Raw genomic sequence first — 64,373 nt, forward strand, 5'->3', positions numbered from 1 at the left:
TATTGCCGAAAATATTTATTATTGGTTTGCAACCGAAAATATTTATTATTTGTTTGCAAGGTCCATTTTATCTAGCATATTCACAAACTGAATAGGTGAATGTTAGAATCATCCAGCGTTATGTTCTTCTAACATAATATGTAATCCAAATAGGTCTAACTCTTGCCTATATGATATGTAGAAAAATAATTGGTGCCAGGTCATATAGCATTGAAAGCAGGGTACTTTCTGCTAAAGATACATATGGGCATGGAACTCATGCCGCATCGATCATAGCGGGTAACCAATTGAGACACACAAACTATTATGGTCTAGCACATGGAATTGCTAGAGGATGAGTTCCATCTGCAAGACTTACTGTGTATAAAGTATGCGATACACAACAGTGTGACGATACAAACATTCTGAGTGCTTTCGACCAGGCCATTGCTGACGAGGTTGATATAATTTCAATTTCAGTAGGCCATAAAATGCCACGCGAGCTTACTTCTGACCCCATTGCAATTGGGGCATTTCATGCGATTGAAAGGGGCATCTTGACAGTATAATCAGCAGGGAATGATGGTCCTTCTTCATCTTCTATCAAATCTTATGCTCCGTGGATCTTAACTGTTGGAGCAAGTGATATTGATAGAAAAATTGTGGACAAGCTCCTTCTCAAGAATGAGGCGATTCTAGTACCTGATGGAAAAGCATTAATAGCATTGCCCTCCATTGATGTATGTATATAATTATTATGTTAGAATCGCCTCATTCTTTAGAAGGAGCTTGTCCATAATTTTTCTATCAATATCACTTGCTCCAACAGTTAAGATCCACAGAGCATAAGACTTAATAGAAGACGAAGAAGGACAGCATTCCCTGCCGATTGTAATGTCAAGATGCCCCTTTCAATCGCATGAAATGCCCCAATTGCAATGGAATCAGAAGTAAGCTCTCGTGGCATTTTATGGCCTACTGAAATTGAAATTATATTAACCCCGTCAGCAATGGCCTGGTCGAAGGCACTCAGAATGTCTGTATCGTCACACCGTTGTGTATCGCATAATTTATACACAACAAGTCTTGCAGATGGAACTCCTCGTCTAGCAATTCCATGTGCTAGACCATAATATTTTGTGTGTCTAACTTGGTTACTGGCTATGATCGATGTGGCATGAGTTCCATGCCCATATGTATCTCTAGCAGAAAGTACCCTACTTTCAATGCTATATGACCTGACACCAATTATTTTTCTACATATCATATAGACAAGAGTTAGACATATTTGAATTCCATATTATGTTAGAAGACCATAATGCTGGATGATTCTAACATTCACCTATTCAGTTTGCGAATATGGTAGTTAAAATGGACCTTGCAAACAAATAATAAATATTTTTGGTTGCAAACCAATAATAAATATTTTCGGCAATATATGTTAGTTAAAATGGACCTTGCAAACTATGATAAGGCTTTCTTTTTTCAAAAACAAGCTTTCCGCTAGTTATTGGCATAGTTAACGCTTTCTTAAAGGCTTATTAATCTATGAGGAGAGGTTAGAACCCCAACAAAGACAATATAATACATAAGGCGGTTTAAGAATGTTTCCAAATTAATTGGATTAGTCTCTAATTTTAGAACCAATTTGACTTTTGAAATAAAATATAGGATGTCAAGATAGTTAATTATGTCTAAAACATATTGTTAAAGTTATCTTTATGAAACATAACAACTAATAGCTTGTACTAAACTTACCTGTTACAGAAATTTTTTTTACCACCATCACACACTCCTTTCCATTTTTTAGGAATAGGACCAAAGCCTTCATCATTAAAGTTCCCAGACTCCGACCATATTCTAGAATCAATGACACGGACTATAATCTCACTCTCGATAGCATGACGTCGTTCAATGCTTCTTGATATTCCCATGAAGTCCCAAGACCTTGTGGTTTGAAGCTGGGACTTCTGACAAGGGAAAACCGAAACGACCCCACCAATTCTTGTTGAAGCTCAACAATATTGGTTAGTATTATTGTTGTGTGTATCGAACCAATACAAACACGTATATCAAAGTATCTTTAGTATCAAGATTAATCATTCTAGGAAAATCTATATTTCAGAAGTTACTATTTTTCTCTAAGTAGTCAAGTACAAACAGTACTAAACCAATGATTTTAGTTAATTAGATATAAATTAGTTTATTCTTTTAACCCGAATTATGACTTAATTAACCTATATTATCTACTAACTTATCCGTTAACTTATATTTTTCTTATTCAGTGAGATATGCCTCAAATCCATAGAAGCTTCTTTTATAACTCTTTATTAATGCATGGCTTGTGAAACTGTTTTTTTTTACATAAAAATGTTATTTATAGTTTCAAATCTAAAAACCTTAAACAATGATAAGATGTACCTTGAGTGAATAACTTTTTTAATTATTTGTGAATGATGTATTGAAGGCGAGTACTCGCCATCGGGAAGTGATCCCATATAAGCAATAAACATCTATAAAAATTAGTATACGTGAGCACCATAGTTAAGTGAGAACATATGCAATACGTCCAATTACATGCTAATGACCATAATTGGATGTTTTGAGAATTTGAGAGTTTAGCTAGTTGTATTATGGGTTCGGTCACAAGACAAAGATATGTTTTATAAAATTAATGACATGCGTAGTGTTTAAAGTGGCAAAAAAGAAATTATCCGTCTATAGGAAACGATCTACTAACCTTTCTCTCTTTGTCTATAGAGGAATCGAAGAAATGAATATGCATATGTATATGGTTAGAACATGCTTAATATCGCCATTAGCGTGACCGAATATATGTGGTAACATCCAACCTGGATGAGATAACATATATGTTAGATGACAAAACATTGTAATTTAAGCCCCCATACATGCATTTAAATAAACCTTCTTTTAGGAAAAGGAATAAGCTATAGGAGATGCAAATGGAATGTCACTAGATGCTGCTTTCATAGTGTTATTACAAGATAAAGTAAATGTGTATATATGTTTGTATATTTTTAAGGAAGAAGTACAATAAATTTGATTAAAAAAAGTATTGTTAAGTACTATCTATACTATACAATAAAAAAAAACTATTTTGGGGACACTTGTTATCATATTAGGCCATTTGTTATAGATAATTATTATTTTAGTTTAATCTTCTTTAACTAATATCTTATGGATAATTATCATTATTTTTTTTGAAAGGCTAATATGGATAATTATTATTTAGTTTAATCTCGTTCTCATTTATAATATTATTTATTTGAATTAATTATTACTTTTATATTTATCTATTTATATCAAATTCAAACTTAATTATCTAATTTGATCTTAACTATATATTTGAACGTTTTGTTTAGTTTGGTAACAAATAGCTTTTACAAAACTTAAAATAAAATTAACTAATTTTGGTACAACAGAATAATCTATTTATATCAATCTAAATATTTTATATATACAATACTATATAATAAAACATTAATGTGTGACCCCTGTCGTTCATTAATTTTAAATTGTTATTTAAAATATTTTTAAATAAAACAAATTATTTATCACGAAAACCAAACTTTGTATTAATATATTAAATATTTTTTTTTTCACTATACAAAATTACATTTACTTGACATGTGTAATACATGAGGTTTTTTAAGATATAACTTTTTATTATTTGATAAATAAAATTAGATTTATTCAATTCGTAGATTTTTAAGGATATATTTTTTTTTATTTAGTATAGAAAATTACATTTATTCAAACCGTGTAATACACATATTTTTAAAGATGTAACTTTTTTATTATTTGGTATATAAAATTAAATTTATTCAACCCATGTAATAAATGAGGTTTTTTAAAGATGTATTATTTTATTATTTGGTAAACAATATTAAACGTATTCAACCCGTGTAATACACATGGTTTTAAAGATATAATTTTTTTATTTGGTATATAAAATTACATTTATTCAACCCGTACAATATGGTTCTTATAGATATAACTTTTTATTATTTAATATATTAAATTATATTTATTCACCACATGCAATAAATGAGATTTTTAAAGATGTATACTGTTTTATTATTTAGTATATAAAATTTATTTATTCAACCCGTGTATTACACGAGTTATAACCTAGTATTTACATATAGTAAATATGTATGTGTGTATATTTATATTACAATGTTTCGGTGGGTTGTTGTGGCATGTATCACTGGTTAAAAGAGATTTTTTTATTTTCTATTCACCAAAAAAAAGTGGAAATAAAAAATCTCTAAAAATTTCATTAATAAAAATAAAGTAAGAAATTTAATATGATTCAAATAAAAATCCTAATATACATATAGGACAAAGATCCGTTAGAAATCATCTTTTATTGTGAGAACCGCGAGAAACAATGTGAACACAACTAAAAATACCTAAAAATAACTAAAAAACACACAAATTTTTTTTAATATTTTTTATAAAAAAATCGCTACTTTTAGTAGCAAAAAAATAAAAAATTAAATTTTTTTTGCTACTAAAAGTAGCGATTTTTTTAGATTTTTTTATTTTTTAGGGTTTTTGGGGTTTAGTTTTTAGCATTTTAGCTGGGAGGGGGGGGGGGTTAGGTTTTTTGGGGGTTTTAGTTTTTAGCATTTAGTTGTGGGGGGGGGGGGGGAGGTTAGGTTTTTTTTTTGGTTGGGGGGGGGGGGGGTTAGGTTTTTTGGGATGAGGGGTGAGGGTTAGATTTTTTTAGCTATTTTAGGTTGTGTTTACATTGGTTCTCGCGGTTTTTTGCTATAAAGATGGTTCTCGAATAAACCTTACCCTATATATATATATATATATATATATATATCGAATCAACCAAACAAAAAACCAAGAATCTTTCTGCTTCAATGAGAGCTTTGAGGAAGAATGAACAAAAAGAAACCGAAACTTCCCAAAAATACTCTTTTCGTTCTGCTGCCGTAGTGGCTGGCTGGCTGCTTAACCAGTAATTTGATTCTAATTCAAAGGTAAAATGGGAAAATTTTGTCTTCTATAGAAGCACGTGACTTGAGCATGAACAGCTTTTTTTCTTTTTTTATTTACCTTGGGAGTTTTTACCGTGGTAAAAAAGAAAATTATGGTGGGAAGTAGTGCCATCACTGCCATCAGTCTTTGGTCAATGAAGTACAGTACAAGTGGTTAATGCATAAAGTTAGTGTACTAGCTAATCTTGTACTTGTAGTACACTAGTATATGCCCCGCCCGCGTTGCGGGGCGATTACCGAATAATTCTCAATCAATTACAAAAAGACTACTATAATTTTGCTATGAAAAAAAATGATGATATGACCGTAATTTTGGGCTTCTTTCTGATGACATGTATGTCTGTACAGAGGGCAAAATCGTAATTATATTTTGAACAGAGGCGAAATCATAATTTTAAACTGAGCAAAATCATAATTTTTAGCTAGGGGAAAAACATATTTTTATTTTGAACGATGGGCAAAAGCGTAATTTTGAGCTGAGGGCAGAATCGTAATTTTGAGCTAGAGGAAAAAAAACAACATTTTTTTTAGCAGGGGGCAAAAACGTAATTTTAAATGGAGAGCGAAACCGTAATTTTAAACTGGGAACATAATGAAAATTGAGTTTTTGAACCGAGGGTAAAAGCGTAATTTTAAGCTAGCGGCAAAATTATAATTTTATTTTTAGCTGGGAGCAAAATCGTAATTTTAAACAAAGAAGGAAAGCATCATTTTAAATTGGGAATAAAATTAAATTAAAACTGGGCTGGTCCGATAGGGAAGTGCCAGAGAAATTTTAAAATGGGCACAAAAACGTAATTTTAAACGGAGGGCGAAAACGTAATTTAAAACTGGGAACAAAAGTAAAAGTGAGGTTTTGAACCGAGGGCAAAAGCGTAATTTTGAGATAGGGGCAAAACTATAATTTTATTTTGCGCTGGGGGCAAAAATGTAATTTTAAACAAAGTACGAAAGCGTAATTTTAAACTGTGAATAAAATTAATTTAAAAATAAGTTGGTCCAATGGGGGAGTGCGTGCCTGGCACTATTCCCCCACATGAAGTTTGTAGTTATAGGTAACTAGTAGATGCCCCGCCTGCGTTGCGGGGCAAGGGCCGAATAATTCTCAACCAATTAAAAAAAGACTACTATAATTTTTTAAGAGGAAAAAAAAAAGAAAAACGATGATATGACCGTAGTAAACCAATTAAAACAAAAAACCTTTGTAGTTTTGGTAAAAAAAAACCTAAAACAATGGGAGAAACGTAATTTTTAACTGAGGGTCAAATCATAAATTTAATTTGGGGATAAATTGTAAACTAAATGGACCAACGGGGGAGTGCCAGGAAGTTGCCGGCACGAATGTAATTTTACACTGTGGTCAAAATTGTAATGTCACCAGGAAAACAAACAAAAACGATTGAGAAAATGTAAAGTTAAGTTGAGAGTAAAATCGTAACTTGGCTGTGAGAAAAAAAAAACAAATGGCAAAACTATAAATTTATACGGGGCAAAATCGTAATTTTGAACCGAGGGCAAAATCAAAATTTTTAGATGGGAGTAAAAGGGAAAACTTTTAAGTGGAGGTAAGAACATAATTTTGAACAGATGGCAAAATCGTAATTTTAAGGGGAAAAAACTAATAGCAAAAGTTTTTTAATTAAACGGGGCAAAATCGTAAATTTTAACCGAGGGCGAAATCGAAATTTTTAGCTAAGAGTAAAAGCGCAAATTTATTTTATTTAGCTGGGAGCAAAAGCGTAAATTTATTTTTAAGCGGGGGTGAAAACATAAATTTGAACTGATAGCAAAATCGTAATTTTAAATTAGGATAAAATCGTAATTTTGTTGGACCAATAGGGGAGTGCCAGACAGCTGCCTGGCACTATTACCCCTGCCGCCCTTTTTGGCCAATTGATTGATACACATGTTACCCGCTGACATCAGCCACTTGTATTTGTAGTAGTTTAAATATATGATGCATAATAGTAACAAGTTTTTTGTTGTGTGTTTGGCCTTTTTATTGTATGGAAATCACTTGCAATACCAATTTCTGTTTGGTATTATCAAATTATTATTGGTTTACAATTTATGCAAAATAATAATAAGAGTAAATTTCCGTTTTGCTCCTTGTAGTTTGATCGTTTTAACGGTTTTGCCTCAATCCTTTAAAAATAGCCATTTTACTCCCTGATCTATGAAGCTTATCTCTATTTCACTCCCCGCCCTTAACGTCATCCAAAATGTTTGTTAAAAATAAGGACAATTTGGTAATTTTACATATAAAAGGGTGTTTTAGTAAATTTACAAAAAGAATTAAATTGTTTATAATTATAATCATCAAAACAATATTCTATCACTTCTTCACCCTCTTCTTACTCTCTCTCCCTTTCTCCCTTTTGTAAGAAGCAGTGGTCATCACCATCAGACACCAATACCACAGTACCACCACCTCACCACCACTATCAAACACCATCACCTGAAAAACGAACCCCTTCGCAACCCCAAATCCCAAAACCCCAAGTCCGACTGCAACCACAACCCCAAATCCAACCGTCACAACCGCAACCGCAACTCCAAATCCAGCCGTCATCACATACAGGGGCGGATCCATAGGTATCCCAGGGGTTGCCCGGGATACCCCTCAACTTTCTTGGCTAAGTGCTATTTTTTCTTCTCTCTTTCATTTATCGGATACCCTTGATCAAATTAATATTTGGATACCCCTAAACACATCTAAGAATCACAGGAAACACTAGAAGCGAAAAATAGGAGATCAAAAGATGGATATCATCATGGTGGATTTTTTTTGCTTTCAGAAGATGAAGTCTTAGCAAAGAAGAAGATGAATAGTACTGCTTTTAATTTATATTTATTTTTTGGCATTTAAAAAGGACAGTACTTCAAGCAAGTTGACTGACAACATGTTTTATTCAAAGCAATTTTATGGCTTGTTTATTGTTTTTCAATAAATTTATTTTATAAGAAATATTTGTGTTAGCTTTATAAGTGATGAAGTAATTGAGTTTTTGTTGATTTCTTTAATCTACGCATCATCTTTAAGAAATGATAAACTAATTTCGTTTTTGTTGATTACTCTACTATACATTATTGTAGGTTATAATTTTGTTTTGTTAACTTTTAGTGATTAAAATTTATTCTATACATTTAATATATACATCTTAACTAAATTATCAGTGAATACACTAACCAACTAAAAGTTTCTGGTTACATCACTGTCTAAGCAAAGTTATTCTAGTACGAAAGGATCAAAACTGGATTTTAGGTTATAGTAAAGTTGCTAACTTCTCCTATCTTGTGTATTTGATTGTATAAATGTACAATAAAAAATATATTGTATGAATGTACGGTTAATAAAAAATTGGGATACCCCTGAATTGTTTTTCTAGTTCCGCCACTGATCACATACCTCCTCCGCCGACCGGCCGCACTGACACTGAAAAAACCGGCAAAACTGGTTCAAGATTCTACCTCCGCCGGCCGCACCGACACTGAAGAAACCGGCAGAACCTTCATCACCTACCTTTGATTGGGTTTGTTCGAGATGGGTTTGGATACGGGTCGGGTATCTTGCACCGCCGCTACAGGTATTGGCAAATGCTTGTATTTATCTGTTCTTGATGAGAGTTTGGATAGATTGGTGCTTTGTTTGGGGTGTTTTTGGATCCAGTTTAAGAGGATTAAACCAGTACCTAAAGAAAGATTGCCTGATATTGAATCTTGGGATAATGAGGGGTTTTTCCCTATGGTTCTTGTTCAGATCCGTATGTGTAATGAAAAAGGAGGTATAATTTGTTCAGGTTTTGAAATACCCTTCTTGTAATTTTGTTTCATTGGATAAAAGATGAACTTTTTTTTTTTTTTGATGAAGTAATTGTTGGATTTTTCAAATGCCCATTTGCAATTGTTTGATTTAGATAAAAAGATGAGATTTTTTGAACAAATTATTGAATTTTCCAAATTGTGCACACCCACTTGCTAGTGGTGATGGCAGTGGTGACGACCAGCTGGTGGTGGCGGCGGCAGCCGGCAGTGGCGGTGGTGGTGACTGGTTGCAGAGAATGTATAGGGAGAGGGGGATGTGGTGAGTTAGAGAGATGAGTTTTTTTTATTTTATATATATAAATAAATCTTTATTTTAATATTAATAAAAAACTTAAAAATGGATTTTAGAAATTAATAATAAATTAATACTTATATGTAAAATTACCAACATACCCTTACTTGTAACATACATTTTAGACGGGGTTAAAGGCGGGGAGTGAAATAGAAATAAGCTTCATAGATCAGGGAGTAAAATGACTATTTTTAAAGGATTGGGGCAAAACCATTAAAACGACCAAACCACAGAGAGCAAAACGGAAGTTTACTCTAATAATAATTAATTGTTACCATCCTTGTGACCAATTTGCAAAGATTTTGTCCTTTTTATAACTTAAGAGCAATCAGGAGACTTTGTTTTCTATAGGATTAAGATACAGAAAGGTTCATATATGAAATAACTGATTAATCAAACCAGAACTGAATTAAGCGACAAAACCGGAATTGACAATCAAACTACACCAAACATATTAACCGAATTGCATGGAACTTGTACGAATGTTTGTTATTAGATTTATGGGTCAAGTTGATTGAATGTCACGTGTGATTTTCCTCTTAAGTCTCTATCGAGGATCGATTCCTCGATAGAGCAAAAGCTGATATGTGAGTAAAAGTTCATTCATGATTAAGTATTCATGCATAGTATAGCTATTTTTTTTTTTACATTTTTTGTTATATTACTAAAAACTAAAAATGTATAACAACATACTTGAAAAAAACTATCTTCATCTTCATGATTTTCTTTTATATTTACTTTCAAACACTTGTAAAATTCGGGTTCATACTAACAAGTTGTTTGCCGGATGTTAACTTTGTTCCAAATCTATCTATGTATATTAGATTTATTACCGGAATGATTAAAAACGTACACTCCAACTCCCAATTCATTTGTCACTATTAAGCTCAAGAAGAAAAGTTTACGTACCTTTGTTTTTGTTTTGTGCAATTCTTAATCTGATCAAACCCAGTCACTTATAATTGTCGACACGAAGATGGTGGCCGGCTGCGTCAATATCGTCTTTAGAACCAGAGGAGAAAGGGTGGTGGTGGATGTAACAAAAAAAAAAAAAAAAAAAAAGAAACTATAAGTATAGTTATAAGTGGACAGATAAATTTCATAAGATATAATTGGATTTAGTTTAGCATGTTGGTTGATTCGACTTTATATATAAGTCACCAAAGAGGTTATTACTTCGGTATATATGTCAAAGAAAAAGAAATAAATATACTTTTTTCTATAAAAGGTATTACTTCGGTATGTTAAAGAAAAAGAAAGAAATATACTTTTTTCTATAAAAGGTATTACTTCGATCGAGTGTTAATTTGAGCTCTTATCATTTTATCATCAATCCTTTATTATTCCATTTATAAATAAGCAACAACTTTGTCCACATGTGAGTTGTACTATGAGCTTAGGGGGTTCTCCAAAAAAAAAATTTGATTTTTCACTTTTAACCCAAGCATTTTCATATTTTGTATTTTAACCTCTTTTAGTTTTTTACTTTTAACCCAAACTTTTCCATCCTTTATAATTTAACACAACACTTTATTATTTACAACTTTGGTCACCCATACTTTTTTATCTTTCGCAAGTTTTATGTTTCGTTCTAAATTTTGCAAGTTAATACGTCGTAGCGCGCATATGAAGTTCAACGTTTTTTGCTCTATTTTTTCATATTTGACAGACCCGTCGCAACGTGTCCATTTTTTTCCTTTTTGACAAGTTTGCCGCAACAGGCGGGTCCTAGATCGACTAAGTTATTATTTTCTACGTTTTCTGTTTTTGGTTAATTTCTTCGCATTAACACACTGTAACGTGTGTGCGTGGTTCAACGATTTTAAATCTACTTTTCGTTCAGTGTAATTTTTCCCATTTTATCTATTTTATTTTTACGATGTTGAGAGTCGATGCCGTTGTGGCATTGGTGCTACTTGGCACTGTTTACGAACGTTTTTAACTTATTAAATTTTTTAATAATATTTTTTTTCGGTTTACCCCTATACTTCCTTTACTTAAAAACTATTTTTACATGCATATTCGGGTCAAATATAATATTTTTCGTGTTTATTTTATGTATGTTTCGTAAAATTTGTTTCGAACCGAGTGGAGTCAAATTATGGTTTCTTTTTCTTTTTTCGAAAGCTCTAATTAATCCCTTTCGCTTACATGTGCAGATTTTACTTCATACCCGTTACGTTTCCTATCTATGAGTTGGGTCACATAGAATACGTTATGATTGTTAGATATGAATTTGATTTACTTTACGTTTGATCTACTCACAATGTTTATACAAGTTACATTGAGTTCAACTAGATACGTCGAAATGTGTGTTTTCATATGGTTAATGCATCATATAACGTTTGGAACAATTCATTCGATGTTTACGATGTACACGCGCCGCAACGCGGGCGGGTCTTAATCCTAGTTTTATTTAACAATGAACATAATTGTTTAGCAAACTATATTTTTTTCATTCACATTTCTATTTTACTGATATATTGAAATGAAAAGGCACTTATCATAAAATAAATATATAGTTCAGAAATCATTTCCGTATAATGCAAAAAATAGAATAGTTTTATCAAATATGTGATTTTTTTTAAATCAGTGTTAAAAGTTACGTATTTTCCCCACTTATATCAATTAAAATAATAAATATGGTTAATCTTCTTTTTGTGTGTTGGTAAACTGGAAACAAAAATATGTAAAGTTAATATGTACAACTTAATTCCTTTTATCCCAACTCATTTCTAATAACACTTTTATGACAATAGTTTCGAAAAGTTACTCCTGTTCACCTTGTTCCCTAAGTAAAATTTGATCTTGTTTAGTAAGGTAAAAAAAAAAATTGATTAAAACCTAGATAAATCGTGTGTCAGTGTGTGTAGGAATGGTTCATTGATGAACTTATAAAATACTGAAAGGAAAAATTACAAGCTTTGTCCTTCATCTTAATACCACTTATCAGGCGGTGTCCTTTTTAACGAATTTTGACAAGTTTTGCCATTTACAAGTAATTTTGTTGCACGTTTTGTCCTTTAGGCTTAACCCAGTTAGATTTTTTTGTTAAATCTTGTCATCCAATGGTATTTTAGTCTTTTTACCAATTTATTTAATATTATTTAAAAGAATAAAACAAAATATTTTAGGGTTGACTCTTGAAATAAATGGGTAAAAAGACTAAAATACCCTTGGATGACAAGATTTAACAAGAAAATCTAAATGGGTTAAGTGTAAAGGACAAAACGTGCAACAAAATTCCTTGTAAAGGGCTAAACTTGTCAAAATTCATTAAAAAGGACACCGTCTAATAAGTGGTATTAAGATAAAGGACAAAACTTGTAATTTTTCCAATACTGAACAAGGATGGGATCACATTCCAACCTATTATTAACTTCAATTATTAATTTATATTCCGTGACCTATACCCTTGTTAATTATCATCCAAAGTTTTAACATAACAAGTTTCTCTAAGTTCACATGAAAAAAAAAATGAGTTACCTTGTCGAAACTCAATACAAGGTCATTCTCTCGAAAAAAACGGTGAGACCTTGGTTCAAATTGGAAGGGGTTATATGCTTGATTGATGTGAGCCTAGTTCACATCGGAAGGTAAGGTACGCGTCAAATTCCACCTAGACAAAGAGAATTTAAAGTGACTTGTTGGTAAGCAAATTAGAAGAAAAGGGATTGGAGTGTAGTATGCAACTAGCTTGAGAGAAAATGAGGTTAAGAAAACTCCAGGTGAGTGGGTATATATATAATGTGATTAAGATTAAGGTGATACGATTCATTGGTTTGATTCAATGTATATCATCTTTATATCATATCACAATCACACAATCCTAAACCCCATGATATGTACAATGTTATGCATGAGTACAGCATGCATGAGAAAACTAGCTAGTGGTGGGTTTTTTTTTTTTTTTTCTAATCGCATACGTTTTTGCTTTTTTTATCTAATTATGTGTTTCCTTAGTCATGAAGTGGTAGTATCCTTAGATTCCATGACTAAGGAAACACATAATTAGATAAAAAAGCAAAAATGTATGCAATTAGAAAAAAAAATCTACCACTGGCTAGTTTTCTCATGCATGCTGTACTCATGCATAACATTGTACATATCATGGGGTTTAGGATTGTGTGATTGTGATATGATATAAAGATGATATACATTGAATCAAACCAATGAATCGTATCACCTTAATCACATTATATATATACCTACTCACCTGGAGTTTTTTTAACCTTATTTTCTCTCAAGCTAGCTGCATACTACACTCCAATCCTTTTCTTCTAATTTGCTTACCAACAAGTCACTTTAAAGTCTCTTTGTCTAGGTGGAATATGACGCGTACCTTACCTTCCGATGTGAACTAGGCTCACATTGTCACACCCCGAAATACTAGAGCTTTGGCGTGCCTGGACTGGTATTTTCATTGCATAGCGGAAGCAAATAAGCTAAGAGTTCTAGAAAACGAACGCCACTAAGTACTCGACTCCACATTGTTCTCCTATTCCAACTGCGCCATGATTTGAAAAATTAACCTGATAAAGAAACATGCGAAAAATCAACATAAAGTTGAGCGAGTTCATAGTTTGTTTTATCAATGATTTTTAAACAAATCTTTTTGTTCACCGATTTAAAAGTTGTTGAGAAAACATAATGAAAATCATTTTTTTTCTCGGCATGTTATATGAAAAATATGAGCTCCAAAATAGACTTGTAAACATTTGTAAGTATTCCTTTGATAACCAATATGAAAACGTCTATGAACAGATCAATTAATGTGTAACTAAGATTTTAATGTGTGCAATGGTGCAGGAAGACTCAATCCTTTGCGTATTTCGTACCGGGCCGGGCCACCTGGCGGGAACGACATAGTCATCACATGGTCCAACTCGTGGTCTCATAGGTGGGGCTCACAACACACAAATAGATCTATCACTCATGCCACATCAATTACGTTAAATTATTTATCATTGACAAAAAGTATATATATTAAATTTCTTGTCACTTAAATTAGTGTTGAATTAATTATCTCCTCTGATGTCCTTATAGTTTATTGTTACTATTTATTATGTAGTTTTTAGGTTATTTATTTTCATAATATATATTTTATTTGGAAACTAATAGACATAATAGATTTTCCGTTGGACAATATAACAAAAAACATGTTATAAAACTTATAAACAAATCAGAGAAATAACCGAATATATTAACCAAGATGTTGACTTTGTTCCAAATCTATCTATGTATATTAGATTTATTACCTGAATGATCAAAGACGTACACACCAACTCCCAATTAATTTGTCACTATTAAGCTCAAGAAGAAAAGTTTACGTACCTTTGTTTTTGTTTTGTGCAATTCTTAATCTGATCAAACCTAGTCACTTATAATTGTCGACACGAAGATGGTGGCCGTGAAGTAATTTCTGTGGTATATTTTTTTCTTTTATTTCATGAACCCGGTTCATATTAAATATGTGTTTATTTTGTCACAAGGATTTAGTCAAAACATTTTGACAAAATAGTGCATTTAGAAATAGGTTATTCAAAATAAACTTTAACTATTTAAAAAAAAAAACATATACACATTTTGGCAACGGAAGCGTATGTAACAAAATTAACATAAACACTTTTATACCAAGGATTACCCGTAATGGAACAAAGTCACCAACATGCAAACACGAAATAGAACATCAACCATAGGGGGTTTAGATATACCTTCGGTTAGTAAATAACCGGTTGAGACACCGAGGTTCAACGAACGAATGCTAGTTACACGAACGAGAGATACGCGAAAGTGAGCCGGGTCTCGGCGGTGGTGGCCGGCGGCGGGCGGCGGCGACCGGCGGCGGCGGGCGGTGGTGACCGGTTTGGGGGTGTGAGTTGAGAGAGTTTTGTGATCTTCTCTTGCATCTAAAAGCAAGACCCAAGCCCCAAGCCCCATTTAAATAGGACATGGAGCTTTATGCATGCTCGCCAAGTGTCGAAAATCATTTGCATGAAATGTTATTGGTCAAATTCTAGGTGCGCGCCAAATGGCGAGAAGATCCATTGCATGTAATGTCATTGGCTGCAATGTAGGTGCGCGACAAGTGGCGAAGCAAGAGGGTTCTTGTCTCATTCGGTCCATGTACCCGTCTCTCAGTTCAATACCCGCGTATCGTTCGTAATTACCAGTTATTAGTTAAGTGGATTTTTAGTTCGTTGACCACGGTGTAACTCTTACGGGTCAAGACCCGGTCGGCAGCGTTGACTTATCGAACCGGACATAAATATCCAACAGCTCCCACTTGGACGGTCTCTGATAAGATCTCAACGCAGACAGCCAGCGGTGCTCTAGCTACACATGGCTGCCCCCAACAGGTCATGACACTTTAAAGTCACTAACCAAGGTATCTTCCCTTTAGCAATGGCTTGCTACTTGAAGACAATAGACTTATGGCAATCGTTGTCATCTATCCCTTCTGTAAAAGACATCAATTGAACAATGAGACATGGATCAGATTCAATCTCATATGGCGTTCAATCATTATCGTTCTCGTTCAAGAATCAAAATGGTCCAATCAAACACACAGTAAGTTTGGGTAAGGCCTTACACTTCACCAGTTTGAATCAACGAGGGCGCCCAGATGTCTAACTGTTACATATAATGTAAGAGCACAGAATCCCATCTTGACTACATACAACTCCCACTGAACTTCAGAACCACTCCCAACCAATGCCTTTATGACTGGCAGTTACGCGACAGCGATTGACACTGATCAAAGAATAGTCTTTAGTAAACGGAAGTTCTAGTATGTATCTCAGGTCAGAGGATACTAAATGAGTATGCCCAAATCAAAACATCTTATGACTAAGATCCATGAAGATGATTTGATGCGAGTTACATCCAGCATCATTCATAATGAAGCCTGTGAATTTGGAAGTCAATTCCTTGAGTCCAAAATCATAATAGTCTTAATTCAGAGTCGTTCCCACGAGTCTGATCGACTACGGATAATTTAGAATACAAGATTCACGGATTAAACGTATCAAAATCGAACACAGTTGTAGGATTCAAGAATTGCATTTAACTAGTAAATCAAAACGAATACAGGAATACAACTGTTTGATGTTCGTACATCCAAATACTAAATCAAAACATTTCACTAGCTAATCTAAGCCCAATAGCATCCATATGACGGTCATGTTTCTCTTGAGTCATTGGCTTAGTAAATGGGTCAGCTAAGTTTTGATCTGTGTCAATTTTGCTTATAACGATGTCTCCACGTTCCACAATCTCACGTATGTAGTGAAATTTTCTCAAAATGCGCTTGGCTTTGTGATGTGATCTAGGCTCCTTGGCTTGAGCAATAGCACCTGTGTTATCACAAAATATCTGGATGGGTTTCATGATACTTGGAACCACATCGAGATCGGTTATGAACTTCTTCATCCAAGCAGCTTCCTTTGCGGCATCTGATGCGGCAATGTACTCAGATTCCGTGGTAGAATCAGCTACAACACTCTGCTTGGAGCTTTTCCATGAGACAGCTCCTCCGTTGAGAGTGAACACGAAACCCGTTTGTGAGCGAGAGGTATCTCGATCAGTTTGAAAACTAGCATCAGTGTAACATTTTACAGTGAGCTCCTCATTGACTCCTCCAAATATCAAGAACATATCTTTTGTCCTTCTCAAGTACTTAAGGATGTTCTTAACTGCAGTCCAGTGGGCAACCCCAGGGTTCTGCTGGTAACGGCTGGTCATGCTCAAAGCATACGAGACGTCTGGTCGAGTACATACCATAGCATACATGATAGAACCAATCGCTGAAGCATATGGAACTCCTTCCATTTGCTTTATCTCTCGGTTCTCAGAGGGAGCTTGCGATTTGTCCAAGACGGTTCCTTTAGTCATTGGAACACCTCCTTTCTTGGAGTTTTCCATCTTGAAGCGTCTCATTACTTGATCTATGTATGTGCTCTGAGTTAGCCCAAGAAGTCGCTTAGATCTATTCCTATAGATCTTGATTCCTAGAATGTAAGCAGCTTCTCCAAGATCCTTCATTGCAAAGCAAGATCCCAACCAATGTTTAATTTCCTTAAGCATGGGGATGTTGTTTCCAATGATCAATATATCATCCACATACAAGATGAGAAATGATATAGCACTCCCACTAGCCTTTCTGTAAACACAAGGTTCATCTTCGTTCTTGACAAAACCAAACTCTTTGACTTTCTGGTCAAAACGAAGATTCCAGCTCCGAGATGCTTGCTTGAGTCCATAAATGGACTTGTTTAGCTTGCATACCCTATTAGGATATTTTGGATCGATAAAACCGTCAGGTTGAACCATATAAACATCTTCGGAAAGATGTCCATTAAGAAAGGCGGTCTTAACATCCATTTGCCAAATTTCGTAATCATAGTACGCAGCTATGGCAAGTAATATCCTGATCGATTTGATCATAGCAACGGGTGAAAAGGTTTCATCATAGTCAATACCTTGAGTTTGAGTGAAACCTTTCGCTACTAGCCGTGCTTTATAGGTTTGTATATTTCCATGCATGTCAGTTTTTCTCTTGAAAACCCATTTGCTCCCTACTGCCCGAGATTCGGGGGGTAGCTCAACCAAGTCCCAGACTTGATTGTCACGCATGGATTGCATCTCGGCTTTCATGGCCTCTAGCCATTTCGCAGAATCTGGATTAGAAATAGCAGATTTGTAACTAGTAGGCTCGTCATCAGACTCGGCTACTGTCAGGACTTCAGAACCCTCAACATGCCAAAGGTATCTATCGGGTTCTTTACGAGTCCTGATGCTCCTGCGAAGGCTTGTGTTCGGGTCTGATTCGGTATCAACAATTTGTTGTGGTTCAGACGTTCCGACCTCGTCAACGGTTGCTTGTAGTCCTTGGACTTCTTCAAGATCTACTAAGTTACTTCCAGTTCCTCGACTAAGAAGTTCATCTTCAAGGAACCTTTTAGCCTTCCTTTTGATGGAAATCGTATTTGCATCAGGATGGTAGAAGTAATAACCGCATTGGTTATAGTATCCGACGAAAACAACCTTTTCGCCTCGAGGGTCGAGCTTGTCATCAGAGTCACTTGTGATGTAAGCATCACACCCCCATACTCTTAGGTAACTCAAATTCGGCTTATGCCCATGCCATATCTCATATGGAGTTTTGTTTACCTTTTTGGTCGACGCTAGATTTACGAGTCGAGCAGCAGTCATAAGAGCAAAACCCCAAAAGGAGTGAGGTAAATTTGTTCTACACATCATCGATCGAATCATATTTAGTAAGGTTCGATTTCTCCTTTCACACACGCCATTAAGTTGGGGTGTGCCTGGTGGAATGGGTTGTGAAACTATTCCACGTTCCTTTAGATGATCGAGAAATTCCAAGCTGAGGTATTCACCGCCTCGATCTAAGCGAAGCATTTTAATCTTTCTATTAAGTTGGTTTTCAACTTCGTTTTGAAACTCTTTGAACTTTTCAAAAGTTTCATGCTTATGCTTCATGAGATAGACATAAGCATATCGACTATAGTCATCGATGAACGTAACGAAGTATCTCTCGTGATTCCTAGTCATGGTTCTAAAAGGACCACATACATCTGAGTGTATGAGTCCTAGTAGATCGCTAGCTCGTTCACCAACATGGGTGAAGGGATCCTTGGTGAGTTTGCCAGCTAAGCAAGACTCGCAATCATCAAATGAGTTCGTTCCGGTGGATTCAAGAATCCCCTCAGATTGGAGCCATTTTACGCGTGCCTTGCTTATATGGCCAAGTCTACAATGCCATAGGAATGAATCACTAGTACCATTTTTCTGACATTTAGAAAGGTGATATATGTTACTGCTAGGCTGAACATTAATTTCATAGATACCGTTTCGAGGTTTAGCCTCAAAATAGTAAATACCATTTAGATAAGCAGAAATAGCAATACCATTAAAAACATATCTAAATCCTTGTTCATAAAGCAACGAAACTGAAATGATGTTTCTGGTTAAACCAGGTGCATAAAGACAATTGTTCAAAACAATGATAAGACCAGAAGGACATGTAAGATTAAATGTGCCAGTTGCCAGAACTGGGACTCTTTTCCCATCGCCAACAATGAGCTCCATGTCTCCCGGCTTCAGTTTCTTCCACTTCTCAGGCTCCTGCAAGACATTAATGATGTGATAACCACACCCGGTATCAAATACCCATGTGTTGCTTGAAACAGTGAAAAGTTCGATAACATATATTAGAATACCTGAAGAAGTGCCTTCTCCATTAGCCTTCTTCACTTTGAGCTTGGCAAGATACTCGGGGCAGTTACGTTTCCAGTGCCCCATCTTGTTACACTCATAGCATTGCCGCTCTTCTGGAAGAGGGGCTTTCACAGCTTGCTTGCTCTTGTTGGTGGCAGGTTTGGCAGCAACAGGAGCCTTTCCTTTGTTTTTGCTGTTATAACTTTTCTTCTTTGTTTTGGGCTTTTTAACACCACCAGATCGAACCATTAACACTTGGCTTACTTTGTTGGAAATGTTCATCTCTGCCGTTTTGAGCATCCCGTGTAGCTCTGGCACTGTCTTTACCCAGTCATTCATGTTAAAGTTCATAACAAATTGATCATAGTGACTGGAAAGAGAGTTGAGAATGAAGTCAACAGCCATCTCATCTTGGAGAGGATAACCAAGTTTGTTCAGTTGGTCGATGTAGCCTTTCATCTTGAGGACATGAGCACTAACTGAGGAACCCTCTTGCATTTTACAGCTTATGAGCTGTTTCATGGTGTCATAGCGTTCCCGACGGGCTTGTTTCTGAAACATGCCCTTGAGTTGTTCAATCATGTCGAAGGCATTCATGTCTTCCATATTCTTCTGAAGATCTGGAGACATGGTGGCTTGCATGAGGCAAGCAACTTCCATGGCATCTTCTTTATGTTTGTCGAAAGCCTTCTTCGCAACCACAGTGTTGTTTTCGGGTGCGGTTGGGATCGGGGTTTCCAAAACATAAAGCCTTTTTGCCATCTTGAGAACGATTCTCAAGTTGCGGTGCCACTCAAGAAAATTGGTGTTATTCAGCTTGTCTTTCTCAAGTATGGACTTGAGAGCAAAAGAGGAGTTGTTTTCAGATGACATCTGTTAAGCAAAAATTATTTAATTAGTATTTTCAATGTATTTCCTTATTTAGTGAGGTGAGACGATAAGGAGCGAGAATCCGGTTAGAAGCTCTTTCTAAAGGCAGCTGGGGCATGCAACATTAGCAAGAGGTTCAAGCGGACTGACAACGATTGTCAATTGTGAGAAAAGCACAACTCCCGGGGTTTATGAGGCTGCGAGGACAATCTTTTGTCCTTGCATTGATACGTTTGGCCTCATCTATGCCACTTTTGTTCTCGAGACGGCTGGGGCACGCAACACGAGAAGAAAAGTAATAGTCGTCCTAAAACGGTCACATGTGGAAGGGCCGGATGTGTCGACGGAACCCTTGCACCTTGGAAGGATAAACTAGACACCAAGTGTCGTGCTGTGGCTCCAACACTGATGGTTCGCATTATGCCCCAAGTGTTACTAGTAGTAGGATGGCATAGACTATTGATTTTAATTTTTACCAAATAGGGTCGTTATAGTCGGTTTTAATCTAAATATTATATTTGCGACATAACCAAAAAGACCCTTTCACCTCTCGGGACAATTAGTTTTAGATAACCTATAAAACTAAGTTTGTCGCGACTTGGGATAACCAATTAAAGTTAATAGTGAAAACTATTAAGTTTATGAGTTTTAAAGATGTGAGAAAAAAAACATGTTATAAAACTCTAGTGGTTATAAAAAAAAATATCCAAGTTGCTAGAACTTGCTTTTTCCGATTTCCTTTTTTAAAAAAAAACTTTTAAGAATACATTTTGGTATTAAGTTGAAGTGTGATAACATTTATCAAAAGGCAACCATAATAGCAAAAATGAATATGTAAATCATATGGGCATGATTATGATCTTGCTAGAGCCAAGTAGCAAGATCAAAGGGGTCACGGTCACAAAACACAAAACAACCACAAGGATGGACTTGAGTGCATCTTGTTGTCTTGAGCGACTCCCACTAACTCCAAGACTCCTCTTGGCATTCGGTCTTGCTTCGAGTCTTCGGTTCAACAATATTTAACAAGTAAATATAACAAAGACAAAGAACCTTATCTATTACAACTTTGAACCACAAAGCGGGCCAAAACCATAAACTAATCTATTACAACTTTGAGCCGCAAAACGGGCCAAAACCATGAACAAAACCAAATATAAACACAACCACAAAGTCGGGCCCGATTTACATATTCAACACAACCAAAAAAAAATTTGGGCAATTTTGGTCAACAAAAAAAACTAAAATATGACCAAAAATTATATATAGCCCAAAGATAAAAAATAAATCAAAACTTTAGACTTTTAAAGTTTGTGATTTATTATTCCGGTAAAAAAAAAGACCGGTTTCGATTTGCATGTGGTGAGCATCGGCTCTGATACCACTGAAGTAATTTCCGTGGTATATTTTTTTCTTTTATTTCATGAACCCGGTTCATATTAAATATGTGTTTATTTTGTCACAAGGATTTAGTCAAAACATTTTGACAAAATAGTGCATTTAGAAATAGGTTATTCAAAATAAACTTTAACTATTTAAAAAAAAAACATATACACATTTTGGCAACGGAAGCGTATGTAACAAAATTAACATAAACACTTTTATACCAAGGATTACCCGTAATGGAACAAAGTCACCAACATGCAAACACGAAATAGAACATCAACCATAGGGGGTTTAGATATACCTTCGGTTAGTAAATAACCGGTTGAGACACCGAGGTTCAACGAACGAATGCTAGTTACACGAATGAGAGATACGCGAAAGTGAGCCGGGTCTCGGCGGTGGTGGCCGGCGGCGGGCGGCGGCGACCGGCGGCGGCGGGCGGTGGTGACCGGTTTGGGGGTGTGAGTTGAGAGAGTTTTGTGATCTTCTCTTGCATCTAAAAGCAAGACCCAAGCCCCAAGCCCCATTTAAATAGGACATGGAGCTTTATGCATGCTCGCCAAGTGTCGAAAATCATTTGCATGAAATGTTATTGGTCAAATTCTAGGTGCGCGCCAAATGGCGAGAAGATCCATTGCATGTAATGTCATTGGCTGCAATGTAGGTGCGCGACAAGTGGCGAAGCAAGAGGGTTCTTGTCTCATTCGGTCCGTGTACCCGTCTCTCAGTTCAATACCCGCGTATCGTTCGTAATTACCAGTTATTAGTTAAGTGGATTTTTAGTTCGTTGACCACGGTGTAACTCTTACGGGTCAAGACCCGGTCGGCAGCGTTGACTTATCGAACCGGACATAAATATCCAACAGGCCGGCTGCGTCAATACCGTCTTTAGAACCAGAGGAGAAAGGGTGGTGGTGGATGTAAAAAAAAACAAAAAAAAAAAAACTATACGTCTGTGGATCGATTGGGCCCATGTTTCCTTGTGCTTTTCTTGTGACAGATTAAACAAGCGTATCGAAGTGAAATACGCATGAATCTTTATTAAAAATTCGAACAAAGATGATTGAGAAATGATGGAAGAAGAGGAAGAGGAAGAGGAAGAGGAAGAAAAGGGTTTGTGTGTTCTTGTTTGTGGTGTTTTAACACTTTAAATTCCCACAAACAAAGGGTTTAATTAGAAACTTTGGATTGAAATAAAGCAAAAGCAATGAGCTAGTTATGGAATCAAACACTATGATTTAAATTTCAGAATCTATAATAATGGAGGAAAGAGCTTTGCTTTGTAAAGAAGAAAAGAATGCACATATTGACATACATAGTACCATAATGGATATTCAATATATATGCCCGTATGTGCGTGAAGAAAGCAAACAAAATGGCATTTAAATTTCGAATTTATGTCGTCAAGCCAAAAGCTTTCGAGGGGGTCAAAGTGACATTTACAAAGTTCATAAAAAGTTAAGTGGTTAAAAATTGCATTTCCTAAACTTAAGGGCTAAGAAAGGGTAAAGATAAAATTTGATAAAATTTTGGGGTAAGAAGTAAACTATTACAAAGTTGGGGCTGAAAAGTAAACTACAACAAAGTTGGGGTGTCAAAAGCAAACTATTTTTAAAATAAAGTAGTAGTTTAGAGACTAAATTTGCAATTTTATGGAACCTAGAAGGTTTCAAAGTCAAGGGGCTAAAATTTCAAAATCGTAAAAGTATGGGAGAGGAGGCAAAGCCGGTGGGGTTTCCACCGACTTTATCTTTTAAGTTATAGTAGAATTTGTTTGATAGATATACTGTGATGATATGTTTAATTAAACAAGTTGCGTTTGAGTTTATCTATTGAATTAAATAGGTCAATCCTTCAACTCGTTTAACTCATGTCTTACAATCCACCGGCCCGTTGTTGACATGTTTTAACACGTTTAAAACTTGACAAAATCTATTTACAGCATGCCCGTGGTGGATGTAACAAAAAAAAAAAATAAAAAATAAAAAAAAAACTAAACTCAAGTATAGTTATAAGTGGACAGATAAATTTCATAAGATAGAATTGGATTTAGTTTAGCATGTTGGTTGATTCGACTTTATATATAAGTCACCAAAGAGGCTATTACTTCGGTATGTCAAAGAAAAAGAAATAAATATATACCCTTTTCTATAAAAGGTATTACTTCGGTATGTCAAAGAAAACGAAAGAAATATACTTTTTCCTATAAAAGGTATTACTTCGATCGAGTATTAATGTGAGCTCATATCATTTTATCATCAATCATTTATTTTATTTAACAATGAACATAATTGTTTAGCAAACTATATTTTTTTTCATTCACATTTCTATTTTACTGATTCTTTTATATATTGAAATGAAAAGGCACTTTTTATAAAGTGTATATATATATATATATATATATATATATATATATATATATATATATATATATATAGTTTAGAAATCATTTCCGTATAATGCAAAAAATAGAATAGTTTTATCAAATATGTGATTTTTTTTTAAATCAGTGTTAAAAGTTACGTATTTTCCTCACTTATATTAATTAAAATAATAAATGTGGTTAATCTTCTTTCTTTTTGTGTGTTGGTAAACTGAAAACAAAAATATGTAAGTTAATACTAGTGGGATTGCCCGCGCGTTGCTGCGGGTAGTTATGTTTCTTAGGTGCACGTTGGGTGACGGATCTCACTAATTTATACATTAATATAAGCAATACACGCGAAATGACATCTCTTTTCGAATCAATTGTTGGTCAAGTGTCCATCGGTTGTTCACTCGACGTGAAGAAGCCAATGCTAAAATCAAACTTGATGCATGTGAACTCGCTTTTGTTACCGTCTTTCACCTATAAAGTAAGCGTGTATGAACCCTGTATTAATCAGACGAACATTTTCGACCAATAAGAAACTTTAAAACACGAATACGCGTATTATACTCATTTATCTACATTATTTGATTTAAAACTTTATTTATTTAAATATATACTGTAACATGGTGGTTACAGACTTTGAACCAATTTTTATCACTTTCATGAGTAATCTCAACCCTTAACCTAACCATTAACGGTGTCCCTTTCAACCCATTTACTTATAAAAGGGTCGAAGCGGGTTGTGCATTAGTTTATACAAAAATCATTTTCACCATTTCTACACTATTGACGTTTTTTATTTAATCCTCCCTAGTTGTTGTAATCATATTCGAACATTAATTATGTTAAAAAAAGTAAAATAAATAAATAATTACAAAGTTGTTTGCAGGTTACCACAACCCGTTTGACGCGTTACTCGCCCCGTCCATATTGCTACCTCTACTAATCATCACTAAATAAGCTCAAAAGGCAGTGACCTATGTGCCTGTTGTTATCATTATATTACGTATTGATGCTATTAACAATATGTTTGTCATTATTGCTTGTTCATGATACAATGTATTAGAACAAACTTTAGTAATTTTCATCTGACAACGAGTGTTTTGATGTGTGAACAATCTGAAGATGACAGAAGATGAGAGCGACGACAGAGATAGATCGGCTATAGACGAAATCGATCTGTAGGTGGGTTTTGAGGATCAAAGGGACATGAAAAGGCAAATGATTCAATTGCAGGATATGTAATTGAATTCAATGGACATTCAATAGCATTCACATTTATAATAAGAATCGATTACAGTGAAGCAAATTGTGATTCTCCATTAAAAATGGTTAATTACTTAATAGCTTGGCTCTTTTATACATAATGCTTTATAACTTGTACCTATGGCAAAATGACCAAAAGGGTAGAAAACCCAATTTCTTTAATATATAGATATATATAGATGTACAACTTAATTCCTTTTATCCCATCTCATCTATACTACTTTATTAAGAGAATTGGGTTTTAACTCTTATGGTAATTTCGTATTGTGTACACATTTTAAAGCAACATGTACATGAAAGCTAAGCTATTTTAGAGGGGGTAAACTTTCACATTTTTCAAAGTTTGAAGACACTTTAGGGATGTAACTGGAATTCTGGATTACCTGTGCTTTTAAAGCTTGCTTCTTCATTGAGATTGAATGTGGAAATTGAATGCTTTAATTGCTATCAGTTACCCCATGAACTTAATTGTTCCTCCTTCAATGAGATTATAAAAAAAATGGTCCTTGAAAATGGAACACAACAGCCTCTGAATTACGCAGGACACTCGGCCGGGATTCTCTTCTTTTTCCCAACACAAATCTTCACTGATTTGCCATCGCTGCTGATTATTCCTTCATCATCTTCTTCATACTAGTGGGAATGCCCGCGCGTTGCCGTGGGTCCTTGTGTTTTTTTGGCGCACGTTGCATGACGGGTTTCACGAAATATGAGTTGCTATGATGAACAATCTACATTATTATGTAATAACTATGTCCCATGGAAGACTTTGCAAGTCATTTGGGTTAGTTTTGAACCCATGTAAGCCGGTATGCTCAACATCAAGAATGTGGTTAGTTTTTATACAGCCTGTTACTTCAAGAATACAGGTTCTAAAACATAAAATTTTATCTTTCACTGCTGGTTTGTATAAACTCGAAACATAATTAAGAGTTTTTTTTTTTTTTTTTTTTGTCTAAAGGTTAAGAAATTAGAATAATACTGTGGTATTGATCTTGTAAGTCAAAAGTGTAACAACCAAAAAATATGACTGATGCTTAAGGTGTCCGGTATGGTTTTCGTCAAGATCAAGCTCCTTTTCTGGTTCCTAAACAGAGTAATATCTGCATACTTTTCAATTTCAAAATCACCTTCAGCGAATAGTTTGAGCTCTAGGTCATGGTGAATGATCAGAGCTTAGAATGTCAATACCCCCATCCTACATTTTTAGCAAACATATAATAACATTTTTATTTAGGCAAGAGTTTTGAGTGATATTTAACCAGTTTGACTTTGCTTGTTTGACCCAAAGTAAAAAACATAAGGCTGCGGGGAGTGGAGGGGCTTGTGTTGGGGGCATTGTTTGACACGTGGCGATGGTAGGATCCACAAGCTTATGGTGAAAAATGAGGGGTGTGGTGTGGTGTGGCTTAGCTTAGCGTGGTCAGCCATGTGATTTTTTTTTCTTCACTTAAAGCAGCAACCAAAGCCAGCCAAGTCACCCCGCCCCCCGCCCCATGCCAGGCTGAATACCCACGCCAAAGGGGCAACACCATGCCAACCCAAGGTGGAGCAGCTGGCGTTGAACGGCATCCCCCGCCCACACTCCCGGCAGCCTAACATGAACCAATTTAGGAAAATAGGACAAAAATGTTACATCTAAGCTAGTGAAGTGCGAAAAGATATAAAAATACATAATTCTTAGTCGAAATTTGATGGGAACGATTCCGTCTGCAACCTTAAAGTTCCCCACTAAACGTGCGAAAAACACCATTTGTTGTTCAAGTGTGAATATAATGTTTTCGGCCTGCACACATATTATAGTAACCAACTTACTTTTACCAGAAAATTAAATAAAAATAAAAAACAAAGACATTTTATATATTTCTAACCTTACGAAAACCATGTTGCTCCCCTTCATACTCCACTAAAGCATCTGGCAATCCTTTTGCTTTCAGTGCTTGATAATTTTTTCTTATTTGATAAGGAGGTACAACCTGTAACACAACATACATCGATTCATTATGATATATACAAGAACTACAAGATATAGATAAATTTTTTTTCAGTTTTTTCCATATTTTAGCAACCAGGGGTGTTCATGAGCGGGTTTTGACGGAAATTCTAGGCTGAATCACTTGCTACAAACGACACAAAAAACCTGCCGCGTTGCTTGGTTTGGGGTTGGGGGGGTTCATTTCGGCAGTTGGAACCAACATTTTTATTATTTTCTTTTCAAAATCATTCGCTTGTATTAAAAAATTTAAAACCATAAAAAAGGCTCATGATGGTTATAACTGTGATTCCAAAAATGAAAAAAAAAAAAAAAACCCATAAAAAATAATAAACGTTAAATGGTCGGTTCATTACTAAAAAAATTAAAACTATAAAGAAGGCTCATGATGGTAATAACTGTGATTCCAGAAATAAAATTAAAAAAAAAAACATAAAAAAACAATAAACGTTAAATGATCGGTTCTAATTATTAGACTATGAGCCCACGGTCTTAGTTAGGTTTCTAGGGTTACTCGTAATCCCTATATATTTTAACCTACTCATTCAATAATAATCAATTCAGTCTTTCATATTCTTACACTAGTGGGTTCCAGGCTCCAAACTGCCAAAAGCGAACAGTCAACCGAACCATACCGACCGACTTGCTTCGGTTTAAACAGTTCGGTCGGTTTCAACTGTTTATAAGGCAAAGTTTTACCAAGGTGAACAAATAATTAAAAACGCTTCCGATACCTTGTTTTCCAATCCTTGAAAGAGGATTATAGGGCAAGAAAATTGATGAACAAAATTGATAGATGATCTCTCAAAGAATTCTTTTTCACCCCCTGTTGCAATGTTAACATATCATCATTCACATACACAAAAGGTTCAGATAGATGAAAACCATCGTAAAGGAGGAGCGAAAGTAAATGATAATTACCAACAAGATTATCCATGTATCGGGACATGGTGCAAGATCGACGACATAAACACCATCGGATGCCAGCATCACTAAATATATATTGGACACGTGACATGATCTCATTGGACCTATATACCGCCATCCGACCTTAATACACCAGCGTAGCCACCCGTGTTCAAGGGGACATTTTGTGGCATTGAAAAATCAAAGAGACATTCTCGTTGAGTCTAAAAGGGAACATTTTTTTTGGATTTTCCCAGCAAAAAAATGACCGGTTTGAAGAAAAAAATGCAGATGGTTTGATGCTTAAAGGACGACAATGTAACAGATACCAGCTCAATATGAAATTATCATGTAAAACCGAAAACTCTCCGTATCTTCTAAAATATGAGCAGGAAGGAATAATGTTACATCTTTTACAAGTATAATTTCTTGTTTTATAATTCATGATCTAAACCCAGTTACAACACGCTGGATGCCGGCAAAAACTGGTACGATCTTGAGATCACAGAAGCTGTTGTGATGAACGGATTCCATATGATCTACAAGAAACCTGCTGCATTGATCTTCACCGTTTGTCTGCAACCAAGAATCACAAATAAAAGTGGTGTTAAAAGCATACTCTTGATTTCTGGGCCTAGAGATGATGGCATGATAACCGAGTACTTAAAAGAAAAGTGAATTAACGAAGATTAAGACAAAACTTACCTGATACATTCACCCTCCTCAGCAGCAACCACTATCGGTGAAAAAGGTTGCAGCAAACCTGTTTTAGCACCGGCTTCAAATTTTGTATCCCATCGAGCAATCGGATTATGAAGATTACTACCAGCTGAAGACATAAGTGATACACCCATTACTGTTTAAGTCAACTAAAGACGGTCAAACTTATAAATTATATCACTATATGTTATAGAAAGTACGTAACTCACAAGCACGTTGGCATTTTGTGATGTAGTTTAGAGCGAGATTTTCCCTTTCTTCACATTTAATTGCAATTTCATCAGCACCAAAAGTGAAATACACACTGAAGTTTTTTTTTGGCTCAAACTATCCGGACACCGCCTGCGCCTATTTTCACACTTTTTCAAACCTAGACGCCTCGTATAGCTCTATACGAGGCGTACATGCACTGAATTCGATGGGGTCTCAGATGGTGTCAGGCACGTTGTTTAAGGAACCCTATACGCATGGTATAGGGCTATACGAGGCGTCCATGTTTGGTTTTTTTTTTTGGCTGAAATAAGGGGTGTTTTGGTGGGTTTGGGTATGGTTTTTTGGATAGTTTTTGAAGATGTGTTTTTTTGTTGAAATTTTTTTTGGTTTTAAAAAAAGTTTTTTTTTCTTTTTTACACTATAAAAAGTTTTTGTTTTTTAAAAATTAACTATTTGCCTTTAAAAATCGTTCTTTTTTGGTTTTTAAAAAAGTTTTGTTTTTTTTTTTTTTTTTACACTATAAAAAGTTTAAAAAAGTTTTTGTTTTATATCAATTAAATCAACTATTTTAAAAATCGGCTCTTTAAATATATTATATTGATTAAATATTATATTGTTTTTAACATTTTACTTTTTTAAATATTATTCTTTCGATTAAAATTTTATTTCTTTCAAATATTGTATCCGTATTATATTCAGGGGGTTATATTGTTTCCGTATTACCTAAATTTAAGACAACAATCATTAAGTAACCGAATAACTGAAAACAAACATAAATATGACATATATAAGATAACTGTTTACATCCATAACAAAAATATATAAGATAAGTTTGTACATCCATAATAACAATAAAAACAACAACAGGTCTATGCATCCAAATCCGAATCTGAATCCTGATGCTGCTGCTGCGGCTGGTGCTCCTGATGTGGTGCTCGAACCGGTGGAAGCGGTATCGGGGGTAATCCCTCTCTCTCTCGTCTATCCTGCTCCGCCCGTACCAGCCAACCTACCAAATCGTCGAGCCTGTCAAGCCTGGCTCGTACATCCGGATGTAGCGCAGCCACATTTGGCAACCACATGATGAATTAAAGCGCTCCAAGACATCTAGCCTCCTAATTGCCTCTCCATGCAACAAGTCAAGGGCTTTGTGGGATACTTTTCCAAGTAGGTGTTGAAACATCGGGTGTTTGTGGTGTTTCATTGTTTTTTCGATGCTTTCTCGAAAAGTCTTCCTTATTTCACCGAACTGTGTCTCAACTATATCCCGGACACAACCAACTATACGGTCCAGCGAGCTCCTATCTTCGACGTATCTCTTTAAGTTGGCATGTTGGCTCTCAACTCTGTTTGTAGTACGATTACCAAAGTTGCGCCTCTTATCAGTCCACGCAAAGACAAACATCTCCTTATAGTCTTTTAGCCAGTTATCGTACACGTATTTGAAGACTCCTAAAAAGTAAAAATAATTTAATAAAATTTGCATAGGTGAGTCGTATGTTATTAGAAAAACTTACTAGAACGTTTGCACTCCACAAGTCGCTTTCGCATGTTGCGCAAGTGGTAGTCGTAGATGGGTATGGATGGAGACTCAATCAATGAACCCCAGAATGACATAAATTTCTTCCAGTCGTCGTCTGTGAAGGCACCCTTGCAGTGCTTCATAACATTCTGTTGTATGTGCCACCTGCAAAGAAGCCTGGAGGCGTCTGGAAATACTTTAGCACACGCGCCCATAAGGGCTAGGTCTCTATCCGTTAAAATCACACGTGGCTCCATACATTCATCCAACATTGCCTTAACCCTCTCAAGCACCCACACAAAGTTATCACCCCGTTCTTTACTAACAACGGCATGCGCGATAATAAACGATTTGTTGGTAGGCGTCATACCAACAATCTGGATAAAGGGCATATTGTATATGTTTGTCTTGTACGTTGCATCGATCATCATGACGTGGGGGAATGCACGCCACAAGACTCTCGAGTCCTGATGAAGAAAGAAGATCTCTGTTACGATCTCTGTTCCGGGTTCTTCCCGTGTCTCGTAAATAAAGTCGTTGTTCATCAGCACATTTTCTAGTGACTGCATGGGAGTCAATCCTTGTCTTTGTTCGGCTCTAATCTTCGCTACAACGTTTTGAACGTCTTTCTGAACATGAAACCTGTCGGGGTCCTGCTTCCTTATCGTTTGAAATATTTTGCGCGGCTCCATGTTTTGAGCTGTCAGCTGCTCGAATCAGTTTCATTTCGCTTGGAGTAAACCTTCGCACAAACGCGTGGGCCGACAGGTCCTCACAAAGTTCGTGATTATGTTCAATTGTTCCGTCTTTTATCTCCCAGGTTTCATACGGGTGGTTTCGAACAGCTAGCAGGTAAAACGGGCAACCGGTTTTTTTGCTTCCAGCTTTTCTAAGTGTTGCTGTACTCTAGTGCTCACCACCACGATCACATTCAAGCCATACCCTCCCGGTTCTTCCCCCGATTTTCTTTGATCGACGGGTGACAATAACGAAACCATCCGCATTTGCTATTTCTTATATCCGTTTCTTTAGTTCATCTAAGGAGTTGAAAACCTGTAACATCGACAATATTAATAATAATAATAATAATAATAATAATAATAATAATAATAATAATAATAATAATAATAATAATAATAATAATAATAATATAATAATAATAATATAATAATAATAATATAATAATAATAATAATAATAATAAAATAATAATAATAAAAATATTAATAATAAAATAGTAATTTATACCGTCTTTTTTAAGTACAGACTGTCCAGAATCGGAGGTGCTTCACCACCATATCTACCATATCCACCATAACCACCATATCCTCCAACGTCCGAATTGTTTTGATGAACATAAGGAGTGCCCGGGGAAATGAATTGCTGATGATCACCGTCTCCTCCGTATCCACCGTATCCCCCGTATCCACCGTATCCACCGTATCCACTGTCTCCTCCGTATCCACTGTCTCCTCCGTATCCACCGTCTACTCCGTATCCACGGTGTCCTCCGTATCCACCGTCTCCTCCGTATCCACCGTCTCCTCCGTATCCACCGTCTCCTCCGTATCCACCGTCTCCTCCGTATCCACCGTCTCCTCCGTATCCACTAGCATGGTATGAGTCATCTACAGGGGCTGTTTCATCAACAGGAGGATGCTTGTTCAAATCTAGAAACGGGCTGTTTTGTTTTCCTTGTATACTAGACACAACCTCCTCTTGCTCATTAGAATCGGGAACGCCAGACTCCTCCAAAATAGACAACCGTATCATCATTAGTAAATAATAAACTAAAACAACAAGCAATTAAAACATTTACGCTAATAACTGTTACCGGAACGCCTTCGTGCCCCCACTTTTCGCTAGAATACTGCCCGAAGATATAGTTGTCGTCCCAATATGATGACATTTCAACACTCCGGGATGATAATAACGCAAAGACAAATAAAAGAAGAAACAGAATGTGAGTGTTTGTTTGTTGAATGCTCGGATGTGGACCAAGAACGCACTGTAGGTTGCAATTTATGTGAGTTAAAGACGCCTCGTATAGGTCTTTACTCCCCGTATGCCTTTAAGTCATGTCGGACATAGTCTCATCATAGTCAAATCGGTCAGTCCAAGACGCCTCGTATAGACCTATACGAGGCGTCTAAATACCTTCGTATTGACCCTTCGTATAGGGCTAGACTCCCCGTATAAGTTGACTGATGTGACGTTGTACGAGGTGCAGAAGCTGTCGGGAAAAGCAAACCTATACGCCTCGTATAGGTCTATACGAGGCGTCTAGAAGGGTGTGGATTTAGGGGATAAGGTGTCTGAATATGTACACCCTTTTTTTTTTCTTCTACCAAACCCTAATTGACAATATTTGCAAGTTATCTAAAAAACTGAAAACGAAAATCATATGTGGGTATTGTTAGAAGTATAAACTTAATTATGTTTATGTTTATTATGAACTTTATTAATTCGAAATGTATTATGACTTATAAACCGAGAGATAAGCGGGTTGTATGTTCAAACGGTTTATGGCAGTTATTCCCGCCATAAACAACCGCCAAAACCTCTCATATATATATGTAATCTCCGGCATTATGGTCCGGTATCAAGACAGTTTCAATCTTAACCGAAATTGTCCACCAAATCTTTGTTCCTATTCCTGTTAATCATCTGCACATTATCAATACCAAGTATGTCTGTGAATCCAAAAGAATACGATGCTTCCGCTGATGTAAAAATGGATTTCCAACATAGTGGTATCAGAGCCAAGTCTGATAAACGTGCAGAAATCAAACCCAATTCAACCACTTTACCGTGCCAACACTGCACTGATGAACAAAATGAAAAAATCCGACGAATCCCTCGCACAAAACTCTGTTACTACTGTCATTCTCCAGGCCATCAAATTTACAATTGCAAAGTCAAAGAAAACGATGAAGTGACACAATTGTTGAAGCAGGCAATAAATTCTGGAACGAAAAGGCAAGAAGGAGATGTACACTGCAAGGATGAGATGATCGTTACAGGCACTGAAGGCGGATTATGGTCCGATATATGGTATGTAAATCCGACGTTTGATCATCACTTTAGTGGTAATCTGAATTTATTCAAGAGAGTGAAACATGTGATGGGGGTAGAAACAAAAACTGGGGTGAATAACTTCATGTTCATAAGAGGGGTAGGAAATGTAGAAATCAAAACTGGGAATGAAACAATGAGAATACATAGTGTATTCTACTCACCAGATCTAGAACGTAATGTTCTAAGTCTTGATCAATTAACCCTTCAAGGGTTTACTGTTAAGAAATCTGGTGACATGTGCAAGATTTACCCCATGTTTTCATCCCCGGTTGCAAATACTGTAAGTGAAGTTAGTGGGTTGTCAAAGGAAGAGGAATTAGGATTGTATGAAAAACGAAAATTGCAATCTCTGTGTTCCGTAGACGATGAATTCAAAGAAAACTACTTGAATTCATATTTTGAAACACTAAGTGTTTCAAATGAATACGAGAATGACTGGACCCGTATGATCATTAGAGCACTTGAATTTCATGAATTTACTGATTGTAAAACACTGCTCAACATGATTGATGATCGAGATTTCATATTCAAATATAAATATGATCTCGAAGTGAAGTTTGAAGAGATGGTGGGTTGGTTCTTAAAAGAAAAGATGGGTATAACGTCAAGATCAATTCCTCCTCTGTTAACTGATGGGAGAAAGATAAATTTGCTCGGGTTGTATGTGATGGTTGAGAGGGATGGAGGCTACCGAAGTGTGACTATTGATAACTTATGGCCGGCGATAGCGAAAGATTTAGGCTTTGAGTATCAAGACGGTGACTTTATAAGAGTCATATATGCCATGTATTTGGATGTCTTGATCTACTATTATAAGTTTAAATCTACTGAAGAAAGGGTGCAGATTAAAGAAATGATGGAAGAAGGTGAAACCTCAACGGCTGGCAAGGATAAAGAAAGAAGTAAGAGTGCAGATCCAACACCGGAGGATGCTGCTTCGGAGCACTATGCTCTATATGCCGGAAATAGCTGGGAAGGTTCATGGATTCTGCATAAGAAGCGTCGCCGGTTTGATTTTAATGAAGCAAAGAAAGCAGTGGATGAAGCGAATCGGAGTGTTCAAGCACATGCCTCCAAGTATAATTAAGTTTAGGGGGTTGTGTTAGAAGTATAAACTTAATTATGTTTATGTTTATTATGAACTTTATTAATTCGAAATGTATTATGACTTATAAACCGAGAGATAAGCGGGTTGTATGTTCAAACGGTTTATGGCAGTTATTCCCGCAATAAACAACCGCCAAAACCTCTCATATATATATGTAATCTCCGGCATTATGGTCCGGTATCAAGACAGTTTCAATCTTAACCGAAATTGTCCACCAAATCTTTGTTCCTATTCCTGTTAATCATCTGCACATTATCAATACCAAGTATGTCTGTGAATCCAAAAGAATACGATGCTTCCGCTGATGTAAAAATGGATTTCCAACAGGTATCACCTATCACCTGGGAAGTTTTAATATTTGACCCATTCGACCATTAAAGATAACATTTAACCCATATCGATCTATTTTTAAGTAAAAGTGTTAAAACCGTAATAGCAAAAAAAATAACAAAAAAATAAAATCTCAAACCTGGTCATTTTGCAATTCGGCATCATCATTCTTAAATATCAACTTTTCGGTATTCAGTAATTTTGTAGGGTGCTTTGGCAATAATTCTGATTCTCCTCTCTTCAGTTCTAACGAAAAGCTAGCGGGTATCTTGTATAAAAAAAATATTATAGTTAGTTTATTTACAAGACACACACGCATACAAAAATGATGTTTAATCTACCTACAGAAGCAGGATATGATATCTTGACTTCATAGCACGTCTTCGGTCTTAGCCCTTGAAGTTGGTAGATTCGGGACCCATTTTGTAACGGCATAGTTTCCTTCTTTAGTTCCTCACCAACATTCAAAATGTTTCCATAAGCCCTGTAAACATTTACAACATAAAAAACAAGAATTATGAGAAACCGTCTATGAATCATTAACAAATAATGCTGGCGTGAGTAGTGAACGAAGATGAGTTCAGTAAACGAGTATATTCAAAAAAGCCCATTTAGACCCATATCCATCACCACCACGGCTTCCAAATATCTCCGAATCCTTGTTAAGATCCAAACTGGTTCCTAATTTGATCGGTTATGGAAGAAAGTCAAGAGGGCATAGTTTAGGTAGTGGGGAACCCGCGCGTTGCAGCGGGGTCGTCAATACGGGATGGGAACATAATTCAAACCTTAAAGCGATTAAAAAAATCGTATACAAGTGTGTATATAAATAAAAGCACTCGTGCTTTGCTGCGGGGTAACACTCACCCACAGTGAGTGTTTGTGTCATACTGTTTGCACATTCTTAATAAATAAACACTATTTACGAATGCCTATTAGAAACTCCTCGTTAAGAACTTAGGGGGCGTTTGGTTCGCGGAATGATTTGGAATTGGAATTGGATTTTGTATAGGAATTAGAATTTGAAGGAATCGGATTTGGAATTTAAACATTCCAATTGGAATTGGAAATTGTTTGAATTGGAATCTAAATTCCATTTTTGTTGTGTTAGGTTGTCAAATGAATTGGAATCCATCACCCCTGGCACCCACAACCACCAGTTCGGGTCGAAACCGTTCGGATCGAAGTGGTTCGATTCGAAACGGTACTGGTCGAAACGGTTTGCGTCGAAACGGTACGGGTTGAAACATCACGGGTCGAAATGGTTTGATTCGAAACGGTTCAGGTCGAAACGGTTCGGTTCGAAACGGTACTGGTTGAAACGGTACGGGTCGAAACGGTTCGCGTCGAAACAGTTCGCGTCGAAACGGTTCGCGTCGAAACGGTTCGTTTTGAAACGGTACGCGTCGAAACCGTTCGCGTTGAAACGTTACGGGTCAAAACGATACGAGTCGAAACTGTTCGCGTCGAAACGGTACGGGTTGAAACGGTACGGGTTGAAACGGATGAAGATTCCAATGAATTTACTTAATTCCTTCACGTATAGGAAGGATTTTGAATTCCTTTAGTTAAAGGAATTTGAAGGAATTCATGCCTAATTCCAATTCCAATTCCAATTCCATTGTCAACCAAACACATGAAAATTGGAATTGGGATTCCAATTCCATCAAATTTTGTGAACCAAACATGTTAAGTGATGGAATTCAAATTACAATTCCCTTAAATTCTATCAAATTCCTACGAACCAAACGCCCCCTTACATAACAAAGATACTGCCTTAAAATTCCATATTGCAATTTAACTTTAACAAACCCTTTTTAAATCATAAGTGCAATGGCAATAGCCTACTATGTCAATAGCATCTGCTTCGATTAAACTAACAAGCTTCGGATTGACGATTTGAACGCATCTAGTAAGCTTACCGAGTTCTTCACGAGGCGTTTGTGTCATCATGTTGAGAAGACAGCCGCACGTCGTCCGCTCATCCGGAGTTATACCAAGTTCGATGATTCGGTCAAATGTTGTCACCACATCGTCTGTCCGGTCGGCTTTCCCGTAGCATTGGATTAGCGAGATTAAAACGTATATATTTGGCTGAAAAGCGGACTCCACCATTTCTTTCAACACGGCCTTTGCCTCTACGACCTTTACGCAGCACGAGAATATTGTGATCATCCATGAATACGTCTAGCTGTCGGGCTTACAATCCGTACACAACTTCATGTCGTCAAGTAACTCAACAGCTTCATCGACGAAGCCGATATCAGCACACATAGACAAAAGGGTGTTGTAAAGAACGTTATTCAAATTCATCCCTTTTGCTCTCATCTCTTTGTACACGATCATTGCGTAATCACCCTACCGCGCTTTACCGTATGCGCGAATAAGTAAAGCGTAAGTCGCCCAACCAGGCGTTAATTCACTACTCAGAAGTTGCTGATAAATCGACTTAACCTGCCACGGTCTCTTAGCTCTTCCCATAGCGTCTAACAACGTATTATAACACACCAAATTCGGTTTGACACCAAGCGCTTTCATCTCTTCAAAAACCGTCAAACACCCATCGAAATTCCGACTCGTCCAGTAAATTTTTATAATCATTGTGAACGTTACCGCATCAAGTCGCCACTTCTCGGTCCTCGAACGATCATACAACCTCAACGCCATATCCACATTCCCAACGCGTCCGTAACAATCAATCATCACCGCGTAAGTAACATCATCCGGCTCAACCCCAAACGCCGCCATTTTCTCAAACCACTCCACAGCCTTCCCGGGCAACGAGCGCAACCTCGAACACCCAATAATCATCGAAAACGTAACGTTATCTGGCGCAACACCTCTCTCAACCATTTCAGCAAATCTTTACTCTTCCTAAACACCTTCATAGTCACATTGTAAAGCACAACCTCCCTATTCAACTCACACCTATCCTGAAAATACTTTAACACAATCTGAGCCACTCGAGCATTTGACAACTTAATAATAACAACAACACCATCTTGCTCCACTAACTCACCCCCTAACTTACTATCTAACACCCAGAAAACATCCTCTTCAACGGGCAAACAAGAATTCAAAGCTTCTGCTACTTGAACAAGAGTGACTTGTTAACCTGTAGCTGCTGAACAGAGAAAACAAAATTACCCCTAATGCCTACATAGAACACCACTTTACCTTACTAAAATATACAAAGAAAAACCAGTAGCTACTACCAGCTTGGTTTTGAAAGGCGCGACTGAGGCACAAGGTCTTGCGTTCAGGCTACATAAGGCGAGTGATGTACATAAAGCACAGATGAGGCGCAATTTTTAGGCAAAAAATTGTCATAAGACATAGTTGAGGGGCGCGCCTCATGTTATATATTTTGTTAAAGTAGTTATGAAGACCCGTTTTTCAGTTAACAATGAAGAAAACGTTGAGTTGAATGGGGTGTATGATCAAAATATCTCCAATGAAAATCCAAGCAGGTTTGGGTCAACTGAGAAAATTCAACATGGTTCGAGTTGTGATGACCTGTAAACACTACTATGAGTGTTCATAAACCGCCAAAACCGGCCAAACAGCCAAGACCGAAGAGGCCAGTGTTAAATATATATTGTGTGGACATTGTTTGGTTTTAACAGTTTGACGGTTTGGTTTACGCTTTGGAGCTTGGAACTGGCCGTGTAAACTGAACCGACCATTTAGCATTTATGATTAATATTTTTTTTCATCTTTTATTATATTCATGATCAATGCTTAACATTTTTTAAAGTTAAATCCCAGATTATGCTTAACTTTTTTTTTTACTAAAACTGCTAAACCATCAAAACTAAACTGTAAAACCGTATAAACCAGCCAGTCCTGCCAACCTAATCAACCCGGCCAGTTAGGTTCTCCTGTTTTCCAAAACTTTTGTTAGCATTTCAACACTTTTCTTTTGTTAGAACCAGCTGTACTAAACTAAGAACATCTTTAGTTCGTGACATACCTTTAAGAGATCGAGTGTTGCTCGAGCAGAAACCGCATTTACAGCTTGTCCTTTCTGTTCTTGTGCATTCATCTAGTGTCATATTATTACATAACAATTAAAAAAAAAACAAAAATACTTGAAAAACCATCGAAAAATGTTGATAACCGACCTTTTACCTGTGCCTCCCGGGTCTTAAAAGTTTTCATCCAGTTCTTTAAGTCCCGAGTCATCTTCTCCAAGTTGCTCTACAAGTATGTCATGTGTCTTTATTTCATGTTTGTTTAAACAAATTCATAATTCACCCATTTGACCACCACCAATAACAAAAACAATATTAAAATCTAAAATCGCTTGCCTGATGATGAAAGAGCTTGAAGGCGCCAACATAGCAAGTGCATGATAACAGACAACAGTTTGGATACCCTAACCTGGAGGAGTTCTGTACCGGAAGAGGGAAGGGAAAAGTCGAATGATGTTTAAGAAGGTGGCGGTGGGATTCATCAGTTTCCTTTAATCGCTCCCACCCAGTTTCAATGATCATCAACGATTTAATTGCCATAACCAACCAAAGAATTGATTTCATCATTGGAAGATACGTAAAAAGTGAGTGGAAACTCAATTAATGAGGGCAAATTTGGGAGCAGGGATGAAAAATTAGGCATGACTGTTGGGATCACGTCTTAAAAATTGGCTGCGAAATTACATTTATTTATAGACATGGGAAATACCCCATTTGGGATTTTTAGTTTCAGTCAACCCTTCTGGAAACCCGTTATTGTTTTGTTCTCGAAGAGGGAAACGAATGGCTCATGTTCTTGCTAAGGCCACTCTCGGCCTCACTTATCCTGCGGAAGTTGATTCCCATAAGGCATTGTTCTTGAATTTGATCGTTATCTTGATTTTTATTGGTTGGGTTTTAATTGTTTACTATGCACATAAGGTGTTGTATGAAATGCTTATGATTTTGGATGGTGACTTTCTGACTAAAACGAATATCAAACATGTTGATTCTAAGAATACCCGCGAAGATCTTTTCCCAAACCCCTAAATTCGTCCCCCAAAAGACAAGAATTTAAAAAAAGTCAAACAATTATTTTATAAAAGTCAAAAATATCCCCCAATACAAATTACATGAGAACTTATATAGAGTTTTTATAATCAACTCAATGGACATAAATTAAAACAAAACTTAATGAACACTAAATGTGGATTTATTTCATTACATAATTGAGTCGACACTTGAAATTCCCGCATCAATAAACCCCTGAGTTTGTTTGTATCAACTTCTATGCTCTTAATCTATATCTATAGATCTATAGATAGATAGATAGATAGACCTTTATAAAGCATGTCCCATGTTTAGAAATGTAATTTCACCTACAATTTTTAAGATGGCATGTGAAGGGTTCATTCAAATCCTAAATTATTTGCCCTTTTCTTCCATTCTTGCCCTTGTTCACCCTACATCAGCGAACATAAGTATTGAAATTGGACTCCTCGCATCACTGAAATGTTGCATGATTGAGACTCTATCATCAGTTACAAATACTGAGTTTAATTCTTTAATTTTTATCATGGAGTGTGTAATCAATTTCATAATTGAATGCCCATTCAATTTTCGCATTGAATGCAATTGAAGACGTGGGTTGAATCCCATTTAACCCTTTCATCTATAGAATTCTAGAACCCTTCCTATGTATCACTTCTGTATCAGTGACTTGAACTGTCCATTATCAAGCACAAATCATCCGGTCTTTGAGATGCGTATTACTAGGGTTTAGAATGTTCACCTGGCCGGAAAATTATGCCACTGTTTCGTTGGCCACTGGTGCTGTTGCTTCCCTGTCGGTCTCACCAGGTATGCAAATATTAGGATTTTATTGTTTCAATTTCATGTTTTTTTGGTTTTAAATTGTATTTTTTTTACTTGTTGTTAATGTCATTATTTTATAAACGTGCTTCTTATAATCTTATTTAGGTTTCAATGTAGGTCAAAGAGATATGGGTGTCGCCACAAAACCTTGCGGTTTGATTTGCTTTTCTTGTTGTTCATATTGTTTATTCACTATTTATGTACTGAATTTTTGATTTTGAGTTCATTTCATTTTGTAGACGATACAGGGAAAACCTAATTTGATAGTTTCGCAACACATATGGTGTGGTTCTGGTTCATGTAGTGTAGTGGCTGGTAGGTTGTTTAAAGGATTACATTGCCTGCATCTAACATCTTTAGATCTATACTACTGTCGAAACATCACCGACCGAGCGATGTACGCGTTGGCACATATTCGAGTGAAAAACAGGAACCAAATGTGGGATGGGGTTAAAACCGGGGATGAGGATGAAAACAGGCTTATGAGTCTCAACATCAGTCAATGCACTGCTTTAACACCGCCAGCGGTTCAGGCTCTATGTGATTCATTTCCAGCGCTTCATACATGCCCGGGTAGGCGTTCACTTATCATAAGTGGTTGTTTGAATCCAAATTCAATTCCTTGTGCATGCGCTTTCCAAGCGCATCATGAGGTTAACACACTTACTCATCATGCTTATTGAAAATCAGGGGCGGTCAAGTGGTTAGATCGGTTTGGTTCTTCATGTTTTGAGTTTAGGTATTAGAACCAGTACCAGACATGTAATTGGACCCATGTAATTAGGAGAATGTGTAATTTTATCTTTCATTATTGTTTTTTATGCCCTCACAAATTTAGTTTTTTTTTTAAATTCTTTGAGACCAATCTGAATGTTGGTGTGTAGATTGCGAGTCGAAGGCTCAACCAGGAAACATATGTGTAGCTTCATTTGATTGGAGTTAACAAATAGTTGTTTTATTAACTTACAGTAGCCATTTTGATGCTCTATTTAGGGTAGAACAAGGGAATTTGTATTGGTAATAGACAACTAGAAACACACCATAATTTTTTTTGCAGTTAATACATATTATTTTGTTAGACTTCTGACATATGAGAATTGAAGTTTTATACCGACTATGCTTTAATAAATGACTTATTCATATACGGCGCACTATTTATATAAAAAACCTAAAAACAATTGGAACTAGATGTGACTCGTTACAGCTTATACAAGAACTTAACTGTTTTGATTGTTAAATCATGGGCCAAATTATGTCCGTCCCGCTGCAACGCACGGGTTCCCCACTAGTTAATTTTAAAAATCGAATTTGTGTGCTCCATTGATGTGTATTTATGTAGTGGATCTAATAATGTTTGCTGAGTTGATTGATATTTATGTTGTTGTTATCTTGTTCAAGTAGAATTTATTTAAAAATCCTACTATTCAATATTCACGTTTTAGCCCGAAGCTCATTTCTGCCACATATACTCCTTTTTCTTTTACTTTGCATAGGTCAGTAGATGTAACATTTGTTATAGAAAGTTTGTTATGGATGGTGATTTAATGATGTTCCAGTTGTCTGGTATATAGAGCAAGTAGTGGTTTGCAAAAAAAAAAAAAAAAAAAAAAAAATAGCAACTGAAATTATTCATGTTCTTCATAAAATGTCTAAGATTTGCATCATAGCTTTATTTTTAACACAATGATACAATAAGATATCATGTTTCTATCATCAATTATCTGGTGGCTTATACCAATGTTGAATTTCATGCTTACAACTTCCCTATATGTTGAGGTAAATAAGCCTTATGGTTTATTGAGAAAATTCATATAAATGTGAAGTGAAATTTTTTCCTGGTTTAGGTTTCTATTTTTGAGTGGTTTAATTCTGTTTTTGCAGGAAGAGAAATCGTTTATTCAGTGCTTAAAAGCCACAACATCTTGATTTTGTCACACATAGTAGATTTTGTTTCTAATGTCTCGTACCCAACTTTATGTTGCATTCTAGATATACACGGTAAATTAAATGGATTTTCACATTTATTGTAGGTGGTTGTTATCTACAATTCCTTGGGGTGTAAGAGATCTGATGTATGAGGTGAGATGCAGCTGATGTGTCACACCCCAATTTTCCACGTGTCACCGGTGGGCCCGGTGGGAAGTACGTGACGTAGTTGATATCATCATAGTCAAACCACACAATTTAAATGCACAGCGGAAGCAAAATATATTACAATCCGATATAAAGTAATATCCAAGTATTACAAACGGAAAGTAAAAGATCCACAGGCGGATCGCAAAATAAAATAAAACATTGTTCAACAGACTTCAGGCATCTAAGCTTGCGAGACTTCTATTTGATGCTAGGAGAAACCAGCCTATTACGCGTAGTACCTGCACTTAGTCTTTTTGGGAAAATACGTCAGTTTTCACTGGTAAATACAATTTAACTGACTCATTTTGAAAAGGTTTTAAAAATTGATTTGAATGCCCGAGGCACAAAACATTTTATAACTTGGGACAATTATTTGCCTATAATCTTGTAAAAGAATTACATGTTTGTTAGCGTTCAGTATCCGCGTCGTGCCGAATTAAAGTTTAATAGACACACCACACAGTATAGTTCCGCCGCGAGATTTCCTCTCGTACCGACTGTTATACTTTATTTAATGCACTACGGGTGTACGCCTACACCCATATGCTAAGGTCGTGGCCATTCTTTGAATGATGTCAAGGATATCCGGGACATGGTCATTAAGCCCCCAAAAGCGTTATACAAACAAAACAACATTTTCAAACGGGTTATTTGACTACTCTTAACCACTGATGTGGAAAAAGTAGTTCAACTAATTAAACTAAAATTACCCTAAACTAAGACTCAAGTAATAAAAATCTAGACTTTTTAACCTGACTAAACTACTCACCGGCAAGTGTACCGGTCGACTCTAGCACAGAAAAGTAAGTCCGGATGTCGAACCCACAAGGGCTCTACGAATTACGTTAACGACTCAACTTAGACTAGACACTGACACGACTAAACGAATATTGTGTTTGGGGGGGGGTTTACTAAAATCCTAAAATTACGATTAAATTGAAATTAACTAAAACACAAACGAAAACTAGGGTTTTGATTCAGATGAGATTAAGGACTACCTAGACTTGAATCCAGTTTAACTACCAATGGACTTCTAACGGTTTTATTGTTGTATGGAGCCGGGATCGTTAAATACTAAACCTTAAGGTATTTCAATGCTAAGACTTCCCGACCCTTCTCAGGAAGAAACCTAGGAAACCCTACAAGGCTGTTATGATTACCGACTGTTAGATTTCCTCTCAGTCCTCTAACGACTCTAAAAGTGCCCTAATATGACTATCTACCTCTCAGCGCGATAATCTAAGGCAATTCTAGGTTCTGACTTGGTTTACTAGACACAACTGCAATTAGGGAACTAACTTCGACTTCTCTCAAAATCTAATTTAGCTATATATTGCAGCGCGACCTAATAACTAACTCGAGCCTCTCAGCGACAAGTTAAGCAGAATATTCACTTCTAATTATATTTTAATTACTGTTTCTAAGGCTATCGGCCGATTTACCCAAAGATCACCCGAACCCACAAGGATGCAAATAATCAACACAGAACTATTTTGTGATAAAGACCGTCACTAAGATCTATGTGAAACAGCAAATAATCCACAATCAAAAGTAAATACGCATGTGCACCCAATCAGAAAATCTAGAACAAGTTACTTTCAAAATCAATCCATAGTCTAGCAATAAAAACCGTTAAAAGATCCAAAACGTAAATCAAACCATCATCTAGTCTAGGTAGTATCTAGGGTTTAGCCAAGAAACATGATGTCTAACAAGAACAAATCAAATCCAAAACAAGAATTCATAATCAAAGTATCAAAACGAGAAAATAATGAAAACCGGGAGATAAGACCCGAATAATCTTCTTTCTTACGCTCCGTGCTTCAACCTGATGATTCTTGCAAGCTAAATCGCCTCGAAAAACTCCAAAATCTGCTCTCAAAGTCGCCTAGGGTTTCTTGGTTCGTGTGTTATGTTCTAATGATGATTAATGTTGCTTTTATACCAAACCCTAATCGATCAGCAATCAAACGAATCAGTCAAGCCAGTCGCGCTAGCGCGACTGGTCTCCTCTTTACGCTCGCACTACGCCAGTGCTTCAAAGTCATCAAAAGTCAACGCCAACTCAGTCGCGTAGCGCGACTGAGTATACCTTCATCCTAGCGCTACGCGAGTGCCCTTTTTTCACAGAATGTTTGCTTCTAAACTCAGCTCCAACTTCCAAAAATCTTGAGAATTATTCTAACACTTTGTATAATGATTCCGGAACTTGACATTTGACACTTTAGCTCGGTTTTGCTCCAATTTCAGCATTTTATGTATCAAGACCTGGAAAAACGCAATGTAGATCAATAGCACGCAATTCTAAACTAAACTAAGCTAAAAATAACGATAAAACGTACAAACTATACACGATAAAAGTATGTATTTTGCAATACATCAAATATCCCCACACTTACTCTTTTTTCGTCCCCGAAAAAGAATTATGCAACGGAATCAGAAACAAACAATTACTCGGACTGAAAATCATAGATATACTTAATTAAAACCAAAGCTTGCGTTAGCTGCGATTGCGGATATATTTGTCCACTTTAAACCCGAATCTAATCCTAAACCCTTATCATGTAAATTTAGTTTAAGTGCGGTCAATCCACCTAGGGTCTCACACTAGAATCAACAGTCCACCTACTCCCAACTCAAGCTTATAGGACTAAAAGAACGATCATTTGACCAATTCCTAACCGTTTTATACCAAGATAAAGAGAGTTTGAAATCAAATCTAATTTTTTTCTTTTCTCTTTTTTTTTCTTTTTCTAGCTTGCTTCTTTTTTTTTCATTCATGAGACTAGACGATGCTTTCCCTAACCCAGCGGTATTCCGACTGTAGAGTCGCTATCCCCAATCACAGATTACATAGGTTTCGGTACTTTTATTCGGCAAGTCGATTTCACACATCCCAGAGGCATTCCGGCTGTAGAGTCGCTATCCCCAACCACAGATTACATAGGCCTGTGTTACTTTCATTTAGTTTCTAGCTCACTTTTATTCTATTTTTTTTTCTTTTTTCAGCGAGATATGATAAAAAACTCTAACTATCTTAGCTTATAACGGCACCCCTTATACTATTTTTGCCAGTTTTAGTTTCCCATATTTCCCAGGCGAGAACCCACTAGCAGACCGACAATTAAGGTATATTAACTCAAAGGGATTTAGAACCAAAACCCGGGCCTACCCACATATCCCTAACTAGACGCAAGCTCGATTTATTATAATCTCATATTATTATTATTCACACCCGAGCAAAAATTTGTTTTTTTCTATCATTTTCCGTTCAAAAATGCAAACTTCTTTTTATTTCGAAAGACATTTTCTGATTTTTCAATTTTTTTGTATTTTTTTTTCAATTTTTTAATTTTTTTGGATTTTATAATTAAGACTCGATTATTTACATGCATTCCCATCCCCACACTTAGAGATTGCATTGTCCCTAATGCAAGAACGAAAACACGACTCGACACTACCTAACAACTACTAAATAAATAACTAACTAACTAAATAATAAAAAAAAATACAACAACAAAAGGGAAACGACTTAGCTGATATGTGAGACTGTCAAAGTGCCAGTCATTTCCACATAAGCCCTCCAATTCGAAACGCGCTCAGCAAACAACTCAACCTCGGACACGCGAACGAAAGCGGCTAACATAATCACCTATCAAACAATGAACAACCTACCAACATACCATAATATATTTATCAAAATAGATGCATAAGTGTTCATCAAACCAACCCAACCAACCCAACCTGTTTAACGTGTATCAATATCAAGTACAGACCAGTCAAACAAGGATGAAAACAGCAATAAAGAAAAATAAACATCAAAAGATATAATCATCAGCTGCTGCTCATCCGCCTGCAATCCATCCACGATCTCTAGCCACTGTCCATCTCATGGTTGCTCGCCTCGTACACATGATAAGCAGAACCAGACCCCGTCTGTGCACCCCGTCCCCTATGTAACAGCTCAATCATACGCTCCAGCCTATCAAATCTCTGCTCCACATAGCCAGAGAATGACTCTAAAGTGAGGGGCACTGGTAACGGAACTCTCCTCTCAGCCTGCTGTACCGGCTGTACCGGTGTCTATGGCGGCTGCTGTACACCTGACGCTCCTGCCTCCTGCTGCGGCTCAACCTCTACTGGCCCCCTCTGCGGTGGCTGAACAGGTGGGCCCTCTCTAAGCGGCTCCCAGCCATATGGTGCCTCCCACGACGCTATGCCTGCCTTCTGCAGGTCTTCTAACCCAAAGATCGCAGTCGTCGGTCCCCTATGTAAGAACTGAGGCTGATATACGTCTAAAACCCCAAGATGTGATGCAATCCTAGTAATATAGGGACCCATATCCAACCTAGCTCTATCGCCACCTCTCCTACCTCGACTAATCGAATCTACCAACACGGTGGCCAAATTAAACTCTCTCCTCTGCACCCGACACATCAACACAAAAAGCTCAATCCAATTGGCTTTGTTCTCCCCAGATTTCCTCCCAACCAACGTCGTCGCTAACAACCTCAACACATACCTATATATCGGATTCCTAACCGTCGAAATCAGATTTGTCTGGCCAAAATCCGCATCCGATATCGACTCCCGGAACGCCTTCAACTCCCTTTTCCCAACACTATACTTCCTATTCTCCGAATACGCACCCCTCAGACAGGTCGAGAACTCGGGCCTCCTAACCTCCTCCTCAGTATATAACCCCGAGATAATGGCAAACCTAGGTACGTTCATCTCGTACATCTTCCTACCGAAACTGAACGACAACGCATTACCCTGCTCAAACTTACCCTCCTTATGGTACCACGTGCTGTGGAACTCTAACCCAAGCTCTACATACTGAGGGTCAATGCAATTCATCGCTTCTATCAACCTCTCTCCTAACAACTCTCTAACCTCCTGCTCCGCACCTATCTCAGCCAACCACTCCCAATTTATCACCCTATGCTGAAGCAGTGCCATTTTCTTAAATTTCGTAAACTTATCCCACTCATACGTATCTTCCTCAAACTTAAGGATCGGATGGTTCACTACCCTATTCATCAACTCATCCGGAATGAAATTGTATGATGTCGAATATTCGATCTTCCTTAAGTTGGGATCATCCTCTGCAATCTGAATAATGGGTGTTTCGACAACTACCGGATCCTGTCCCGGTGCAGTCTGCCCTGCAGCCCTTTTCCGTGCCCGACCTGCTCGCGAACTACTCGCCATATCTGCAAAACAATTAATATTCAAGACAAAACAAGCAGATCATCAGTAATAACAAACTATTTTTGGATTTTTAAATTTTTTTATTTTTTTGATTTTTTTATTTTTTTTTCAGAAAATAATAATATAAAAATGTACAGTCGAACGACGGCTGTATAGCATTTCGTTCGCGGCCGTTATTCGATACAAGTGACTTTTACGCATATCGGCTCGAAAACAGGATCGAACTTCGCCTGAATGGAGATTGAGTACGAGCGAAGCGGTCCGATTATCAAGCGATGTACATTGCGCAAACCGACACTGGACAAAACTCTAAGACGACTCAATAAACTAAAACGACACTAACCGACGCAAAACACGACACAAATGACGCAAAAGACGCAACATACACTTCTACCCCCTTCCGGCACCTTGCTCGCCCTCGAGCAATCCCAAGTGCCGAGAAGTCGAAGCAACTCCGAAGTGTGGAAGCAATGGATGCGGCGCGCGTGGCTTTGATGAAAAAGTTTGAATTTTTGTGAAATTTCGCGCGACACATCCCCACACTTGAGATGCATTTTATCCTAACACATGTCCGCGTCTAAATAATATGAATCAATAAGTCCGCGGACAAAAACCATCCCTCCCGTATAAGCTATCGAACTCCCAACCTCACGCCTCTCAAATCAATCAAACGCATAAGCAATCAGCATTCCAACCCGAGCCGCCCGCACCCTTGCAATATTTAACAAGCGCACAACGCAACACTAGCAAACTGACTCGACTCGATTGACTAACACCTACAGACGCAAATTGAACCCAATGACTAATCCTAACTATCATAAACAATGACCCGACCAACATCACCGACTGACTCGACACAAAGGACCCGACTCGACAAAACCAACTGGACCCGGAATTTATACAGGAACACATACCTTTGATGTAGCCGAAACGGAAAATAACAGAGGTGAAAGAAGTGGAGGTCACCGGCAGTCGATGGTCGGTGGTAGTGATGAGGAGTGGTGGAGGTTATGGTGGTGTGGCGGCGGTGGAGAAGGGTTTCAGCGGCTGGGGTGAATGGTGGGGGTAAAGGGAGATGGAGGAGCAGTGGTGGAGTATCGGCGGCTGAAGGGTTGAAGGGAGGTGGACTGTGAAAGTTGAACGGTGGTCGGTGGATTGGAGGTAGCCGGAGGATGGTGGTAGTGAATCTCCGGGGTGTGGGTGAACAAGAGGAGGTTTGAAAGTTGGGGAGAAAATTAGGGCTTTATTATTTTTTTTTTCTGATTTAGTATGTCACTCGCGTAGCGCGAGTGATATTGGTTCAGTGGTGGCGCTACGCGAATGAAGGGTTCAGGCTGAAAGGGTTCAAAGGGCAAAAGGGTCAGAGGGTCAGATTGTTTGATGAACCCCTAGGGGCTCGCGTAGCGCGAGTGGGAATGTGTATCTGTCGCGCTACGCTACTGGGCATTTTGGACAGAAGGTTTCGTGAAATTTGGCTTTTCTTGCCTTAGAAAAAATTTGATGTTTTACCAACCCATTCCCAAATCATCCCAAAATTTTTCTAAGTATGGGACTTACCTGAAACCTCGTTTTCTTCAAATTTCCAGCTCCTCAAGGTACGTTTCCTGCAAAATTTCTCAAACACACACAAGACGCAAACACAAAAACTACGAAAAACATGAGAAATGACGCAATTTACAAACGGTACAAACTCTACAAACGAAACCTTACGCAATTACTGTTCGGCGAAGGTGGGTGGGTCCTCTAGAGGAATTTCTTCCTCTTCGGTAGAATCAATTGGACCTCCCAAGTAATGTTTCAAGCGATGGCCGTTCACTTTCCAAACTCCCTTATCTACTTCATCGTAGAGCTCAACCGTGCCGTACGGAAACACTTCTTTCACCACGTACGGTCCATTCCATCTCGATTTCAATTTCCCTGCTATTAATTTCAAACGTGAATTGAACAAAAGTACCTTATCACCTACCTTAAAATCCTTCAAACCTCGCAACCTCCTATCATGCAATGCCTTTGATTTCTCCTTGATACTCCAAGATCTTTCATACGCGGCATCCCTCAATGCTTCCAACTCATGAATTTGGAAGAATCTCCTCCTTGCGGCTTCGATAAGGTCAAGGTTTACGGTTTTCGATGCCCACAATGCCCTATGCTCTAATTCTACCGGAAGATGGCAAGCTTTGCCATACATGATCATAAAGGGTGTTGTGCCTAACGGTGTCTTATAGGCGGTACGGAATGCCCACAAAGCGTCGTCGAGCTTTTCCGACCAATCCTTTCTACTTTTTCCTACCGTTTTCTCTAAGATTCTCTTCACCCCTCGGTTAGCATTCTCTACTTGGCCACAAGTTTGCGGGTGGTATGCGGTGGAAAGACGATGAGTGACACCGTAGCGCGCAAGTGCCTTTTCCATGACGGAATTGCAAAAATGCGTGCCACGGTCACTTATGATAGCTTTAGGGATTCCGAAACGCGTGAACAACTTCTTAAGGAATCTCACCACCACTCGGGCATCATTGGTGGGCAAAGCTTGAGCTTCGACCCATTTTGAAACGTAATCAATGGCCACGAGGATGTACCTATTCCCACTTGAAGATGGAAAAGGTCCCATGAAGTCAATGCCCCATACGTCAAAGATTTCCAAGACTTGGATGGGATTTTGAGGCATTTCATCCTTGGATGAGATGTTGCCGGTACGTTGGCAACGGTCACAAGTCCTAACAAACTCTAGGCATCCTTAACTACCGTTGGCCAATAAAACCCACTATCAAAAACCTTTTGTGCCGTCACATTCGCTCCGTGATGGCCCCCCGTTAAACCCTCGTGCACATGTCTAAGGATGTATAAACCATCCTCCTTTGAAACGCATCTCCTAAGCACTCTATCTCCACCTATCCTAAAGAGGTAAGGGTCGTCCCAAATATACTTCCTAGCCTCCCTAAGAAGCTTTTTCTTTTGTTGGTAGGACATACCCCTCACAAGATCTCCGGTTGCCAAATAGTTTGCCAAATCCGAAAACCATGGCAAACCCTCTACCTCGGCACTAACAAAATCTATGGTTTCGTGGGGAAAGGTATCTCCTATGGAATCCTCACGAACCTCCTCTCTCTTTGGATCCTCTAATCGTGACAAGTGGTCGGCGGCCACGTTTTCTGCTCCCTTTTTATCCTTAATTTCTATATCGAACTCGGAGAGCAAAAGAATCCATCTAATAAGACGCGGCTTTGCGTCTTTCTTTTGAAACAGAAATCGCAAAGCGGAATGGTCGGTGAACACGGTGGTTTTAGAAAGCACGAGATATGAGCGAAACTTGTCAAACGCAAACACTACGGCTAAGAGTTCCTTTTCCGTCGTGGTATAGTTCTCTTGAGCATCGTTTAGAGTTTTGCTCGCGTAGTAGATCGGATGAAAGTGTTTATCGACTCTTTGACCTAGGACCGCACCTACGGCATAATCGCTTGCGTCACACATGAGCTCGAAAGGTAAGCTCCAATTGGGCGAAACAAGTATCGGGGCACTAACAAGTTTTTCTTTCAAGAAGTCGAACGCCTTGATGCACTCCTCGTCGAAGACAAAAGGTACATCCTTCTCTAAAAGCCTAGTCATCGGGCGTGTGATTTTGGAAAAATCCTTTATAAAACGCCTATAAAAGCCCGCGTGACCCAAAAAGCTCCTAACGGACTTAACACTAGTAGGTGGAGGCAATCTACTTATTGTATCTATCTTGGCCCTATCCACCTCTATGCCTTCTCTCGACACCTTGTGTCCTAACACTATCCCCTCCGTCACCATAAAGTGACACTTCTCCCAATTCAACATAAGATTTGTCTCTATGCACCTCTTAAGCATCCTATCAAGATTAGAAAGACATTGGTCGAAAGTGGTGCCATAAACCGAGAAGTCATCCATGAAAACCTCCATGGAAGTCTCAAGCATGTCTTGGAATATGGCTACCATGCACCTTTGGAAAGTTGCCGGAGCGTTGCATAACCCGAAAGGCATGCGGCGATACGCATAAGTGCCGTAAGGGCATGTGAATGTCGTTTTATCTTGATCCTCCGGGGCGATGGGGATCTGAAAATAACCCGAAAATCCATCGAGAAAACAATAGAATTGTTGACCCGCTAGACGCTCCAACATTTGGTCAATGAATGGTAAGGGGAAGTGGTCTTTCCGGGTGGCGTCGTTTAACTTTCGATAATCTATGCATACACGCCAACCGGTAACGGTACGGGAAGGGATTAACTCGTTCTTTTCATTCATGATCACCGTCATCCCACCCTTTTTTGGGACGACTTGGGTCGGGCTAACCCATGGTGAATCGGAAATGGGGTAAATTACCCCGGCATCTAACAACTTAAGAACCTCTTTCTTAACAACCTCTTGCATGTTCGGATTAAGGCGCCTTTGAGGTTGCACCACCGGTTTATAGTCATCTTCCATGAGTATTCGGTGGGTACAATAGGCGGGGCTTATGCCCTTGATATCCGAAAGACGCCATGCAATAGCTTCCCTATTCACTCTCAACACCTCTAATAACCTACCCTTCTCTCCCTCCTCTAACTTAGACGAAATAATGACGGGATTCTCGGAACCCTCACCTAAGAAAGCATACTCTAGGTGGGATGGGAGGACCTTGAGTTCTAAAGGGGCGGGTTTCTCTATAGGAGTACTTTCACTCTCACTCTTAATTTCACTCAATTCTAGCACTTCGGGGACCCACTCGTCCTCGTCTACCTCTTTACTCTCACTAACAATCTCCTCTACCTTCTCAACTACCTCCTCTATCCTACTCTCGACTAGGTCGGCTCCACTAATGTAGTCAAAGCAATGGTCAACACAAGATAAGAAAGACTCTATGAAATAGACCGAATGACAAGGACTACTAAGATCGTCGGAACCACTAGGGTGTTCCATGGAGCGTGCTATCTCGAAAGTCACCCTCTCCTCGCCGACTTGAAGTGTGATTTTCCCGTCGAAGACATCGATGATGGCCTTGGCGGTACACAAGAATGGGCGTCCTAGAATGATGGGAACCTTTTCGTCGGCTTCCATATCAAGAACGACAAAGTCTACGGGGAAGACGAACTTATCCACTTTGACTAGAAGGTTTTCAATAATGCCTCGTGGATACTTAACGGACCTATCGACTAGCGACAAAGACATGCGTGTAGGTGACAACTCTCCTAGACCTAACCTCTCATACAAAGAATATGGCATTAGGTTTATACTCGCTCCTAGGTCGGCTAGGGCCCTACACTCGGTATCACTCCCAAACAAGCACGGGATGGTAAAAAGGCCCGGATCCGTCAATTTTTCCGGAACCTTGTTCAACACTACGGCGGAACATCCTCCACTAAGGGGGATGTTAGAAACCTCTCCTAACCTATCCTTGCGTTTTAGAAGGTCTTTTATGAATTTTGCATATTTCGGCATTGATTGAAGAGCTTCTATAAAAGGAAGGTTGATCCTAAGCTGCTTAAAGATCTCTAAAAATTTCCTGTACTCTTTGGAATAAGTTTGATTTTTAAGGCGGGAAGGAAACGGAGCACGGGAAGTATCAACATTGGGTGAAGGAACAACCTGAACGGGTTTCTTTCCTACACTCTTCTCACTCGAAGGCCCCCCGGTGTGTGCGGTACTTTCTGGGATTAACCTAGGTTGCACTTTACCGGGCGCCTCCATTTCAATCTCCTCATCTACGGGGTCCTCATCTTCTATCTCAACACTCTCGGGTCTCACTACCTCTCCTAAGGTCCTACCACTATGGGTCGAAATTGCCTTCAAAGAGCCAGATGAGTTGGAGCTTGTGTTGCCCGAAAATTGATCGGGAGGTCGTTCTTGCAACTGGCGTGCAATATCCCCAACTTGCCTTTGAAGGTCTAAGAAGCTTGAATGATTATTCTTTAGGAGCATAGCATGGTCCTCTAAGGTACGTTGGGTAGCCTGATCCTTAACCAATAATTGGGAAAGAAGGTCCTCTATCCTAGACAAACTGCCACCTGACCCCTCACTCTTAGGTTGAACCTCTTGGTTTGACCCCTCACCTCTAAACTGCCCCCCTGAACCTGAACTAGCAAATTGACCTGTTTGACCCGACCCCCCACTAGAATAAAAACCTGGCCCCCTACTTTGGTATTGACCTGACGGAAAACCATGGGGGTTACCTGAGGAGCGATAATTATTAGCACGCCAATTAGAGTTACTATTGTTGAACGGGTTAGTTGGACCCCTATTTTGACCTGCTAAATACTCGACCTGCTCTAGGGTGATGGTTGGGCAATCTATGGTGTCATGTCCCCCTCTACAAACCTCGCATCTATCTACCTTCTTCTTAATTTCTAGCAACTCTTTGGTGATATAGTCAAGCTGAGATATTACCTTTGAGTCTGAAACGACTTGATTCACTCCTCGAGAGGATGAGGAGGTAATCACAGGATTGGAATTCCTGCCGGTAGCACTATGATCTATATCAGCATGAGCGAAGCTCTCAAAGAGGTCGTTGCAGTCAGCCACAGTTTTCTTTCCCATTAGGTGGCCTCCTGCGGATGTGTCGAATCGGGCCTTGCACTCAGGGGTAAGACCATTATAAAATTTTTCTACTAAGGCCCAATCCGACAGTCCATGTTGGGAACAACGCGAGAGCAATGTTTGAAACCTCTCCCATGCTAAGTGATAAGGTTCGTCAGGCTCCATTCTGAAGGAATGGATCTGATCTCGAAGGCAGGAGGCCTTCGCAGGTGGGAAATACTTAGCAAGGAAGGCATCTCTAAGTCCAGCCCAAGTGGTGTAAGTACCTGTCGGCTGCGAATCAAGCCAGGTGGCTGCGCGGCCAGCAAGCGAAAAGGGGAAGACTTGGAGATAGCGGGCATCAAGATTCACACCTTCGATGCCGAAGGTGCTACACAGACGGGTGAGACGGTTGATATGTGCTGGCGCGTCTTCATCATCACGACCGTGAAACTGACAAGAGTTGTTAATGGCAGTCATGATGTATGAAGGAATTTGCCAAGACTTATCGTTGGTGATTTCAGGGAGGGTGATGGGTGAGTTTGCGGTAAAACCCGCGGTGGAACGCTGGTGGACAGTTTGGTTTTCGGCCATTTGGTGAACTGGTGGTGGACTAGGGTGACGGGAGGGTGGTGGGGAATTGTGGGGTGATGACTTAGGGGTAAAGTCGAAGTTCGGTGGTTTAGATGGAAGTGTAGAGTCAGAGAGGGCTGAAGATGAAGTTGGGGGTTTTCGAACCTGAGGGATTGGTGTGGAGACGGAAGACTTGTCAATTGGTGGCTTCACTGGTCCCTGCGAACGCGTGTGGGGCATGAACTGCAAAACCAAGAATAAAACAAGTCAACTCCAACAAAAGACTCGAAAAATACGAACAAAAAGACACTAAAATTACTTAGACTCCTACGACTCACAAACACACAAAAGCACGTAACGATATCAGTTGAAGTCCAAATTAAGCAATTAACGCAATTGCCAAGAATCCCCGGCAACGGCGCCAAAAACTTGATGTGGAAAAAGTAGTTCAACTAATTAAACTAAAATTACCCTAAACTAAGACTCAAGTAATAAAAATCTAGACTTTTTAACCTGACTAAACTACTCACCGGCAAGTGTACCGGTCGACTCTAGCACAGAAAAGTAAGTCCGGATGTCGAACCAACAAGGACTCTACGAATTACGTTAACGACTCAACTTAGACTAGACACTGACACGACTAAACGAATATTGTGTTTGGGGGGGGGTTTACTAAAATCCTAAAATTACGATTAAATTGAAATTAACTAAAACACAAACGAAAACTAGGGTTTTGATTCAGATGAGATTAAGGACTACCTAGACTTGAATCCAGTTTAACTACGAATGGACTTCTAACGGTTTTATTGTTGTATGGAGCCGGGATCATTAAATACTAAACCTTAAGGTATTTCAATGCTAAGACTTCCCGACCCTTCTCAGGAAGAAACCTAGGAAACCCTACAAGGCTGTTATGATTACCGACTGTTAGATTTCCTCTCAGTCCTCTAACGACTCTAAAAGTGCCCTAATATGACTATCTACCTCTCAGCGCGATAATCTAAGGCAATTCTAGGTTCTGACTTGGTTTACTAGACACAACTGCAATTAGGGAACTAACTTCAACTTCTCTCAAAATCTAATTTAGCTATATATTGCAGCGCGACCTAATAACTAACTCGAGCCTCTCAGCGACAAGTTAAGCAGAATATTCACTTCTAATTATATTTTAATTACTGTTTCTAAGGCTATCGGCCGATTTACCCAAAGATCACCCGAACCCACAAGGATGCAAATAATCAACACAGAACTATTTTGTGATAAAGACCGTCACTAAGATCTATGTGAAACAGCAAATAATCCACAATCAAAAGTAAATACGCATGTGCACCCAATCAGAAAATCTAGAACAAGTTACTTTCAAAATCAATCCATAGTCTAGCAATAAAAACCATTAAAAGATCCAAAACGTAAATCAAACCATCATCTAGTCTAGGTAGTATCTAGGGTTTAGCCAAGAAACATGATGTCTAACAAGAACAAATCAAATCCAAAACAAGAATTCATAATCAAAGTATCAAAACGAGAAAATAATGAAAACCGGGAGATAAGACCCGAATAATCTTCTTTCCTACGCTCCGTGCTTCAACCTGATGATTCTTGCAAGCTAAATCGCCTCGAAAAACTCCAAAATCTGCTCTCAAAGTCGCCTAGGGTTTCTTGGTTCGTGTGTTATGTTCTAATGATGATTAATGTTGCTTTTATACCAAACCCTAATCGATCAGCAATCAAACGAATCAGTCAAGCCAGTCGCGTAGCGCGACTGGTCTCCTCTTTACGCTCGCGCTACGCCAGTGCTTCAAAGTCATCAAAAGTCAACGCCAACTCAGTCGCGTAGCGCGACTGAGTATACCTTCATCCTAGCGCTACGCGAGTGCCCTTTTTTCACAGAATGTTTGCTTCTAAACTCAGCTCCAACTTCCAAAAATCTTGAGAATTATTCTAACACTTTGTATAATGATTCCGGAACTTGACATTTGACACTTTAGCTCGGTTTTGCTCCAATTTCAGCATTTTATGTATCAAGACCTGGAAAAACGCAATGTAGATCAATAGCACGCAATTCTAAACTAAACTAAGCTAAAAATAACGATAAAACGTACAAACTATACACGATAAAAGTATGTATTTTGCAATACATCAACCACCGACCGGTTAAGATCAATTACCCGACCAAGCGGTATTTTATATACCGTACCCCAAGCCCGTATAGGGAAAATAAGTTAAACGTATTTACCTGAGCTAAATATAAATTTAATCCCAGCCGTATACCATCAAGCATGTAAAGATAGCTTTTACTGGGCTCTTAAATCTGGAACGAAGGTTTTTAATAACCTATTAGATTTCTAACGGGTCTTTAATTTGGCCTAAGCCTAGACCGGTTAGTTCTTAAATGAAGATTACGGTTTAAACGCACGATAAGGCGAAGACCGTTTTTAGAATGTGGTTTTGACCCAACAAGCTTGCATACTTGTTTAATATGGGTAACTTAATCACATTCTGGATTTTGAGACTGAAATGATATGGTTTGACCCGTTTCGGCTATAATGGGTAAACTAGTTACCTACGCCGATCCGAACGCATAAAGTGCGTAACGAGTAACCATAAGAGTCATATACAAGTTTTCCTAAGTTAATATGCCTTAAACATGTTGTGATATCAGAATGATACCTTCTATTATGCCCCAAATGGTTTTAAACCCAATTTATGCCTCATAAGGGCATTTTGGTCATTTTAAAGGGTGTAAAAGGGTTTAAATAATAACCTGAATTACAGGTCTGATTAAATCAGTAAATATACTTAATTTACTAAGTTATAATAGTAGGGTATTAATCCTATGTGAAATTTATCAATCTCAATCATTCTAGGCACCGTAGGGGCGTTTTGGTAATTTCACAAATGCCTAAAAGGTCAAAACTGAAATTCTGAGTTTAAGATATCATCCTACTATTACAATATAAAATTTTACTGAATACATCTGTAGGTTTCAATCCCATATGCTTAAATAGGTTCTAGTGCATACTTATGTGCTAAAAACGCTTAAAAAGACGATTTGGAGCCAATTCCGGGTTTGGTATAGAAAGCTGATATTTTTAAAATTCCAGAAGGCTCAAAATAATTTATTTAACATATTATATCAGTAGAAAAAGGTTTAGGGTCAATCGGATTTATAAAACTCATTTTATAGCCCAAAAGGGCAAAACCGGCATTAGCCGAATTAAGCTTAGAACATTAAGTTATGCTCAGTCTAAAATTAAATAAAAATTTCTAAAAATCCCAAAATATTATTTTAATACAGTAGGTATAAAGTTTTGTATAAAAATTTGGGTTTAGATAGGCTATATGCAATTTACGCTATTTAATTACTAAAGAAGCTTCTAATTACGCTATTGAGCATAACTCCTAATCTAGACCTCAAACTAATGTCAAATTTTATGGACAAGTTTATAATTCAGTAGTGAAGGTTTCTATCCTCTCACATTTTCAAAAATATCGTTTTAAGGTCAAAAGGGCATAACGGTCAACAATTCGGCATATAACGGAAGCTTGCAATGAATAGGATAACTAAGGATTCAGGTTGTATAACCTCAGAGGGTTACACTAACCTATAATATGATCCTAAAGGAATCCTAAGGCATATCTAAATAAGCCTAATTCGGGTCAGAACTGAAAGTCAAAGCAGAAGTCAACTTTCGCGACTTTCGGCTCCGAACCGGGCCTATACTTAGAATTGTCGGGTTGAATCATGCTTAGACATGTTCAACTAATATTCACCAAGTTATTAATGTGGCAAAACTGATTTTATGACCTCTAATTTAATAGTTATGCATTTTGTTAAAAACTAACCCGTTTGACTTTAAGTTGACCCGGCAATTAAACTAAGTAAACGTGGTAATTAGGAGGCGCCCTTTTAAGGGTTTAATACCTACCTAATTACGGTCACGTAGCTATGTTTACTACAAATAATAGCTTAGCCGTTTAAAAGTCAAAGCGTTTATCGATAACGCTTGACTTATGGTTTAAAACGCTAAACCAACTAAATTAGCACGAAAGAATACTTACTAATAGTCCAAAGGACTGAATGAAGGTTCCCAAAAGATCAGGTCCCTCCTAGATGAGAGTTATGAGCAGAATTCAAGCAAATGGGTGCAAGAACAAATGAAGAACCCACCACTATTTATAGTGTTCGGGACTTCGTAAGATCGTGACAAGTGTCGGGAGATTAAATTCAGATCATGACAGGTGTATAGTGGTTTTGTTATACAACGGGCAAGCCCCTAGAGTTAGATATGAGTGTGAAGAAACCAGAAATCAACAAAACCAGCAACAGAATTGGTTTTCTGCAGCTGTGCAGGCCACGCGACCCGCGTAAGGAACACCAGGAAACTCACGCGGCCCGCCTAACAGCCCAGATCAGCAACTGCAGTTTTAAAACTGGCAGAAATGGTCCCTGAGAGCTCATAAGGTCATTTCAGGCACGTTCAAGGCCCGTTAACCTCTTTTTAAGGCTCTACTAGGATGATTAAACATAGGGGACCAGAAACATGTTCAAAAACATGTCGGATGTCGGTTCGTTTGGCCGTACGGTCACGTTGTGCGTCGAATTACGACGAAACACGGACGGACGCTAAAAACGGTCCAAATTACGCGACGAGTGGAATTTTATCATGCCACAAACTAAAATAAAATATTTTAGTGCTTACATAAATTTTTGGGTATCCGGGGATATTCAGAATGCGAGATATGCGCAAAAGTGCAAACTTGTGCACTTTTTGACACTTTTAGTCCCTGCATGACATAAAAGTTTGTTTTTGCGCACCAAACACCTCTAGGCCTTTATCTAAGCTATATAAAGGATAAATAGGGTATGTTTAACTTATTAACATATTCCGGAAGGTCCGTTACCATAAGTTTCGACCTCCTTTTGCAGTTTAACGCAATTAGTCCCTTAATTGCGCAAAGTAGCGCGGAATGCCATTTAATGACATCCAAGCCTTCCATGGCCCATAATGGGCATTCCCAAGCATATACTTAAATATTACTACACTCCCGTTTGCTTAAATGGTCACCGAATGGCGTAGATTCAAAAGTTGATGCTTTAGGCCCCTCTATTGCGCAAACTTGCGCATCTCCTCATTTAATAGCATTGAAGCCTCATCTAATCCATATTAGGCATCCTTGATAGTGTTATTAAACAGCACGATGCTTCGGGTCCGCCAAAAGGTCATTCAGAGGTATAATTAAACATATTGACACTTTTAGCCCCTCTAACTTGCAAAGTTGCGCGTATCTTTACTTATAGGCATAAAAACCATAGTTGGCCATTACTTGGCATTCCCGAGAGTATAATTAAATATCATGAAGCTCCCGGTTTGTTAAAAGGTCACTCAGAGGTAAGAATTAACATGTTGACGCTTTTAACCCTTCATTGCGCAAACATTCAATTAATTACGCAAACGGCTACACTTTATCATCAAGTGGCACATTTGTGAACATCACAATCATGAGAGGTTATTTAGAAACTTATTTTAGGTATGCTAACACTTCCAGTCCTTTCAAAATCAAAGTTTTCGATTGTTCGAAAATTTAGTCCCTAAACTTCGCTGTTTGACTTCATCAGGGTTTATTACACGTGTCAATACATCATTGGACGTGATTTTACGAGGTGTTACATGATGCAAGCGCAATCGTGGGCCACATATTGGGTGGTCTTCCTTGCAAAACTGAGGAAGAAAGGGTCGTCTATTACTTACTATGTATGAGGTGAGATGCAGCTGATGCAAGCGCAATCGTTCAAGTAAGTATGCGTTGATTGATTCAATTTGTATAAGGTTTCTTCCGCTATAAGAAAATTAAAAATCTAAATAAAGGAAGTCAAATTTTGGCAGGACATTAGCTCGATGAGTATTGTATTCGTAAAACATTGGATATACAGCAGCTGTAAATATTGTTGGTGACTTGGGTTTTTGTTGGTCCATTGGTTAACACCTTGTGTTTGGCTTATGTGACCATACTTGTTGAAAGAAAGATGGTTAAGTTATAGTATAGGGCTGAACAGTTCTCCATGTGGGTGCCATGGTTCAATTCATCTGTAATTCAGGAGGCTAAGGAAAAGGGTTGTTGACTTTTAGTTGGTCAACAACACTGTTTTAGTGTTTTTTGAATTATATAAATATATATATAATTCTGTATCTATCTGTTTTTTAGATATAAATTACGAGTTTGGTTTTGTTTTCCTGTTCAGTGAATGACTAGCGTTAATGCGCTAGAAGGTGGTAATTTCAACACATTTACTATTACTGAGTTGATTTTGTTTATGAATTAGTTTTAATAAAGAAAGTAATACTTGACGCGTTAATTGTTAATTTTTTTAATAAAAGATAGCAGAAAGAGATTAGCTTGATCAACCCGATTGTGCCACGAGTACTCGTATTAACTAAATTATCGATCTTTATTAATGATCGTTCTTGTTTGACTTTATAAGAAGACTGGATGAAGCAATCTGGTCTCTACCTGTAGCAAGTGTTTCATGTTTAATTTGAGGTGTAGTTTGGTGTCACATTTGAATTTAAAACTACTTGATTTGACTAAAAAAGTCAAAAGTGTTTCAATGTTCTTAGAACAACTAGATGTTTTTTTGGTGATGAATTCCTTAGATGTATACCTCTGGTCCATGATGATATCTTGAGGTTGTTAGCCTGTTGCCATTAGGGTTGTTCATATTTATCCAAAACCCGAAACCCGACCCGAATTCAAAGTCACCCGAACCCGAATTATTAAACTTTAGTTATATATAACGTTGCATTCGTTATTAAACTTTAGTTATGTTTATTATTATTATTATTATCATTCGGACATGTAAGAATTTATGATATGTAATTAGGTTAGATGATAAGCGGTTTAGGAAGATAAGCGGGTCAAGTATTCAAATCAAACTGCCAAGGCAGTTACCCGCCAAAAGTTAACCGCCAATATGTAAGTTTATATAGTTATTGCTGGGAAACATTACCGACTATCAAGACATTTTCACGTTCACTGAAATTGTCCATTTTATTCGTTTGAATTCTCTGCAAGTTTTCTTTGCATTCGTTTCTTGATTTACATATGCACATCATCATGTCTGCAAATCACAACCAATCTTCCGCTGCAAATGCATATGATGATGTTTCGGTTGTCCAACAAAGTGGTATCAGAGCCACTTCAAGGAATCAATCAGAAATCAAACCAAACTCTACCACTCTCCCTTGTCAACACTGCACCGATGAACAAAATGACAGAAACAGGCGAATCCCTCGCATAAGGCTTTGTTATTATTGTCACTTACCGGGTCATCAAATCTATAACTGTAAGGCCAAAGAAAATGATGAAGCAACACAACTGTTAAAGCAGGCTATCAATGCCGGGATTAGACGACAAGAAGAAGATGTACACTGCCAAGATGAAATGATTGTCACTGGTACCGATGGTGGACAATGGGCAGAAATATGGTACGTTAATCCATCGTTCAATCATCATTTTTCAGGCAATAATAATGTTTTTAAAAGGGTAAAACATATGATGGGAGTAGAGACAAGATCCGGTATGAACAATTTTCTGTTCATAAGAGGGGTAGGATCGGTGGAAATGAAAACAGGAAATGAAACGCTAAACATACAAAGTGTTTTTTATTCACCGGAAATCGACCAGAATGTACTTAGTCTTGATCAGTTAACGTTACAAGGCTACAAGGTCAAAAAGTCCGGTGATAAATGTAAGATATATCCTATGTTTTCGACACCAGTTGTAAATTCAAAAAATGAAACAAGCGGGTTAACGAGAGAAGAGGAATTGGGTCTGTATGAAAAACGGAGATTGCAAGATCTGAAAGATATGGATGATGAATTCAAGGAGGCATATCTGAACTCTTACTTCGAAACCTTAAACGTTTCGGGCGAAGATGAAAATGATTGGAATAGATTGATTTTAAAATCACTAAAATTCCATGAATTTGCTGATTGTAAGGCTCTGATTGACATGCTCGACAAACCATGAGTATGTTTTCAAATATAAAGTTGAACTTCAAAACAAGTTTGAAGAGATGGTTCGGTGGTTCCTAAATGGTTACATGGGAATCACTTCAAGACCCGTTCCTCCCTACACTACTGATCAAAAGAAAATAGACATGTTTAGTCTATACATTCTAGTAGCAAGTGATGGTGGATATCGAGAAGTTTCAACTGAAAACACGTGGCCAATCATAGCAAAGGATTCAGGTTTCGGATATGAAGATGGAGATTACATGAGAATCGTATACGCCATGTACCTTGATGTTTTAGAATACTATTATAAATTCAAGACAGTTCAAGATGTGGCACAAGTGAAGGAAATGATTAATGATAATGCTGATTCATCTCGAGGCTGCTACAGGAGGACCAGAAGTGCAGATAAAGTTCAAGAAGGTGCTGCAGGAAATGATCAGAATGATGCTGGTTCGTCTCGATGCTGTTACAGGAGGACCAGAAGTGCAGAAGATGTTCGAGAAGATGCTGCAAGGAATGATCAAGTCGGTGCTGGTTCAATGCATTATGCATTGTTTGCTGAGAATGGATGGGCAGACAACTGGAATTTACACAAGAGAAGGAAAAGATTTAACTTTAATCACATGAAGAAAGCGGTAGACGATGCCAACAGAAGTGTGATGCAAGAGGGATCAAACATAACCAAAGTTTAAGGGGGTTGTGTTAGAAATATAACGTTGCATTCGTTATTAAACTTTAGTTATGTTTATTATTATTATTATTATTATTATTATTATTATTATTATTATTATTATTATTATTATTATTATTATTATTATTATCATTCGGACATGTAAGAATTTATGATATGTAATTAGGTTAGATGATAAGCGGTTTAGGAAGATAAGCGGGTCAAGTATTCAAATCAAACTGCCAAGGCAGTTACCCGCCAAAAGTTAACCGCCAATATGTAAGTTTATATAGT

The 64,373-nt window shown here is 37.7% G+C and overlaps 5 protein-coding genes and 1 pseudogene across 7 annotated transcripts; 1 reads left to right on the forward strand and 5 right to left on the reverse strand.

Moving 5' to 3' along the window:
* Positions 1–16,263: 16,263 nt before the first annotated feature.
* LOC118485140 (secreted RxLR effector protein 161-like) lies at positions 16,264–16,971 on the reverse strand. The gene has a single exon (XM_035981402.1). The coding sequence runs from the start codon at positions 16,960–16,962 to the stop codon at positions 16,264–16,266; it is 699 nt and encodes a 232-aa protein (XP_035837295.1). The 5' UTR covers positions 16,963–16,971.
* A 9,545-nt stretch (positions 16,972–26,516) lies between these two features.
* Positions 26,517–28,736, reverse strand: LOC110895990. The gene is made up of 4 exons (XM_022143386.2): positions 28,179–28,736; positions 27,992–28,083; positions 27,136–27,240; positions 26,517–27,050 (listed from the first exon to the last, which is right to left on the reverse strand). The coding sequence occupies exons 1-4, from the start codon at positions 28,300–28,302 to the stop codon at positions 26,742–26,744; spliced, it is 630 nt and encodes a 209-aa protein (XP_021999078.1). The 5' UTR covers positions 28,303–28,736; the 3' UTR covers positions 26,517–26,741.
* A 1,120-nt stretch (positions 28,737–29,856) lies between these two features.
* Positions 29,857–32,042, reverse strand: LOC118484669 (protein FAR-RED ELONGATED HYPOCOTYL 3-like). The gene is made up of 3 exons (XM_035980462.1): positions 31,866–32,042; positions 30,614–31,671; positions 29,857–30,548 (listed from the first exon to the last, which is right to left on the reverse strand). Exons 2-3 carry the CDS (start codon positions 31,308–31,310, stop codon positions 30,106–30,108), a joined length of 1,140 nt encoding a protein of 379 aa, XP_035836355.1. The 5' UTR covers positions 31,311–31,671; positions 31,866–32,042; the 3' UTR covers positions 29,857–30,105.
* A 4,815-nt stretch (positions 32,043–36,857) lies between these two features.
* Positions 36,858–38,243, reverse strand: LOC110893569 (annotated as a pseudogene).
* LOC110895991 lies at positions 37,612–40,014 on the reverse strand. 2 transcript variants are annotated; one of them, XM_035980464.1, is made up of 4 exons: positions 39,444–40,014; positions 39,258–39,333; positions 39,107–39,178; positions 37,612–38,254 (listed from the first exon to the last, which is right to left on the reverse strand). In XM_035980464.1, exons 1-4 carry the CDS (start codon positions 39,672–39,674, stop codon positions 38,244–38,246), a joined length of 390 nt encoding a protein of 129 aa, XP_035836357.1. In that variant the 5' UTR covers positions 39,675–40,014; the 3' UTR covers positions 37,612–38,243. The 2 variants fall into 2 exon arrangements, with proteins under 2 accessions (XP_035836357.1, XP_035836356.1); XM_035980463.1 differs by having other exon boundaries at positions 37,612–38,257; positions 39,444–40,013.
* Positions 40,015–40,338: 324 nt separating this feature from the next.
* LOC110895992 (F-box protein SKP2A) lies at positions 40,339–41,782 on the forward strand. 2 transcript variants are annotated; one of them, XR_002567559.2, is made up of 3 exons: positions 40,339–40,946; positions 41,067–41,114; positions 41,201–41,782. XR_002567559.2 is itself a non-coding variant. In XM_022143388.2 (3 exons), exons 1-3 carry the CDS (start codon positions 40,893–40,895, stop codon positions 41,642–41,644), a joined length of 534 nt encoding a protein of 177 aa, XP_021999080.1. In that variant the 5' UTR covers positions 40,348–40,892; the 3' UTR covers positions 41,645–41,782. The 2 variants fall into 2 exon arrangements, 1 of the variants encoding a protein (XP_021999080.1); XM_022143388.2 differs by having other exon boundaries at positions 40,348–40,946; positions 41,079–41,114.
* The last annotated feature ends 22,591 nt before the right edge of the window (positions 41,783–64,373 follow it).

Source organism: Helianthus annuus, chromosome 12 (genome assembly GCF_002127325.2).
Source record: "Helianthus annuus cultivar XRQ/B chromosome 12, HanXRQr2.0-SUNRISE, whole genome shotgun sequence".
Lineage (NCBI taxonomy): Eukaryota > Viridiplantae > Streptophyta > Magnoliopsida > Asterales > Asteraceae > Helianthus > Helianthus annuus.

Coding starts and splice junctions, on each gene's coding strand:
- LOC118484669 (XM_035980462.1), bottom strand. CDS start 31,310: ATGGAGCCGCGCAAAATATTTCAAACGATAAGGAAGCAGGACCCCGAC. Junction 30,549..30,613: donor TGTGGAGTGCAAACGTTCTA/GTAAGTTTTTCT, acceptor TTTACTTTTTAG/GAGTCTTCAAATACGTGTAC.
- LOC118485140 (XM_035981402.1), bottom strand. CDS start 16,962: ATGGAAGGAGTTCCATATGCTTCAGCGATTGGTTCTATCATGTATGCT.
- LOC110895990 (XM_022143386.2), bottom strand. CDS start 28,302: ATGGCGGTATATAGGTCCAATGAGATCATGTCACGTGTCCAATATATA. Junction 27,241..27,991: donor TTCAAGGATTGGAAAACAAG/GTATCGGAAGCG, acceptor GTTGTGTTACAG/GTTGTACCTCCTTATCAAAT. Junction 27,051..27,135: donor AGCAACATGGTTTTCGTAAG/GTTAGAAATATA, acceptor ATATGTGTGCAG/GCCGAAAACATTATATTCAC.
- LOC110895992 (XM_022143388.2), top strand. CDS start 40,893: ATGCCACTGTTTCGTTGGCCACTGGTGCTGTTGCTTCCCTGTCGGTCT. Junction 40,947..41,078: donor TTCCCTGTCGGTCTCACCAG/GTATGCAAATAT, acceptor GTTTCAATGTAG/GTCAAAGAGATATGGGTGTC. Junction 41,115..41,200: donor TGTCGCCACAAAACCTTGCG/GTTTGATTTGCT, acceptor TTCATTTTGTAG/ACGATACAGGGAAAACCTAA.
- LOC110895991 (XM_035980463.1), bottom strand. CDS start 39,674: ATGATGAAATCAATTCTTTGGTTGGTTATGGCAATTAAATCGTTGATG. Junction 39,334..39,443: donor TCAAGCTCTTTCATCATCAG/GCAAGCGATTTT, acceptor ACATACTTGTAG/AGCAACTTGGAGAAGATGAC. Junction 39,179..39,257: donor CCGGGAGGCACAGGTAAAAG/GTCGGTTATCAA, acceptor ATATGACACTAG/ATGAATGCACAAGAACAGAA.